Source organism: Stegostoma tigrinum, chromosome 3 (genome assembly GCF_030684315.1).
Source record: "Stegostoma tigrinum isolate sSteTig4 chromosome 3, sSteTig4.hap1, whole genome shotgun sequence".
Taxonomy (NCBI): Eukaryota; Metazoa; Chordata; class Chondrichthyes; order Orectolobiformes; family Stegostomatidae; genus Stegostoma; species Stegostoma tigrinum.
The window spans coordinates 47,114,208-47,167,870 of record NC_081356.1 but is presented as its reverse complement, the minus strand read 5'-3'; the positions used below and the strand labels follow the sequence as shown (position 1 = coordinate 47,167,870).

The window sequence follows — 53,663 nt, the reverse complement described above, 5'->3', positions numbered from 1 at the left end:
AGCGCGCGCGAGAGAGAGAGAGAGCGCGCGCGAGAGAGAGAGAGCGCGCGCGCGCGCGAGAGAGAGAGAGAGTGAAAATGTTCAACTTATTTACAAAGAATCTGGCACTGCACCCGAAGGCTACAGACCAGATATTGAAAAGTAGAATTAGAATGGGTGGTTCATTATTTTCTATGTTTGGTGGTCTACTCTTTTAAACATAAAGTAAATGACCCTTAACATTGTCTCTATCAAACATCCCAGGACAGGGACCACACAGGGTTAGAAACAGAGTAAAGCTACTTCCATTCCTTTAAAAGTAGTAATAAAGGTAGTAAGAATAGTATAACTGAAAGGAAATGGAAAATAAAGTTCCTGAAACACCGACCATTGATCACTGCCAGGACAGGGGCAGCACAGGATTAGATACAGAGTAAAGCTCTCTCTAACCTTTTAAACTGAAAGTAAAGCAAATTTGACACTGCCCCCACAAATACTCCTTAGAAAGGGACAGCCCGGGGTTAGATACAGAGTAAAACTTTCTCTACTCTTTCGAACGAAAAGTAACGTGAAAGTAAAGCTTTCGGCACGGTGGCTCAGTGGTTAGCACTGCAGCCTCACAGCACCAGGGAGCCGGGTTCAATTCCAGCCTCGGGTTAACTGTCTGTGTGGAGTTTGCACATTCTCCCCATGTCTGCGTGGGTTTCCTCCCGGTGCTCCGGTTTCCTCCCACAGTCTAAAGATGTGCAGGCTAGGTGGATTGGCCATGCTAAATTGCCCGTAGTGTTCAGGGGTATGTGGGTTATAGGGGGATGCTTCAAGGGGCAGTGTGGACTTGTTGGGCTGAAGGGCCTGTTTCCACACTGTAGGGAATCTAATCTTAAAGCTCTCTCAAAACTGTCGCCATCAGACACTTCCCAGAACAGGACAGATACAATCTATATCTTCCTCTACTTTTTTAAAAACCGAAATGAAACGGAAAATAAAGTTCCCTTGACACCATCCCCTCAAACACTCCAGAAATGTTTTATGGTTCTAAAATTGAGCAGGCAATTGAAAATAATGAAGAAAACTGTAGAATGAGCTAAGCCATAAATTGGCTTGTGTGATGGACAGAAAAAATACAATTCAGTCCAGTAAATTGAAGCAATGCACTTGTTGATGTCAAATAAGGCAAAGGAATACAAATTAAATGGTAGCATGCAGAGATGTGGAGAGGAACTGATATCTTCAGTTTCCAGGATGCTACACCAGAACTGTGTAAATTGCTAGTTAAATCACAGTTAGAGTGCCACTTATGAAGGATCTAAATACAAAAGACATGAAGGATCAATTTATCTTAGCAGAGAGATCGATAATTAGTGGGCATCAATTTAATATAATTGGAAGAAGGAAGATGAGGAGAAAAATTTTCGCACACAATGTGATGATATTCCAGAATCCAACACTTGAAAAGGGTGCAAGAGGCAGAAACTCTTATTTCATTTTAAAAAACACTTGGCTATGCTGAACTGCTGTAACTTATAGGGCTACAGAAAAATAATTGAAATGTGGGATCAGCTGACACAATTGAAGTAAAAAACCTCCTTTCCTCCTGTAAAGCATCTCTGTTTCTATATTATTCTTCAAAATAGGTCACAGGCCATTGTCAATGATGAAATAGCTCCAATTGAGGACTGGGGAACATTATGGGATCAGATGGGAATCCTTTAATTAAATATATGAGAAAGGGAATGGGTCATTGCTGGGTACTGTACAGAACTGCTGCTTTTATGAGTATGACAACATTCCAACTCATTCAGGTCATGGTATCTATTGGTAAAGCTGTTATCTTCAAGAGACATTTCTTTGTGGACCTGGATGAACATAGCAGGTCAGGCAGTATCAGAAGAGCAGGAAAGGTAGCATTTTGGGTTGGAGTGGTAGGAACTGCAGATGCTGGAGAATGTGAGATAACAAGGTGTTGAGCTGGATGAACACAGCAGGCCAAGTAGCATCAGAGGAGCAGGAAGGCTGGTGTTTTGGGTCTCGACCCTTCTTCAGAAATGGGGGAAGGGCAGGGAGTTCTGAAAAACATAGGGAGAGAGGCGGAGGTGGATAGAAGATGTATAGAAGAGAAGAAAGGTGGAGAGGAGACAGACAGGTCAAAGAGGTGGGTATGGAGCCAGTAAAAGTGAGTGTAGGTGAGGAGGTAGGGAGGAGATGGGTCAGTCCAGGGAGGACGGACAGGTCAAGCGGATGGGATGAGGTTAGTAGGTAAGAAACAGGGGTAGGGCTTGAGGTGGGAGGAGGGGATAGGTGGCAGGTAGGACAGGTTAGGGAGGCAGGGACATGCTCAATTGGTTTTGGGATGTGGTGGGGGGTGTGGATTTTGAAGCTTGTGAATTCCACATTTATACCATTGGGCTGCAGGGCTCTCACGCGGAATATGAGTTGCTGTTCCTGCAACCTTCGGATAGCATTGTTGTGGCACTGCAGGAGGCCCAGGATAGACGTGTCATCAAAGGAATGGGAGGTGGTGTTGAAAGGGTTCACAACTGGGAGATGCAGTTGTTTAGTGCAAGTTGTTTAGGTGTTCTGCAAGGCCTCCGCTTGGTTTCCCCAATGTAAAGAAGGCCACAATGGGAACAGCAGATGCAGTATGCCAATTTAGCAGATGTGCAGGTGAACATCTGCTTGATGTGGAAAGTCTTCTTGGGGCCTGGGATGGGGGTAAGGGGGGAGGTGTAGCATTTCCTGCGATTGCAGGGATAAGTGCCGGATGTGGTGAGACTGGAGGGGAGTGTGGAGTGGACAAAGGAGTCAAGGAGAGAGTCATCCCTCCAGAAAGCAGATAAGGGTGGGGATGGAAAAATATCTTCGCTGGTGGGGTCGGATTGCAGATGGCGGAAGTGTCGGAGGATGATGCGTTGGATCCGGAGGTTGATGAGGTGGTACGTGAGGATGAGGGGGATTCTGTTTTGGTTGTTATTGCGGGGACGAGGTGTGAGGGATGAGTTGTGGGAAATGTGGGAGATGTGTTTGAGGGAGTTCTTGACCACTGAGGGGGGGACGTTGCAGTCTTTGAAAAATGAGGACAACTGAGATGTATGGGAGTGGAATGCCTCTTCCTGGGAGCAGGTGCGGTAGAGGCAAAGGAATTGGGAATAGGGGATGGCATTTTTGCAGAAAGGTAGGTGGGAGGAGGCATATTCTACATAGCTGTGGGAGTCAGTGGGCTTGAAATGGATATTGGTTTCTGTGTGGTTGCCAGAGATGGAGACAGTGGGGTCCAAGAAGGAGCGAGAGGCATTAGAGATGGTCCAGGTGAACTTATGGTGGGGGTGGAAGGTATTGGTGAAGTGGATGAACGTCAACTTTCCTGCTTCTCTGATGCTGCCTGCCCTGCTGTGTTCCTCCAGCTCCACACCTTGTTGTCTCTGATATACAGCAGCTGCAGTTCTTGCTATGTCTTCAAATAATGGATTTGAATGTAGCATTATACTTCACTCTCAATTCCTACTTGCATTGTATATGTGCTATTGAGGGCTAATAGCTACTCTTTCAATTCACTATGTGACTTTTATTTGCTGGCATAAACTCAATGCCTGAAAACAGTTTTAATTTGCATCCTTAAATTCAATGTGAAATTATATTCAAAAAAGTTATTTTCAATATCTGTAGGATGAGAGAGAACAAAATATGGCACTGTAGTCAATGCTTCTATCATATCAGATACTCAAACATTTCTGCAAGAAACCTGAGATATCAGATTTTTCAAGTCATTACAGATGGTGACATATCAATCTGAGTCATGTTGGAAAGGTTTGGTGCAAGAAGTTCATGTTTTTATTTAACTTTCCCATTCTTAATAAATGCTAAACATTGTCTGGTCGAAGATATAAATTCAAACCAACCACAATAGAATTGGTACGGAGATAGTAGGAACTGCCGATGCTGGAGAATCTGAAATAACATGGTGTGAGGCTGGATGAACACAGCAGGCCAAGCAGCATCAGAGGAGCAGGAAAGCTTGACGTTTCAGGTTGGGACCCTTCTTCAGAAATGGGGCAAGGATAGGGGATTCTGAAATAAATAAGAAGACAGGAGGAGGTGGATAGAAGATGGATAAAGAAGATAGGGTGAGAGGAGACAGACAGGTCAAAGAGGCGGGGTTAGAGCCAGTGAAGGTGAATGTAGGTGGGGAGTTCGTGGGGTGGGGGGGGGGAATAGTTCAGTCCAGGGACTAATTAAATTATTTTAATCTTGCTTGATTTTTGGTCTTTTACTCACATGAAGAGAGAGAGGGAGAGAGAGAGAGATTGAAGGAAGTAACTACTTTCAGATTTCTAATTCTTAATACTTTTCCTTTTGTTGCCCTGGAATTTATAGCCTCCAATACTCTACAACTCAACCAATCAGAGTGTTGTCATCAGGCAGAATTCCTCAGCTAAAAAGATACTCAGGGACACTCAGTTCCCTTGCTGCAAAAAGCAACATTGCATTGCAAGCTCAAAAATATGAAGCACTTAACTTACAAGCTATAAAATTCTCCTGGTATTTCAATTATAGAGAAGTCCAACTTTCATTTCAGCCTAAAATATCCTAAAATATGTGGTCCCTTGCAGCCTGCTATCACAAAGTACTGAATGAGGCTACATTATCACCCAGTTGGCATTTTATAAACTTCAGGCCAACAAAAGTCAATGGAGCAAGGGACTTTCACTCAATATTTTATGTTCACCATTGACTAAAGTGGCCACAGTCTTTAGGGCTTCAAGCTATTACATTGTATCTGTTATATCTTCACATAAGATGAAGTATTTTAGTAGAGTTGGGGTAGAGGGCTTCCTAGCAATTACTGCATACCAATTGACAATTTGGTCCATCAACATGAGGACAGAATGATCAATGGTCATGCAATGGAGTATTGTGAGCCTAAAAATAATCCAGCTGTAGTAGATGCTCCAATTTCCTGTGAAGTTGTTGGCAATGAGCTGTCCTCTCAAGAACCACAGCAATGTAGATTCACATGGAGAGCAGGCCAGCTACGAGACAACCCTTTATGTGGTCCTGGCCTGGAGCTTCATGGGGAGGGATACTGGAGGAGAAGCATTTTGTTACCAATACTGCATACTTTCACTTATAGTCCTCACAGATCTGCTGATAATGTGGAAGCATGGAAAAGGCCAATTCAGCTGTTCTTTTTGAATTCATAGTACTAAAAATCAATTGTGGCAGAATATAAGAGAGACACTTACAGCAGTAGCTGCTGCTGCTGCCTCGGTCTGCAGGTTGAACACATGACTTAAGGCTGAGTACCTGGGAAGATATGCTGCATGGGGCTCATCAGGGACCTGAACTATTGCAGTCCTGTGCGCTTCAGAGACCTCCAGTAGCTTCAGACACATGCGATGATGTGCTGACCAGATTGTATCCCTGAGTCTATTCTAGCTAAAGCCTCCACCAAAGTGACATTTTCTGTATTGATGGAGGTTTCAGATGAATGCTCTGCTGGCTTCCTCTGACTTCTTCCTCAGATGTGGTACTGACACAAATGCTCAATCAGTGACCTCATACACTAGGCCTGGGGATAGATGACACCAGCTTCTATAAAACAGAAGAGAAAGAATTAGTCAGTGAAGTTTGAGAATAGCTTACATATATCAATGCTTTTACTTTCATGCTTATGTGAGGAGAGCAGAGGGCAATGTCTCTGAGTGGGTTGCAGGATCATTAGTATCTTCCCGTCAGCATTGGAACTGTCCCAGCTCAAACAGCTCAATGATCCTTTCCTCGAAAAGGGTACGCATCTTTATATCCAGCAATTCCCAAAGATCTTGTCCCTCTCTGTCTAATCATGGTCTAATTCTTCTAGCAATGAGATAAAGGGGAGGATTGAGAGTGATGGGAATGGGTGCAGGAACAGTTTGTGAACATGCACAAGTATGCATGGTTGTGTTAGGCCAGTGACACTGGCATTTGCGGTGATCTGCTCCTCAGCTGTAGATTCTGAGAGACCTCCTCCTGGTGCCATCATCCAGGAAAGGGGTGGATCTTCTCTCAGTGACTCCATTCAGCTCCAGCTGCAAGGCAACATCAGTAAACCTAAGAGCCAGCTTCAGGTTCTGCATATTTCTCGGCTTCTTTCTAGAAGTGACCAGACAGGCTCCTGGGGTGCTTGTAGCATCTGAAGTAGTGTTCAACTTGCCTTTAAATATTGCACCTGAGCATTTGAAATTAAGCCTGTAAAGACATATAGTTAGGTTAAGAGAGTGGGCAAAAATTTGGCAGATGGAACAAAATGTGGTTAAAAAAATGAACTCATCCATTTTGGTAGAAAGAATAGAAAAGCAACATATTGACTAAACGGAGAGAATGCACAGCACCCTGAGATACAGAGAGGTCTAAATATCTTGCTATATGAATCCCAAAAAATTGATTTCTACAAATAGCAAGTGATTTGGAAGGTGAATGGGATGTTGCTGTTCATTGCAAGGAGAATGAAATATACAAGCAGTGAAGTTTTGCTACAGTTTTGCAGGGTGCATTGGGGCCATCTGAATACTGTGTATAATTATGATCTCCTTATTTAAGAATGTAAACAAACCAGAAGCAGATCAGAGGAACATATCTCAAAAGATACCCAGGATGACAAAGAAAAAGGTTAGAATTCTCTTGTGGTGAAAGATTGGAAAGTTTGGGCCTTTATCTATTGGAATTTAGAGGAGTCGGAGCAGATTGTAACAAAATGTTTAAGCTCTTGAAGACTTGGCAAGGATGGATGCTGAGTGGATGTTCGCCTTTCCAGGAGAGACTAAGCCAAGGGGATGCATTTTAAAAATCAAGAATCTTCCATTCAGACAGAGATGAAGAGATTTTTTTTTCAGTGAGTTGTGACTCTGTCAAAATGTCTTCACCAGAGATCAGTAGAAGTAGGGTAAGTGAATATTTTTAAAGCAGAGACAGATAGATCCTTCATTAACAAGTGAGTCTAAAACTCAAAACAGTCAAGATCAAGCAGGAAAGTAAAGTTAAGGCAGCAAACAAGCTATGATTTATTGCAAGTTAGAGGGGCATACGGGGCTGAATGGCTAAGTCCTGGTACAATTGTCATATTTATCTGGCATATTCAAAAAGTTTTACCTGACCTAAATAATACTAGTTCATAAACGGTGAAGTGTTTAAAATTATGTAATGTGAAATAACTCTACAGAGGCTGGTATCCCATCACCCTGTATTTATATGCGGAAAGTCCTTGACACTGATCCAGTGAACTCAATAACAGCTCTCACAGTAAACAGAACCTCTGACATTCCAATTTATATCTGTCAGCCAGGGCTCACTGATTGGATGAGGTTAACATCCCCAATGAGGGAACTTATATTCTATGAGGCTCACCTGCCTGACCTCATTACAATTACTACATCCCTCCCTGTCTGAGTCTGAGAACATCAGCCAGTTATTTTTTGTAGCTACTCTTCGGTCAGTTTCCTCAAAATCTGTCTCTGATGCCTGTAGTTGCATGAGGGGTGGCCCTATAATCAAATACAAACCAGGGCTGTTTGGTATCTAGTGAAGCTGTAAGCTGTTCCTTTATGTCTGCCTTCAAAGTTTTACACTGCTCTTTCTGCCAGATCATTGGATGATGGAGAGTATGGAGCTGGCTTAATATGACAAATACCATTTGACTTTAGGAAATACACAAATTCCTTGATGGTAAACAATGACTGTTATCTGTGGCCAACACACCTGGGAGTCCAAGAATTGCAAAAAGGTGCACACAGTTTTTCTACTGTTGTCCCAGTGTTCGACAAATGAACTCTATGCACATGCAAGATAATAAAATGTGAGGCTGGATGAACACAGCAGGCCAAGCAGCATCTCAGGAGCACAAAAGCTGACGTTTCGGGCCTAGACCCTTCATCACAGAGGGGGATGGGGAGAGGGAACTGGAATAAATAGGGAGAGAGGGGGAGGCGGACCGAAGATGGAGAGAAAAGAAGATAGGTGGAGAGAGTATAGGTGGGGAGGTAGGGAGGGGATAGGTCAGTCCAGGGAAGACGGACAGGTCAAGGAGGTGGGGTGAGGTTAGTAGGTAGATGGGGGTGCGGCTTGGGATGGGTGGAAGGGATGGGTGAGAGGAAGAACCGGTTAGGGAGGCAGAGACAGGTTGGACTGGTTTTGGGATGCAGTGGGTGGGGGGGGAAGAGCTGGGCTGGTTGTGTGGTGCAGTGGGGGGAGGGGACGAAATGGGCTGGTTTAGGGATGCACTAGGGGAAGGGGAGATTTTGAAACTGGTGAAGTCCACATTGATACCATTAGGCTGCAGGGTTCCCAGGTGGAATATGAGTTGCTGTTCCTGCAACCTTCGGGTGGCATCATTGTGGCACTGCAGGAGGCCCATGACGGACATGTCCACTTTATGTGGTCATCAACAATGACTAAGCCCACGAAAGGATCTGTATAGTTGAAGTGTAACCAAGTCCAGGGTTTACACAGCCATTTCCACAAATGTTGGGAAGCTGCTGGCAGTAATTTTTGATTTTGAGTACTCTGGCGCTGCTGCATCAATACTGCTATGTCTGCATTCAGTCCTGGCCACCTGACATAACTTCTCACCAACATCTTTATTTTAGAAACTCCTGGATGACAGTTGTGGAGGTCAGCCAGGAGTTGGTGGCAACCTTTGCTCAAGACAATCTCTCTTGCTTCTTATAATAATATGCCATTCTTAATGTTGAGCTGGTGTCTCCGGATCTAAAGTGGTTTCAGTTCTTGGTTGTGATTGTCCTTTGGTTTCCCCCAGCTGTTTGTACCAGCTGTTTCAGTTTTGCCAGGACACAATCTTTCTGTGTTCAAAGTCTGATATTGTCAGCTATGACTGGAAGAGTGTCTAGAATATTTAAAATCATTACCAATTCTTCCAGTGACAGTATCTGTCAATGGCTCAATGTATGCACACTTGTTGCTTGGGCTTCCAAACACTGTTCCAACTTGCAATTAAATGTACTTAGTAATAGAGCTCACTGTTGAATCCAGCCTGAAACTATGGGTAGAACTGCCTTGTTCTCTTTATGTAGACCTAGCAGGGGTTTGTGGTCCATTACTATTAAAATTTTTTGTCCATAAAGGTCTTGGTGAAACTCCCTGGCTTCAAATAACCGCGCAACCTTCTTTCTCTATCTGGGCATGGTTACACTCTGCATTAGCCAAATTCCTTGATACATACTCTGTTGTGCACTCCTCTCCATTGGGCCACCCCATAAGCAAATACTACCATATACAGTGAGGCATTGCATGTAAATGCCAGATCTGGCTTGGGATCATAGTCTGCCAAAACTTTAGAGGATGATTGCTAGTTCTTCACTTCCTTGAAAGCTATGGCTTGGCTATGTGACCATTTCCACGACTGATCTTTTTTTAAGAGTTGATGCAAAGGTAACATGATGGAAGTCAGGTTATCTATCAACTTTCCATAACAAGCCCAAGGAAAGACCTAAGCTCCAGTATAGACGTTGGAGCTGCGACCCTGACATGATCTTCCAATGGTGTAACTCGATCTTGTCAACTCTGTAGCCCAAGTAGGTCTGTTGGAGTGCCTGGAACATATATTTTTCCCTTCTAATGTATATGCCCACCTGGGATATATGTCTAAGGAGTATATCCAAGTTCTCTAAGTGCTCCTCATTAGGCTTCCCTGTGGTTAATACATCATGTAAAGAAACAGCAAAGTGGGGTAGACCTTTTAAAATGTTCTCCATTATCCACAGAATAATTGCAAATGCTCACAATATGAAATGGCAGCCCCATACATTGGTACAACACTTTATAGACATTAATTGTGGCATACTTCTAGGAATCTTCATATAACCAAAAATGCAAGTACACATGACTTACAGCCAGCTTCATGAAGGACAGCCCCTACCAGTTTTATGTATAAATCCTCTATGAGATAGATTAGGTTTTTGTCCAGCTGTGAAAATCAGCTTACCATTTGTTTAAAATCCCCACAAAGGCGAACTGACCCATTGGCTTCACTATCAGTATGACTGCTGCTGCCCATTCGACAAACTGGACTGATTGCTGAAAATTCTTCATTTTCCAGCCTTCTGACTTCTCCTTCTACTTTTGGCTGCAATGCAAATGGCTGTTGGTGGGGGTGGGGGAGTCTTGGTGACAAGGGAATTGCTTCCTAGTCAACATCCAAGGTGGCCTTGGCTCCTTTGATAGCCTCTAGGCCTTCCCGAAAAGCTTCACTGGGACTAGATCTGAAACGACCATCAATTCTGAAAGTAGGTGCTGACAGATTTTTGGTCCTTAATCTGTTTGGCACCTTGCACTGTCCTTAAGAAGTTAGAATTTTGGATGTTCTCCTGATCCTGATGTTGAACTGTCTTTCACAAACAAAAACAACTGAAAATCTGGTACTCACACAAAATAAGTAACACCTGTAAAATACCCATGTTCCAAGTTTTTTTTATTTTCAATAATAAACTATATTCATAAAAGATCTTTTTGTATGTATGCATTATCACAAATGCAGTTCAGTTCTGCACAGTTGCATTTGAAATAAACAAACAGTCTTTGACTCTATTAAAAAGAAACAAAGACCTCTCTTACACACACAATACTAATATTTGCATATATTTGAGGCACTAGGACAGTCTGATAACTGAATGGATGCCTCTTTCAGCAGGAAGACCTCAGACAGTGGTCTTTCCCCACTGCTCCTTGACAGGAGCTGCCCCAGACTTTAGTGCATCCCTCAGCATGTAGTCCTAGATCTTGGAATGTGTGACTCTGCAATACTCAGTCAGGGTCAACATCTAGCTCAGGAAGACCAACAAGTTTCAGACAGACCAGAGAGCGTCTTTCTCTGAATTGATGGTCCTCCAGGCACAATTGATTTTTATCTTAGTGTCCTAGATTGTTACCATACTGGGAGATACTTCTGGAAAAGGATTGCAAAGGGAACGCAGAATGGGGGTGAAAATGCAAACACTAATAATTTCTTATTCAGGTTGTTTGACTCAGGCCTCATTATTTCTTGCAGTCTTATTTAATCCTAACTTGAGTTTCAAATCCCATGTACTATTTTACTACTTTAACTTGTGCACACATATCCATTGCTGTTTCTATTGCAGCCCTTTCACTGATTTTTTTTTTCTCACAATATATTTTATTCATAGAATTTGTAAACAAAAGCATTACAAAGAACATTTTGACTTGAATTCTACAGAACTTGAGAGAAAGTTTGACATATATAATTGTAATAGTCTTTACCCTATCAACGTTTTAATCACTTTCTATCTTTCAATTCTTCACGATCTTCAAACACCACTTATTCAAGACACGCACATCCAATGTTCTGTATGCATGTTAATCACCCTACACTAATTCTCTGATCACAGAAAATTTAATTCCTCACATCAGAATTAAGAAAAACTAGCCTAAGATGACAATGTCACCATTATCAATTATTGTAAAATCCCACCCCATTCATTCATGTCCTTTCAGGAAGGCAATCTTCCATTCTTACCTGGCCCGATCCTTACCATATGTGCTTCAAGACAATCGTCAAGGTCTTTGATTCTTCATTGTCCTCTGCAAGGCATTCATTCAAGGCAAATTATAGATGAGCAATAAATGCTGGCCAACCAGTGATGCCAATCCCTTGAATGAATTTTAAAAAAAATAAAATTATGGCATGAACTGCCTGTATAACTTACTCTAACACATCCCTCACCACACAGCCACCATAAAACATAACAGTGTCGAGTCATCTCTCTCTGGGTCTTATATTAATCCTCCTTCCCCTTTAGGGAAGGAAACTGCCACTCTTACCTGATCTGGCCAACGTGTGACTCCAGACCCACAGTAATTTGGTTGACTCTTAACTGCCCTCTGGGCAATTAGGAATGGTTAGTAAATGCTGCCTAGCCAGCAACGCCCTCATCCTGTGAATGAATTTTAAAATATCATCACTGGTGGAGATAGTAGGAACTGCAGATGCTGGAGAATCTGAGATAATAAGGTGTAGAGCTGGATGAATACAGTAGGCCAAGCAACATCAGAGGAGCAGGAAGGGTCAAGCCAGATCTAGGCTTGAAACGTCAGCTTTCCTGCTCCTCTGATCCTGCTGTGTTCATCCAGCTCTACACCTTGTTATCTCACCACTGGTGGTAAAGCTTTCAGTAGTTTAACCAAACCTTCTGGCACCTCCTGTCCAAATCCATCGATGTCTCTACTTACACAGCCTTACAAAACCTTGTCAAATTCCATTGGTTTGATGTGGGTTCACCACCCTTACCAATATCACCTGCTATGGATGTCCAACTGTCTCTTTGACTGTTTTGAGTGGTGAAGTGCCTCATAAATTTGTTGTTAAGTCTGAAATCACTATCCAAATGTAAGTTGAAACAATATCATTCTCCTTATCATTTATTCATTTGTGGGATATGGGCGTCGCCGGCTAGCCAGCATTCATTAGCCTTCCCTTGAGAAGGTGGTGGTGAGCTATCTACTTAAACCACTCCAGTTTACCTGCTGAGGGTTGACTCACAATGCCATTAGGGAGGGAATTCCAGGATTTTGACTCAGCAACAGAGAAGGAATGGCGACATATTTCCAAATCAGGATGGTGAGTTGTTTGAAGGGGAATTAAAAGGTAGGGGTGTTTCCATATAATTTGCTGCCATTGTCAGTCTAGATGGAAGTGATCATGGATTTGGAAGGTGCTGTCTAAGGATCTTCGGTTAATTTTTGCAGAGCATCTTGTAGACGGTATGCACCTGCTGCTACTGAGCGTCGGTGCTGGGGGGAGTGAATGCTTGTGAATGGAGTATCATCAAGTGGCTGCTTTACCCTGGATGGTGTAAAGCTTCTTGAGTCTTGTTGGGGCTGCACTCATCCATGCAAGTGGGGAGTATTCCATCACACTCAGGACTTGTGCTTTGTAGGCAATGGACATAATTTGGGGAGTTAGGAGGTGAGTTACTTGCCATAGCATTTCTAGCCCCTGACCTGCACTTGTAGCCTTTGTGTTTTTGTGATTAGTCCAGTTGTGTTTCTGGCCAATGATTACCCCCGAGATGTTGACAGTGTGAGACTCAATAATGGTAACACCATTGAATGTCAAGGGGTAGAGATTAGATTGTCTCTTATTGGTGATGGTCACAGCCTGGCATTGTGTGATGTGAATATTACTTACCACTTGTCAGCCCAAGGCTGCATATTGTCCAGATCTTGTTACTTTTGAACACAGACAGTATTAGTATCTGAAGAGTTGTGAATTATGCTGCACATTGTGCAATCATTGGTGAATAGCCCCACTTCTGACCTTTTGATGGAGGGAAGGTTATTGATGAAGATGGATGGGCCTAAGACTCTATCCTGAGGAACTCATGCAGAGATGTCCTGGAAGTGAGATGACCGATCTGCAACAATCATGACCATTTTCCAATGTAACAGGTAAAACTCCAACTACTGGAGAGTTTTCCCCCAATACTCTTTGATTCCAGTTTTGCTAGGGTTCCTTGATGCCACACTCAGTCAAATGCAACCTTGATGTCAAGGGCTGTCACTCTCACCTCACCTCTGGAATTCAGCTCTTTTGTCCATGTTTGAACCAAGGCTGTAATGAAGTCAGGAGCTCAGTGGCCATGGCAGACACTAAATCGTACATCTCTGAGAAGGTTATTGCTGAGCAGATGTTGCTTGATGATGCTGTTGATGACAACTTTCCATCATTTTAGTGATGATTGAGACTATCCTGATGTGGTGTATTTGTCCAGTTAGATTTTGGCCTACTTTTTTGATACAGGACATGCCTGGGCCATTTTGCACATGGTCAGGTGACTGTGTTGCTACAGTTCAGGAACAGCTTGGTTGACCAAGCAGCAGGTTCTGGAGCACAAGTCTTCAATATTTTTGTCAGAATGTTGTCAGGCCCATAGCCTTTGCAGTATCCAGTGTCTCTCACCATTTCTTGATGTCAATCAAGTTGGTCGAAGACTGGTATCTGTGATACTGAGGGCCTCTGGAGGAGGCCGAGATGGATCTTCCATTTGGCACTTCTGGCTAAAGATTGCTACAAAAGCTTCTGGCTTACATTTTGCACTGATGTGCTGGGCTCTTTCATCATTTAGGATGAGGATATTTGTGTAGCCTCCTCCTCCAGTGAATTGTTTCATTGTTCACCGCAATTCATGACTGGATATGATGGGACTGCAGAGCTTACGTCTGCTCCTTTGGTTATGGGATTGCTTAGCTCTGTCTGTCACTTGCTGCTTTTGCTGTTAGGCATGCAAGTAGTCCTGTTTGATGGCTTCACCAGTTGAAAACTCCTCTTCAGGTATGCCTGCAGCTGCTACTGGCATGGCCTCCTGCACTCTCTATTGAATCAAGGTTGATTTCCTGGCTTGATGGTAATGATTGAGTAGAGGATATGCTGGGCCATCATGTTAAAGATTGTGCTGAAGTACAATCCTGCTGCTGTTGATGGCCCACGGTGCCTTATGGATGCCAAGTCTTGAGTTGCAAGATCTGTTAGAAGTTTGTCCCATGTAGCACAGTGATGGTACCATACAACATGATGGGCGTTATTCTCAATGGGAAGGTGGGACTTCATCTCCACAAAGACTATGTTGTGTTCACTTTTACTGAAACTGTCATGGACAGATGCAGCTGCAGCTGGCAGATCAGTAAAGATAAGATAAAGCATGTTTTTCCCTCTTACTGGTTCCCACACTACCTGCCAGACCCAGTCTAGTAGCAATGTCCTTTAGGACTTGATGAGTTTGATCTGCAGTACTGCTGCCAAGCTACTCTTGGTGGTAGACATTGAAATCCTCCATCATTTTATGTTTGAACCATCTTCATTATCCCTTCTAAGTGTTGTCAGCGGACGTGACATGGCAGTCATGGTACATATTTAATGTTAAGCCACAAGACTTCACGGGGTCCAGAGTCAATGTTGATGACTCCCCAGCCAACTCCCTCCCAACTGTACACCACTGTACCATCACCTCTGCCTGATCTGTCCTTCCATTAGGACAGGACATACCATGAATGGCAATGGTGGTGTCTGTGATTTTGACTTTAAGGTTTGATTCCGGAAATGTGACAACATCAGGCTGTTGCTTGACTAGTCTGTGAGACAGCTGTCCCAATTTTGGCACTAGCCCCCAGATGTTAGTGATGAGGACTTTGCAGCATCGACAGGGCTGTTTCTACCATTGTTTTTTCCAGTGTCTAGGTGGATACCAGGTGATTCATCTGGTTTCTATTCTTTGAGACTCTCGAGTTTGGTACAACAAAAAGGCCTGCTAGGCCATTTCAGAGGACAGTTGAGATTCAACATTGCTGTGAGTCTGGAGTCACAAGTAGCCCAGGCAAAGTGAGGATGGCAAATTTCTTTTCCTGAAGGATATTACTGAACCAGATTTTTTTCCCAACAATTGACAATGATTTCATGGTCATCAGTCAATTCTTAATTCCAGCTTTATTTTTACTTAATTCAAATTCCACCATCTGCCATGATGGGATTCAAACACGAGTTCCCAGAACATTTGTTGAGTCTCTGGATTAATAGTGATAATACCACGAGGCCATTGATATGCTAATGAACAAGATTTACAACAGCTCTGGCTACACATTGCTGTTTCATTACAAATATGTTAAAATTCCTTACGGAGATAAAATCCTGTTCATGGATGATTCTTATTTCTTCTGAAAACAAGTGCGCAGTTCCAGCTACACAATGCTTTCACTTAGTTTCTTTCCAGTAAATTAATTCAATTGTTTGGCTCATAAATCACTTACACGCTACATGCTGTGTTGCATCAATTAGTTGAGTCAGCTTTTTTTAAATTGACTGGACTCAATATTGTGCTCTTAGTTTTATTAAAGTAAGTCTGTAAAGTTTCACCAAGACTACACATCATGTACTCCATTGGAATGTGTCTATCATTGTGAATGAAATACTTGTAATATCTTTTGAGCACTAGCTTGATATTTAAACACATCAGATAAAGGGTAGTTAAGAGAGGAATGATTTGTGATTGAAAAGGATATTCTCCAGAGCTCTCCAGCATCACAGGTGCCAGTCTTCAATCAAATTGATTCACTCCATATGATGTCAAGAAACAGTTAGAGGAACTGGATCCTGCAAATTTCCTGACAACAAGCCAAACTGTTCCAGTAAGCTACAACATTGGCTTCTACCCATTAATATGGAAATTTGTCCAGCAGGACAAATCCAACCTGGCCAATTATATTTCTTCAGCCTAGTCTCAATCATAAGTAAATTTATGAAAGGTTCATCAACAGTGCTATGAAGAAGCATTTGTTCAACAATAATCTGCTCTCTGATGCCCAGTTTAGATTCCGTCAGGGCCATTCAACTCCTGACTTTATTGCGGCCATGGTCCAAGCATGGATAAAATAGTTGAATTTCGAAGGTGAAGTGAGAACAACTGTTCATAACATCAAGGCCTTGTTTGATTGACAACTACATTGTGGATCCCTAGCAAAACTGGAATCAATGGGAATCAGGGGGAAAACTCTCTGCTAGTTAGAATCTGGTGTAAAGGAAAATGGTTAGAGCCCTTAAATGTCAATCATCTCAGCTCCAGGGCATTTCTGCATGAGTTCCTCAGGGTAGAGTCCTTGGTTCCATTATCTTCAGCTGCTTCATTGATGACTTTCCTCCACCAGAAGGTTAGAAGTGGACATGTTTACTGATGATTGCACAATGTTCAGTTTCATTCATGACTCCCCAGATACATGAAGCAGTCCAAGCTTAAATACAGCAAAGCCTGGACAACCAGGCATAGACTGAAAAGTGGAAAGAAGCTTCTGCATCTGGCAATGGCCATTCCAATAAGATAGAATTTGACTTTTGGCATTCATTAAGATCACCAAAACTGAATTAGCTATTTTCCACATTCTAAAAGATTGACTAGAAACTGAACTGGACTAGCCATAATAAATACGGTGGCTACAAGACCACAGGTTAAGAATCCTGCAGCAAGTAATTCATCTCGTGATTCCCCAACGTTCTATCCACCATCTAAAAAGCACAAGTTAGAAGTGTGATTAAGCCTCCCCACCTTCCTGGATGAATACAGCTCCAACCATACTCAAGAAGCTTGACACCATCCAGATCAATGGAGCTGTTTCATCAATATCTCATTCACAAACATCCACTCCATCCACCACCAATGCTCAATACCAACTTTCTGGACCAGCGACAAAAATATTATTAAAGATCCTGAGACAGAACCTTCCAAATTCAATTCCATTTGGAGAGGCAGGGGCAGCAGATACATGGGAGTACCACAAGCCACTCACAATCCTAACTTGGAAATGTATCTCAGGTCCTCTAGGGTCACTAGGTCAAAAACATGAAACATCCCCCTTAACAGCATTTTGAGTTTGCCTACCCCAATGTACTGTAGTAATACAAGAAGGCAGCTAACTGCCATCTTCAAAAAGGCATTCTACTCTATGCTATTTTAAAGTCTTGCCCCAACCCCCCACCCCCATCATTGTTGCAAAATTGTGTAAAGTACTTCTGAATTGGAAGGCATGAAATTAGAATTTGTTTGTAAAAATGATAGGGAGGACTGTACGTAGTCACTTCAAGAGGTTATGTGTTTTTCTAAGCTTGGAGATTTAAACAAAAATTTGTTAGTAAGCAGCTGAAGAGGTACAGATAGTTCTGAAATTAATACAGAGATCAATTGGCTGTGTGATTGTAACCTTAGGCTTATTTTGATATTTTGGCAACTAGTTTAAAGATAAGCCAATTCATTTAAACCAAGCACTTAGAGATTGAAAATCAACTGAAATTAAAGCTGATGGTTCTGACAATCTTGGACCAATGTTATTGTAAGAAAATTGATATGTCATCCAAGGTATATAAGAGGGCTTTCGAAAATCAGGGAAGAACAAACCACCATTTCACGAATAAACATTTAGCTTTCACAGAAATCTCTAAGCTCTTTAACAAAACACCATCTATCCATAAAAGGTACCACAAAACTTCTAATTAAAAGTCCTCACAGAAGAATTCATAGAGAAAACATCCCTGACAGAAAGATCAGTGGAAGAAAGTTATTTATGACTAGACAGATAGCAGACAAGGCAGAATATGCTGGAAGACTTAACCTGGCTTTACGTTTGAGAATCTAAGTTTTAATTTATTTTTAATATTATTTGGGATTTTATAAGTTGAAGTTGTATTTATTGGAACAAAATATTAGAATTTTGAGCTGTTTGTGAGTAGTTAGTACTTAAGGGGGAATTGTACAATTTGTTATGAGTTCTGTTAATTTGATCACAGTTTAGGTTAAATAAATAAATTGTTACTTGTTGCTTATAAAGTGAATATCAGGGATCTTCTTTCATTTAACCACTCCTTTTTAACAGATTAGGTGAGGTGAGATGAGCTTGTCTGGGTATTTCAGGTTAAGTTATTAGAAGGAGACATCGACTCCCACTGAAAACAGATTAGGGACTTGTGATTTGATTTTAATTACCAGAGGGGTTCAACGTCCTCTTCCTAACACTATTATTTTCACCATTCTTTCTTCGCATATATTTATCCAATTTTAATTCAGTTAATGCCTTGTTACCACATAGCCTGCCACTACACATTCACTGTTGTTAGTCACAAATAGCCCCCATTAACAACTATCCGGCCTCCCAGCCTGATCATTAGCAACTCCTTTTTCTGTCCAACTGTCTTTCTCTCTCTTTGGGCTCTATCCTATCGTTTACTCCCTACCCTACCCACCTCCCTATTTTCTGCATATAAACTGATGATTTCCCAGCCACCATCAGTTCTAAGGAAGGGTCACCAGACCCGAAACATTAGCTTTTCCAGCAACTTTGTTTTTGTTCCTGACTTACAGCATCTGCAGTTCTTTTGGTTTTTAATGCCTCAGACTAGCAATTTTCATTGATGATTGCTCAGGGCCAGCATGATCAAAAAAAAAGAAGGGTAAAGACAGCAACATCCAGAAACCTAGATGAAAGAGAAATTGATAGCCTAGTCACAAAGATAATAGGTGACATACGTAAGGTTTTGGTAACTGAAGACAAACATAACCCTCAAAGCATTTTATTCATATATAAAGAGCAAGAGGGTCACTAGAGAAAGGATTGGCCCACTTGAGGACAAAGAAGGAAAGTTATGCGTTCAGAGAAAATGGATGACACTTTTAACAAGTACCTTGCATTGGTATTCACCAAGAAGAGGGACATGATGGATGTTGAGGTTAGGGATAGATGTTTGATTACTCTACGTCAAGTCAGCATAAAGAGGGAGGAAGTGTTGGGTATCCTAAAAGACATTAAGGTGGACAAGACCCCCAGGTCCGGATGAGATCTATCCCAGGTTATTGAGGGAAGCAAAAGAGGAAATAGCCGGGCCCTTAACAGATATCTTTGCAGCATCCTTAAACAGGGGTGAGGTCTCGGAGGACTGGAGAATTGCTAATGTTGTCCCCTTGTTTAAGAAGGGGAGCAGGGATAATCCAAGTAATTATCGACTGGTGAGCCTGATGTCAGTGGTAGGAAAGCTGCTGGAGAAGATACTGAGGGGTAGGATCTATTCCCATTTGGAAGAAAATGGGCTTATCAGTGATAGACAACATGGTTTTGTGCAGGGAAGGTCATGTCTTGCTAACTTAATAGAATTCTTTGAGGATGTGACAAAATTGATTGATGAGGGAAAGGCTATAGATGTCATATACATGGACTTCAGTAAAGCATTTGATAAGGTTCCCCATGGCAGGCTGATGAAGAAAGTGAAGTCGCATGGGGTCCACGGTGTCCTAGCTAGATGGATAAAAAAACTGGCTAGGCAACAGGAGACAGAGTAGTAGTAGAAGGGGGTTTCTCAAATTGGAGACCTGTGACCAGTGATGTTCCACAGGGATCTGTGCTGGGACCCAGTGTTGTTTGTGATATACGTAAATGATTTGGACGAAGGTATAGGTGGTCTGATTAGCAAGTTTGCAGATTACATGAAGATTGGTGAAGTAGCAGATAGTGAAGGCGACTGTCAGAGATTACAGCTAAATATAGATAGATTGGAGAGTTGGGCAGGTAGATGGCAGTTGGAGTTCAATCCAGGCAAATGCGAGATGTTGCATTTTGGAAGATCTAATTCAAGAGCGAACTATACAGTAAATGAAAACGTCCTGGGGAAAATTGATATACAAAGAGATCTGGGTGTTCAGGTCCATTGTTCCCTGAAGGTGGCAAAGCAGTTCAATAGAGTGGCCAAGAAGGCATACAGCATGCTTTCCTTCATCGGACAGGGTATTGAGTACAAGATTTGGCAGTTTATGTTGCATTTGTATAAGAGTTTGGATCGGCCAAAGTTTAGAGTACTGTGTACAGTTCTGGTTGCCACATTGCCAAAAGGGTGCGGATGCTTCGGAGAGGGCGCAGAGGTGGTTCACCAAGATGTTGCCTGGTATGGAGGGCACTAGCTATGAAGGAAGGTTGAGTAGATTAGGATTATTTTCATCAGAAAGACGAAGATTGATGGGGGACCTGGTTGATTTCTATAAAATCATGAGGGGTATATATTGGGTGGATAGCAAGAAGCTTTTTCCCAGAGTGGGGGGCTCAATTACTTGGGGTTATGAGTTCAAAGTGAGAGGAGGAATGTTTATGGGAGATAGGTGTGAAAAGTTCTTTACGCAGAGGGTGGTGTGTGCCTGGAAAACGTTGCCAGCCGAGGTGGTAGGTGCAGACACGATAGTGTCTTTTCAGCTGTATATGGGCAGGTACATGAATGGGCAGGGAGCAAAGGGATATAGACCTTAGAAAGTAGATGACAGGTTTAGACAGAGGATCTCAATCGGCGCAGGCTTGGAGGGCCGAAGGCCCTGTTCCTCTGCTCTAATTTTCTTTGATCTTTGTTAATACAAAGATAGCAGGGAAGAACACAAACATGGAATTAGGAGGACTAAAAGTTGCCATGAACTATCTTTGACAAAAAAGATGAAGAAAAATCCCTGGATATTTTATACAAATATAATGAACAAGGGAAGCTAGGAAAAGGGTAGGTCTACTCAAGAACAAAGGAGGAACTTATGCATGGAGCCTCAGGATGTAGATAAAGTCCTGAATGAATATTTTGCAATGGTACTCACTAAGAAGAAGGACATGGTGGATGGTGAGTCTCAGGAGGGGTATGGTGACATTCTGGGTTGTGTCAATATAAAAAAGGAGGCAGCTTTGGGTGTTTTAGAAAACATTAAGGCAGACAAGTTCCCTGGACCAGATGGGATCATCCTAGAATGCTGATGGAGGCAGGTGAGAAAATTGCTATGCCTTGTACAAAATCTTTATATCACTCTTAGTCACAGCAGAGGTTCCAGAAAATGGAGAATAGGCCACATTGTTACTTTCTTACAAAAAGAGCAACAAGAATAATCTGTGAAATTACAGCCAGTTAGCCTTACATCAGTGGTAGGGAAATTATTAAAGAAGATTCTTAGGGATAGGATTTCCTCACATTGGAAAAATATGGACTTATTCGCACTATGCAACATTGACTACTGGTAAAGATTAGCAAGGACTGTGAAGAAATCAGAATGCTGCTAGCTTTGCACTGCCCCCAGATGAGAGGCCCTGGATGGTGAGGGTGGTTGGAGGTGGAGTGAGACAATGCAGAGTGAAGTCTATGAGTTGGGACAGTAGAGTGTGTGAAGGAGGTTATTGGGTTCAGAGCTGGAGTGGGAGAAGGTAAGAGATTAGGCGTTTAAATCTGGTTCTTTAGAGATCAGCAGTCAAGGATCTTGAGCTCTGCAATTGGGCTGAAGTGCTTAGGTCAATGGTGATTGGTCCTTTTATGTGGAGTTGGGTGATATAATCCCCTCCCTGTCACCACATTTGGCTAAGGTACTTACCAGGCTCGCTGCTGGCATATGAAGGAACTGGTTTAATTTAGTACGGACTACAAAAGTGTGGCGTGCCTCAGGGAAAACAAATTGAAGGAATCTTTGAGCACGTGTTATGCTGGTCTTTGTACATCGCATAGTACCTATAAAGTACACATCACACCCTTTCTAGTTCATACTTTCTACTTCAGAAGCCACCTGCATTAATATTTTTCAATGTAGATAATATTCGACTTCTGATCAATTTGTTTAGCAATATTTGGGGACCTATTAACAGTCAGCCTATCACTCTGACCCAATTTATAACAGAACACAAGTGGGAACACCAACCACCATGTGTACCCATGTGACTCAGCCAACGAAGTTTATCTCATTAACTGGCATGGACTATTGACGAAGCCATGTAGACAGCTACAACAGTGGATGAATGGGCACTGCGCAACAATTGCCAGGCGGGAGTGTTCCCTCCCAGTGGGGGAGCACTTCAGTGGTCAAGGGCATTCAGCCTCCAATCTTCAGGTAAGCGTCCTCCAAGGTGGACTTCAAGATACACAACAATGCAAAATTGCTGAGAAAAAGCTGATAGCCAAGTTCTGTACCCATGAGGACAGCCACAACCGTGATCCTAGGGTTATGGCACACTACAGGTGACCCCACTACACTGTATACTCTCTCTCACACACACACACACTCTTTCAGATTAGATTAGATTAGATTCCCTACAGTATGGAAACAGGGCCTTCGGCCCAACAAGTCCACACCGACCCTTGGAGCATCCCACCTAGACCCATCCACCTATAACCCTTTAGCGTGGGCGGTCCACCTAACCTGCACATCTTTGAACTTTCACATATACATTCTCGTCTCTCTCACTCACTCACACAAACACACACACACACACACACACACACACACACACACACACATTGCACCTGATTCCAGGTTAAAATACAGATTCTAACAAGGCCTCCCACCTAAAATATATTATCTGACCTCAGACATCACCTCTTGTATACAAAGATAAAAGCTTTAATTATCTTGGGATAATGACTTGAAAGAAATTCTGGGATTTACATTTTAATCAAAAGAAGTTTGTGTCTCCTTTCTAACTGATTAAAGATTCAGCAGGAGGCTATTTTTAGGGTTAACAAGGTGTAGAGCTGGATGAACACAGCAGGCCAAGCAGCATCGGAGGTACAGGAAAGCTGACGTTTTGGACCTAGACCTTTAGGGTTGTGATCTTTCTGTGTCAGTATACCTCCTCTTCCACACAACACCTGAGAAAGGAGCAAACCTGTTGGGCAATTAAACTGGTGTCATATGATCTTTGACTTTGTCCCCCAGTCCAACACTGGCACCTCCACAAATTCCCTCCCTAATGGCATTGTGGAGGTGGAGGTGGAGGTGGACTGCAGCAGTTTAAGAAGGCAGTTCACCACCACCTTCTCAAGGGAATCTAGGGGTAGGCAATAATTGCTGGCCAGCCAGCAACACCTACATCCTACAGATGAATAAAAAAAATTGAGAAATTGGCCAGAATTTGATAATCGTAAAATTTTCAAATAAATTTAAACTTTCTCCAAGAAAACATTTTGTTCAAAGTTGATGATCTTTTCTAAACTGCCATACCATGATGGCACAATTTAACTTCAGACAAGTGAATTGTAATAAGTTTATCAATATTACTGTCAAGTCTCTGTTTAGAAGAGAAATGTGGTTTTCATTTTCATCCTAGCATCATCTAGGTTCTTCTTACTACTGGACCATAGTGTCACTCTTCCAAGCTGTTTATTTGTTTTTGTCAGCAGTGAAGGATCACTGAATCACAGAAGGCCATTCAGCCCATTTTGTCTGTACCAGCAGTCCAAATGAATATCTCATTCAGTGGTATTGATCTACCTCTCCCTGAAACTTTATACAATATTCCTTTCCAAATCTAAAACCCTTCTAAAATCCTCAATCAAGCCTACATCCATCAGGTGGTGTATTCTAACCAACAGCTAAAGAGTTTTCATTGACCATAAAATGAACTGGAAAAGTTATTTGAATACAGCAGCTGCAAAAACAAGTCAGAGACCTGAACTCCTGCAGCGAATAACTCACTTTCTGACTTTGCAAGACATGTTTGCCATCTACAAGTCACATTTTATTGGCGCTACATCTGCAAATATCCATTCCCTCTACCATCAATGCTCAGTAGCAGTAGTGTACATTACCTTCAAAACATACTGCAGAAATTCACCAAAGATCCTCAGGCACACCTTTCAAATACGCAACTGCTACAAGTTAGAAGGACAAGGAAAGCTGGTACATGGGAACACCACCACCTGCAGATCCCCCTCCAAGCCATGCAACTATCCTGACTTTGAAGTATATCATAATTTCTTCGGAATTGCTGGTTCAAAATCCTAACGTTGTGGATCTACTGACACCAAATGGACTGTAGCAGTTTAAGAAGGCAGCTCACCATTACCTTCTCAAGGCCAACAAGGGTGATGCAATAAATGCTCACCTAGCCAGTGACACCAACAGACTGTGAATGAATAAAGCATACCTAACCACTCACTTTGTGAAAAATCTCTTCCTCAGTCAACTTCCTACACATAAATTGGTGTATAATGATTTCATTGTAGAAACTGTTTTTCTGTGATAGACTTCCTTTTATTTATGCAAATACTGCATGGTAATAAATGGAGATGAACGTCTGCTATCCTAGTCCCTGAAGGTTTAGCCCTATGTGATACCTACCAATCTTGCATCATCTGACCATATGCATCCATACACTTCAAATAAATTGATTTTTGGCAGGATGTTTGCTGGCAGTTTAGAATCCCTCTGGGTTTCTCTGTATTTTTTTTCTCCATCTGGCGCATTCCTGACTTTCTATCCTTTTCGTTTTAGAGGAACATGGATTTGGCAAATGGCAGGCTAGGAAAATTGAGATTTTTTTCAGATTTTTTTTATAAGTGACTTTAGATTGGATCGGCCAATATCAACACGTTTATTGCAGCCTTAAATAAACGTTTCCAGCTGTCTTGTTTTCTCTGTAATAACACAGTGGATGAAATTGTTTCACTGACACCTGTTTTGCAAAATGTAAGTGTAGGAGTGAAATGTTATACAAAGTCGTATCACTGGCCATAAGGCAGGGCGGTGTTGGTTTTCTTGTTTTCATCTTGAAGGTACAATTAAACTGACGGCAGGTTTTGGGTATCCTTCTCTGTCTCTAGTGGCCATGATTGGAGCTTTTGTTGCAGTTTGGGGAAGGTGACAGCTGGTCTAACAGAGAATTTTGATTCACCAGCTGGGGTTATTGTTAAGTAAGGTGCTGTGATTAGCTACAGCTTCTTTTATCCACACAAAGTAATGTGCTTCTTTTTCATTAAACATTTGAACTGAGTTATTTTCAGTTGTATTAAATTCCAATTGCGAACTCCATAATAAATCATAAAGATTGGTAAAGATTATATATATGGTATCATTGGCCCACAATAAGTCAAAGCTTTACAGTTCAGCTTTAAGTTTTGGTAGAAAAACCAACCTGGAAGATAGCATTGGAGTTGGATACCCAGCAGAAATTAGATGCTGAAACATATTTGAATACCATCCACTTTTGATAGAAAGTCATTGAAACATAGAAGATAGAAACAGGAGTAGACTATTTGATCCCACAAATCTTTTCTGCCATTCGTCATGCTGATGGTTGATCATTGAGCTCAATATCCTAATCCCGTACTCCACAACCCATACCCCACTCCACCCCCATTACTTGATCTGTATAGCCACAAAAGCTATATTTATCTCCTTCCTGAAAGAACATAATATTTTGGTCTCAACTACTTTCCGTAGTGGTGAATTTCACAGGCTCATCACTTCCTGGCTGAAGAAATTTCTTCTCATCACAGTCCTGAAAGCCTTGCCCCTTATCATTAAACTATGAGTCCAAGTTTTGAATTCTCCCACCTATGGGAACATCCTTTCTGCATTTAACCTGTCTAGTTCTGTTAGAATTTTATAGGCTCTAAGAAATTACCCATCATTCTTCTAAATTCTATGATACACAATCCTAACCAATGCAGTTTTTCTCATATGTCTGTCTTGCTATTCCAAGAATCAATTTAGTAAACCTTTGCTACACCCCCACTGTAGCAAAAGTATCCTTCCTCCAATGGAGGACTAAAACAGCACACAATATTCTATATGTGAGCTCATCAATGCCCTGTACAATTGCAGCAAGACATCTTTGTGCCTGTACTAAAATACTCTCGCTATAAAGGCCAATATGCAGTTTGCCTTCTTTACTACGTACTACATCCGCGCACTTACTTTCGGCAACTGGCTCATGAGTACATCCAGGTATCGTTGAACATTCACCTTTCTCAATTTCCAACTACTAAAATAATAATTTGCCTTCCTATTTTTGCTGCCAATGTGGATAATCTCACTTAGATCCACATCATACTGCATCTGCCATGCATTGGCCTCCTCAGTCAGCCTGTACAAATCACACTGCAACAACACAGCATCCTCCTCACAGCTCACACACCTCAGATGAGATTTAATTCCCTCAACTAAATCATTAACATTAATTTGAATAGCTGGGCTCCTCATACCTATCCCTGTGATACCCCATTAGTCACTGCCTGCTGTGCAGAAAAAGATTTATTTATTCACATGCTTTGTTTCCTATCTTTCCAAATACATGTAAATCCTGCCACTATCTGTCAACTAATTTTCCATTCATTTCAACTCACTACCCCCAATCCCAGCACTTTAATTTTACACATTAATCCCTTATATGGGTCATTGTGGAAAGCCTTCTGAAAGTCCATATTAGCCTCATGCACTGGCTCCCCATCAACTCTACTAGTTACATCCTCAAAGCAACCTTGATATGTCAAGCATATTTGTGAGTGTGTCTTATGCTATCACGGTTTTCTAAGTGCACTGCTATAAAATCCTTGATCATGGACTCTCACAATTTCACCACTATTGTCATCAGACTTGTCAGTCAGATAAGCATGACCTGGTGATTTATCAGCCTTCAATTTCATTACTTTTTCCAATGCTATTTCTCTACTTATACAGACAAGCTTCAGCTGCTCCCTCTCAATAAATCCTGTGTTCCCCATCATTCCTGATGAGTTATTTGTGTCCGCTTAGAATCATAGAGTCATAAAGCTGTACAGCATGGAAACAGAACCTTTGTCCCCACTCGTCCATGTCAACCAGATATCCTAAATTAACCAAGTCCCATTTGCTAGCATTTGGCCCTAGTACCCCTATACCCTTCCTATTCATTTACCTATCCACTTACCTTTTAAGTGTTGTAATTGCATTAGCCTCCACCACTTCCCCTTGAAACTCATTCCATACATGCACGACCATCAGTGTGAAAAAAATACCCCTTAAGTCCCTTTTAACTCCATCCCCTCTCACCTCAAAACTATGCCCTCTAGTTCCGGACTCTCCCACCCTGGGGAAAAGACTTTGGCTATTCGCTCAACCCATGTCCCTCATGATTTTATTAACCTCTGTAATGTCACCATCAGCCTCCAACATTCCAGGGAAAATAAGCCCAGCCTATCCAGCTTCTCAACTCTCCAACCATGGCAACATCCTTGTAAATCTTTTCTGAACCCTTCCTAGTTTCACATCATCCTTCCCATAGCAAGAAGACAAGAACTGAATGCAGTATTCCAAAAGTGGCCTAACCAATATCTTGTACAATTGCAACATGACCTCCCAACTCCTATACTCAATGCACTTACCAATAAAGGCAAGCATACCAAATGCCTTCTTCACTATCCTATCTCTGTAGCTCGACTTTCAAAGATATAAGAACCTGCACTCCAAGTTTCTTTCACAGAAGTTGTTGGCACAGCTCAGCAGATCTGGCAGCATCAGTGATGAAAAGATCAGAGTTAACATTTTGGGTCTTGTGACCCTTCCTCAGAACTTCCTCGGTTCTGAGGAAGGGTGCCGGTCCCAAAATATTAATTCTGATTTTTCTTCACCAATGCTGCCAGACCTGATGAGCTTGACCAGCAACTTCTGTTTTTGTTCCAGATTTACAGCATCTGTAGTTCTTTCGGTTTTAATTCTCCAAGTCTCTTTGTTCAGCAACACTCCCCATGATCTTACCATCACGTTTGTAAGTCTTGCTCTGATTTGCCTTACCAAAATGCAGCACCTCATGTTTATGTAAATTAAACTCCATCTGCCACTCCTCAGCCCATTGGCCCATCTGATTAAGGTCCCATTGAACTTTGAGGTAACCTTCTTGGCTGACCACTAAGCCATCAATTTTGGTGTCATCTGCAAACTTACTAACCATACCTCCTATGTTCACAACCAAATCATTTATATAAATAACAAAAAGCAGTGGACCCAGCACCAATCCTTTCTGAAAAACAATCCTTCACCACCATACTTCTGTCTTCTACCTTCAAGCCAATTCTGTATGTAAACATCTAGTTCTCCCCGTATTTCGTATGATCTAACCTTGTCAACCAATCTACCATGCAGAACCTTGTCAAACACCTTACTGAAGTCCACATGGATGACATCCACCATGCTGCTTCATCAATCCTCTTCACTACTTCTTGAAAAAACTAAGTAAGTTAGTGAAACATGATTTCCCTTGCGCAAGCCATGTTGACTATTTCTAATCAGTCCTTAGTTTGTGAAGATGAAATTGTAAGATGAATTTAATTTGTCAGGCATGATTATTCTCCATCATAAATTCCGTTCTGACTATAACAGACCTATATTAGTTTTCACTAATCTTTTCCTCTTTGCCTTCCAAAAACAGCTCTTGATAGAAAGTTCCCCTCCCCCCACCCTACTTATAGGCAACAAGTGGCTGTTGGCAATCAAATAAGCATCAAAGGTTTGGTGACTTGAAAGCCAACCACTGCCAACAAGACCGTGCTATTAGCAGTGAAATGTTGACGCTATTAAATGGGGTGGTGGAAGGAAGTTTTCTCTCGAAGACTTGCAGCCAAGTCCTTGTTGGATCCAGAGAACCTTTACATTTTTTGTACCTCCTAGCTTCAGTTAACAAAATATTTTTCAATGGGTTTGCTTTAGGTTTGTTGCCAAACAGCTCCAGCAGCACATTAAATTGCTGTTGAAACAATCAAAAACAGAAACAGCTAGAAAACCTCAGCTGTTCTAGCAGCATCTGTGGAGAGAGAAACAGAGAAGAGTCGCTGGACTCAGGGTCATACAGCAGGGAAACAGACCCTTCGGCCCAACTTGTCCATACTGATCAAGTTTCCCAAACTATACTAGTCCCTGTCTGCTTTTGGCTCATATCCCTCTAAACTTTTCATATACCTATCCAAATGCCTTTTAAATGTTGTGCCTGTGCCTGTGCCTGCATCTACCACTTCCTCTGACAGTTCATTCCACGTACGAACCACCCTCTATGTGAAAAAGTCACCCCTCAGATCCCTTTTAAATTTTTCTCCTCTCACCTTAAAAATATGTCCCCTACTTTTGAATTCCCCTACCCAAGGAAACAGACCTTTGCTATTTACCTTATCTATTCCCTTCTTGATTTTATAAACTTTTATAAGGTCACCCTTCATCGTCCTATGATCTAGTGAAAAAAGTCCCAGCCTATCCAACCTCTCCTGATTATTTGTCTCTGCACAGATGCTGCCAGATTTGCTAAGCTTCTTCACCAAAGTTTTTGTTTGTTTTAGACCTCCAGCATGTGAAGTTTTTTTTAAAATTTTATATTGAATGCTAGTGGCCCAGGTTCTGATCTCCCATCTATCTATAATGGGATTCCTGCCAGAATTTGTTGGGAGTGTTAGGAATAGACCAGGGATTGTAACTGTTCTAATTTAACGGTCTTTAATTAATGTCCACTTCAGGTCTCGTCCAACCATAGTTGGCATTAAACCAGGAGCAGGTAAGAGACTCACCATGTTGCCAGCATCACAACCAGACCCATTCAGCGTTCAAGCAGACGAAGGGTCTAGACCCGAAATGTCAGCTTTTGTGCTCCTGAGATGCTGCTTGGCCTTCTGTGTTCATCCAGCTTCACACTTTGTTATCTCCCTCATTTATAGGTGCTTAGTGCATGATTGAGAAATCTGGTGTGAGGGAAGGGCTAGAGCTGGGTTGCTGGGGCACAGTGAGTTACCCCTGCCCTTTCTGCTGACAATAATCCTTTGGTCCTTACAACGAGTCATCCTTTCTACTAACATGCACCTTGGTCCAGCCTTGATAAAGCGCCCTGGACGGGTGTTGTATCACTGTGGCCAGCATCTTTCTGCATTGCTGTTCACTATAGAGGGCAAGATTTTATGCCCTACAGGATCTTAATATCAGAGAAGGTTCACTGCTTTCCATTAACTGCCTATCAGGCACTTGATTTGCTGGCTCTTCCTTAGCAGAAGTGGCACAAGATTCCAGCCAGAGGATGAAACTCTGTTGCCTCCATTAAATCTATCCCAAAGATTCCGATGATATACACCCAAATAATCAAAACACATCAAACAAATGCCCAAAGTATTATTACTAATAGTCTTTTTTTTGTATTGAAACAGTTACATATATGCTTTGAGGACCTCTTTTAACGTTTAAATATATGCTCTGGTAAATGATCAAAATTCATTAACAATGATTAACAAAGTGATGAAAATAAAGGGTTGGAACACAGGTCATATTACATTTATCTAATGAAATTAAATAGAGATAACAATGTCGAATTTGAGAAACTAATGTTCTGTTCCCAAAGCATGCTCAATAATATCTAACACAAAAGTAGCTTGAACTATTTTCCAGCTCCCAGGGAGATTTTCTCTTTCCCAGGCAGTAGTATGTGAATTCAATTGCAGAACCTCTACTATTACCGAGTGGAGTTGAACTCCAGATTTCAGATCAAACCCAAAACTTTCTTCATCTTTGAGGTAAGTTTTGTTCTTTAATGAATATTTAGCAAATAAAAGAAAGCTCTGAGAGTTGCTCCACAATTGGTGCTTGACCTTCTGACTAATTCCAGCACATTCTGCTTTCAATTCTGAATTCCCCCATCTGCGGTATTTTATTTGTAACAGGCTTTCTTACTTACTTGAATTCACAGAGCTTTTCTAGATGATGCCCTGCGAAGTAGTTGCAACTAACTGCTATGAATGGAACAAATTTAACACACAGTCATTTGCTGCTTCTCAGTTTAAATTATTTTTGAAGCTGCAAGTCATATGAGTAATATCCAACACAAGAATAGTTTCTTCCATTTATAAGTCCTTGTCGCAATAGTTTTTTTGTGTTTTATAACAAGATGTTGTAGTGTTGAACAATTTGGCAAGTTAACAGTTCCCTTCTATCTGCTGTGTGCTCTGGCATTGCTGAAAGGGAGATCACATTTTCACAACAACCACACCATTAGTCAGTACACTGAAACTCTGTATTCATTAGACAGCTAGTCCAAGAATGAGAAGCTTGTATAATTGAGTTAATTAGATTTGTATTCTACCAAATACAGCTCAATAGTAACTTAGGAAGGAAGTTGCATCTGGATTTAAAATTTCACTTTGCAATGAATGTGTAATCTTTGCCATAGGGCTCTCTCTCATAATCGGGAGAAATACAAGAGAAAACTCCTGGAACCTGATGTGGAAATACAATATATATGAAAATACAATATATATGAAATATGCATGTGTTGACTCAAATCAGACTGAAACAGAGCACTGAGCTACTAAAACAGTGCTTCAGAGTAAAAGTGGGAGATCATTATATGTCTGCTCACCTCCATAAACAAACAGAAAAAAATTTCAATCTATGCTCCATTGTAAGAACAAGAGAAGTGTCAATGGAACTAAATAAAGATAAATTACATTCAATAAAAATTTAGAAGGTTTATGTAGCTGCAATAAATTTACCATGTAAGGCGGTGAAATAGCTTTGCTGTCATTTGTAGAACCGATCGTAATTCGCATTGAAATAAATTCATATTTCCATCACTTCAATTTCATATACTGACCATTAAGCTGAATAGAATGAAAATTGCCAGTGAGTGGGACTCTGAAACAATGCACCTCAGTCCTCAGTCATGCTGCAACACTGAGTGGTTGATATATAATTTCCAACGTCCCCAATTGCCGAATGTTCCCAATGTTACATCTAATCAAAGCGTTGGGTAGATCTGAAACACATTAGAGTGGGAAACATTAGAGCATATTAATTTCACTTGCCTTCAAGAACAAATGCCTAGCAAATATTTGAAGCCAGTTCATTTTGTTTTCTTGCAATACAATTTTTTTTTAAAATCTGCTTCGACCAATAGGAACCAGTGAGATAAGACAGAATCAATTATTTCGTGGACAATATTAGGGTTGGCTTTAACTTGCTCAAAACCACTTGCTCACTTACATTGAGATATATTTGGGCACAGTATCAGAGATAATAGGAACTGCAGATGCTGGAGAATCCAAGATGACAAGATGTAGAGCTGGATGAACACAGCAGGCCAAGCAGCATCTTAGGAGCAGGAAAGCTGACATTTTGGGCCTAGACCCTTCGTCAGTCTCACCCCTCACTACATGACTACTTCCTACACACGATCCATACAAACTAACATCCCCTATCTATCCCTAATAGTCTCTCATCACTCCATAGCAACCCATGTCTCTCTACCCAATGTCAAACGCCTTTCATTCCCTCCACACCAAGCTACCAGTCATGCTAACTTACCCAAAATCCACCAGGTGCATAAATCAAAGGCTATGCTTAAATCATAGGAAATAAAGCTCCAAATATCTATTATAAACTTCATGATGAAAAAAATAACTTTAAACTCCCTCAAGTGATTGATCCCTTATGACAACAAACATTTGTATTCTTAGCCTCACATCATTTAATAAACTCTTTGACAATCTAACTGTGCGCACTGTAATGATCGGTTGTGGAAATGGTTAAGCAGTAATAATGCTGTATGGATAGCCCTTAGGATTAAATCAAGAAACATTCAGTAAGTCTACTGGACCTGAGTATTTTCAATCTCAGAAACACACTCAGATGGGAGTCTCTACTATTTACAGGGCAAGGGATTTAAATAATTTGATAGTTCAACATACCATATTTCTCTCTTGTGAGCATTTACATCTTCAACAGGAAACAACGGAACTTACGCTATGGGTTGAAGTTATTCCTGGGTAAAGAATGCATCTGCTTGTCCTGTACAGAGTTTAATTGGCTCAGCCACTTTAGGGTTTCCTCATTGTATGCTTCATTCCCGAACCTTTTCACCTATTTGTAAACTTAGCACATCTCAGAAATGGTGTCATGAGCACAGGGTCTGGTCCCTCCCACATTTTTGAAGATCCCCAGAGTCTCCAAACATTATGAAAATCCAGCCAATGGTTAACAAGAATAAGGGTTAAATCCATTAACTAACATAGCATTGAATGTAAGTTCAGTGTTTTCGGTTCAAATGTTAGCCTTGACTTTTAGTCTCCTCACTCAGTGAAAATCACATGGCCAAATGATGACTGGGAGAAATTGAGCCATCTGAAAAAGCTGACAATATACAAGACCAAACCAGAAAAGTTCTAAGTTCGAAGAAACGTTAGAATTGTTGAAAAAATAGACTTCCTGTCAAGCTGTTAATCTTGTGCTCATGAGGAAAGATGCCAGGAAACAAAATCTCAAATAGAAAAACAATTTACTCAGCATGATAAAAAGGGTACTGATTAGTTGCATTGTAGCAATGGAGAATGCACCAGGAAATTAGTGTGCCCCATGTAGCATTGAATAATAAGGACTGTTTCAAATAGATTCTCTGAAGAAGGATCTCATCAGCTTTCCTGCTCCACTGATGCTGCTTGGCCTGCTGTGTTCATCCAGCTCTACACCTTGTTATCTCAGATTCTCCAGCATCAGCAGTTCCTACTATCTGTCTCAAATAGTACCTGGTAGCAACCTGAATCTATATGACTGCTTTGTGCACTTGATGGTGACTATTTTATCAAGACTGTTGGCTTTTAACTGGTAGGATTAAAGAAGGTTACCATGTCAACATTGGTAATAACTCATGCTTCAGACAGCGACATGGAGTATCTTCTATATAATTAATTACTGGTCCAGGTTAAAATTGTAGCTTATCTAACTACTTCTGACATCAGGCAAATATTCATTTCCCTAGGATGATTGGTATTTTCAAGTGACAGAAATGAACCTAGTGACTGAAATGACCACTTCTTAAGGAGCTATGTTTAAACTGAGTATCTCAAAATGTATGTGTATCCACAGAAACCCACTAGAGGGCTTAAAATTGTCTTTGTAATTGAAAGATGAAAGAGCTCCCTCTGTACAATAAACTGTGATAGTGATTTTGAAAACATTTCACATTATTCCTATAAATAATGATGTGTAACTAAACAAAACCTTCAGAAACTGGGACAATACGTCACCAAGATAAGGAAAGCCAACAAAGCTTTGTCATGGACAAATCTTGTTTATCTAGTTTGATTGAGTTTCTGAGATAATAGGAACTACAGATGCTGGAGAATCCGAGATAACAAGGTGTGGAGCTGGATGCACACAGCAGGCCAAGCAGCATCTTAGGAGTAGGAAAGCAGATAGGCCCCAAACATCAGCTTTCCTCTCCTAAAATTCTGCTTGGCCTGCAGTGTTCATCCAACTCCTCACCTTGTTATCTTTGATTGAGTTTCTGTTGAGGTATGAGAAAGGGATATATAGTCACAGAGTCACACAGGGCAGAAAAGGCTCCTTTCATCAAGTCTGCGCCAATGTATCTAATCCCACATTCCAGCACTTGGTCAATAGACTTAAATATTATGACATTTCAAGTCCTCATTCAAGTACTTTTTAAAGGTTGTAAGGCTTCCAGTCTCTACTACCCTTCCAGGCAGTGCATTCCAGATTCCTTCCAACCTTTGGATGAAGATCCTTTTCATCAAATCTATGCTAAACATTCTGCCTTTCATCTTAAAATGATGCTCCTCTTTATTGACCCATCAGCTAGGGGGAACAGTTGCTTCTTATCCACCTTGTTCGAGCCCCTCATAATCTTAATTAGGTCCCCTCTCAGCCTTTTCTTCTCCAAATAAAAAACAACCTGAGCCCACACAGCCTCTTTAAATCGTTAAATTTCAACATTCTGATGAATCCCCTCTACATCCCCTCCAGTCATGTCCTTCCTACAGTGTGACAACCAGAACCACAAACTGTACTCCAGTTGTCGCTTAACCAAAGTTTTGTACAGCTCCAGCATAATCTCCACATTCTAAATATCTATGCTACAATCAAGATCCTTCTGCTAATCTGAGCTTTCCAGCCTCCTGCTATTCATTGAGTACTCCCTTACCCTGTAATTTCTTTCAAAGTGCTTTTCAGGTTTAAATTCCATTTGCTACTGATCTGTCTCTCTGACAAACCTGTCTATATTTTCCTGTAACCTGAGTCTTTCTTTCTTACTGTCATGTATAAACTTTTTTTATCATCCTCCACATCATGAACAATAAAGGACAGTACTGATTCTTTTGTATGCCACTGGACATTGGCTTCAACAGCTTTCTACCATGACCCTCTGCTCCTGGCCACTAAGCCTATTTTAGATCCAACTTGCAATGTTACGCTGGATCCCATGTGCTTATGACTTCTTTATCAGTCTCTCACGAGACCTTGAGAAAAGCCTCGCTGAAACAATTATAGCAACAGCACTACCCTCATCCACACACCTGATCACATGACCTCCCTCTAATAAATCCATGCTAACTATCCCAAATGAAACTTTGCAATTTCAAGTGGAGATTAATTCTCTTCTTCAGAATTTTCTCCAATAACTTACCTATCACTGACATGAGACTCATTGGTCTGTAATTTCTTGGTTTATCCTAGCCACCCTTCTTGAGAAGTGGAGCTGTATGACCTGTCCTCCAAACCTCTACCACTTTCCTTGTGGCCAGAGATGAATTAAAAATTTGAGTCAGAATTGATGAGGATAATGTGGTTGATGACTGCAAGGATGTCCAAAAGTCATTTGATAAAGTGTCACATAATAGGCTCCCAGCACAGTTGAAGCTTTTGGATTAAGACTGAAAATGATGAATGGTTATAATTCAGGCTGAGTGCCAGGAAATGGGTATTTGCAGTTATTACTCAGACTGTGTGAAGATATACTGTGAGGTTCTCCTACTGTTGGTGCCAGAATCATTGCTTTTCTTGGTGTACAAAGCCACACTGATTTGAGAGTTAGGCACAATTTCAAACTTGTAGAGTGTCCAAACTTGGAGGTATTGATAACTGTAAAGAGGGTAATGATTGGCTTCAAGAGGACACAGGCAGGCTGATTGATGAAAGATGAAAGTTAATGCAGAGAGGTGTGAAAAGGTAGATTTGATAGGAATAGCAGAGATAATATCGAAAATAAAAAGTACAGCTCTAGAATAGAAATTGTTAATGATGGCAGGGCAGGTATTGAAAGTGGTTGAAATGGGATACTAGATAATGGATTGTTTTAAAAATACAGTTGCACAGTACAGTTAAGCAAGGAACTTATGGTAATTTTTTCTATAAAAAATGGTTGAACGCAAACTAATTTGGAGTACTGTGTTCAATTCCAATAAAGTTGTGTCTGGGAGAATGTATGTAAATCAGTGGATGGATGTTTCAAGTGCTAAGTTTACATAGATCAAAAGGCATTGTTTACTTTTGACTTCAGCACAGAAGACTCAAGGTCGCACTTCATATGACGCAGGTGTTCAGTTCAGAAGTATAGCCAACCCAGTTTCACTTATGGTCCCCATTATCAGCTTTTCTTTCTCCCTGGCATACTGTTATCTATCCGTTGGTGACTCCCTAACTGTTTTCTCTCTCTCTGTCTCTCTCCACCTCCCTCCTTGGACTCCACCTCCACCTATCAGCTCACTCCACATTCCGCCGCAAGCCACCATCTTCAGCATGCATACCACCTTTCCCTAGCTACAATCAGTGCTAAAGAAGGGTTACTGGACTCAGAGCATTTATCATGCTTTCTCTCTACAGATGCTACCAGACTTGTTGAATTTCTCCACCTGTTTTTGTTTCAAATCTTCAGCATCCACAATTCTTTGTTTTATGTTAGTAGCTATGTTGGTCCTTTTGAAGGTGAGACTGGGAAGTCAATAGTCAGGTACGTAGAAATAACAGAGCCGCTAAATCAATGTTTTACTTCAGCTTTGACAGAGGAGGACATTAGTACCATCCCGATCGTAAAAAGCAGTTCAGACGATATAGGAGGGGAGAAATTTGGAACAATCATCACTGGGGAAAAAGTACTGAGCAAACTGTTGGGATTAAAAGCAGACAAGTTCCCAAGGCCTGATGACCTGCATATTAGGATCTTAAAAGAAGTTGCAACAAAAAGAGGGATCTATTGGTTATAAGATTCCAAAATTTACTGGAAGCAGGAAGAATTCTAGTGGATTGGAAAAATATTAATAAAGCATGCTTATTCAAAAAGAGTGGGAGGCAGAAAGTAGGAAACTACAGACCAGTTTTTTCTGATGAAGGGTCTAGGCCCGAAACATCAGCAGATGTGTGGGGCGGATGTCGGGGTGCAGTTTGGTGGGTTGGGTGTGGGTGTGCGAGTGTGTTTAGGTGAGCAAGTGTGTGTGTATGTACAGCGTGGTGGGGTCACCTGTACTGTGACATAAACCCAAGATCCCAGTTGAAGGTAAGGACAAGGGACATCCTCATGGATACCGAACCACCCTTAGACACATGCAAATGAATCTATGGGGTGAATTTGTATTGCAGATACATTTTGTTTTGTTCAAAAAGTATAGACAGACAGTCAACATGGTGTTTTATAAATTCCTACTTTAGAAATAAAACTTGTCTATTTCCAAACTAAAACACAAACAGATTCTAAAGAAGGTCATGCATTGTCTGACCTAAAATGTCATCCCTTCGTTACATTGATAAACCTCTAGTTCTCTCAGGATCGTACCGAAATTGGCCATCAGTCTCTGCTCGGCGACTCTGCGTTTTCATGTGTTCCAAAGTCCACCTTGGAGGACGTTTACCCAAAGTTCTGAGGCCGATCTTCCTTGACTGCTAAAGTGCTCCCCCACTGGGAGGGATCCCTGTCTGGCAATTGTTGTGCGGTATGCATTCATCTGCGAAGGGGAGGTCATTTCTCAATGACTTGATTGAGATTTTGAGGAAGTGGTGAAGGTGATTGATGAGGGTAGAGCAGTGGACATTGTTTACATGGATTGCATGAAGGCCTTTGACAAGGTCCCTCATGGCAGACTGATACAGAAGGTAAAGTCGCATGGGCTAAGAGGTGAACTAGTAAGATGGATAAAAAAACTGGCTCAGTCATAGAAGACAGTGTGGAGCAGTGGGAGGGTCTATTTCTGAATGGAGGGCTGTGACTATTGGTGTTCCTCAGGGATCAGTGTTGAGACCTTTGCTATGCATAATGTATATGAATGATTTGGAGGAAAATTAACTGGTTTGATCAGTAAGTTTGCAGATGATACAAAGGTTGGTGGGATTGCTGTAGCAATGAGGACCGTCAGAGGATACTGCAGGATATAGATCAGTTGTTGACTTGGGCAGAGAGATGGCAGATAGAATTTTATCTGGAAAAATGTGAGATGATACATTTTGGAAGGTTTAATCCAGATGGAAAATATACAGTAAATGACAGAACCTTAAGAGTAGATTAGATTAGATTCCCTACAGTGTGGAAACAGGCCCTTCAGCCCAAAAAGTCCACACCGCCCCTTGAAGCATCCCACCCTGACCCATCCCCTTATAACCCATGCACCCCTGAGCACTACGGGCAATTTAGCATGGCCAATCCACCTACCCTGCACATCTTTGGACTGTGGGAGGAAACCGGAGCACCCAGAGGAAACCCATGCAGACACGGGGAGAATGTGCAAACTCCACACAGACAGTCGCCTGAGGTTGGAATCGAACCCGGCTCCCTGGTGCTGTGAGGCTGCAGTGCTAACCACTGAGCCACCGTGCCGCCCCAAAGAGTACTGATAGGCAGAGGGATCTGGGTGTACAGGTATACAGGTCACTGTAAGTGGCAACGCAGGTAGAGAAGGTAGTCAACGAGGCATATGGCATACTTGCCTTCATTGGCGAGGACATTGAGTTTAAAAATTGGCAAATAATGTTGCAGCTTTATAGAACCTTAGTTAGGCCACATTTGGAATATTGTTTTCAATTCTAGTCACCACACTACCAGAAGGATGTGGTAGCTTTGGAGAGGGCACAGAAAAGATTTACCAGGATGTTGCTTGGTATGGAGGGCATTAACTATGAGGAGAGGTTGGAGAAGCTTGAGTAGTTCTCACTGGAATGAGAGAGTTTGAGAGGCGACCTGATGGAGGTCTACAAGATTACGAAGAGCATGGACAGAGTAGACAGTCAAAAGCTTTTTCCCAAGATAGAAGAATCAGTTACTGGGGAGCACAGGTTTACTGTGTGAGGGATCAAGTTTTAAAGGTGATGTACGAGGCAAATATTTTACACAGATGGTGGTGGGTGCCTGGAACTCACTGCTGGGTGAGGTAGTGGAAACAGATATGATAGTGGCTTTTAAAGGGCGTCTTGACAAATACATGAATAGGAAACAAATAGAGGAATATAGTCCCTGGAAAGATAGGGGTTTTAGTTGTGATGGGCAGCATGTTGGTGCAGGCTTGGAGGGCCAAAGGGCCCGTTCCTGAGCTGTAATTTTCTTTGTTCTTTGTTCCTTGTTCTTTGTTCTTTGTTCTAAAATACACATGATAAGTTCACATCATCTGAGATGAGCTTGCTTAACCTAAAACTGTTCAAACAGGTGTTTTAATTCGAGCTTCCCCAGTTATCCCATTGACACAAGGCCAAAGGAAACATTTCCAAGACAATCTCATCGCCTCCATGAAGGCTTGCATTCTCCCATTTTGTCAGACCTCTTGATAATCTGAAATAATCAGGTATCTCCAAATATTTTCAAGAAATAAAATCTACATCTTTTAAAAAGTTTTACCTCTTTTACAGATTACTTCTTATATAATATTAACTATCAAATGTCTGACATCATGGCAATGCAAGTTCCTCAAGAACATTCCACTTTTTAACCACATAAGATGTGTCAACATTGTTTATTAAATCCTATTGCAAATGCAAGGGCTTTTATTCACTTTCTGACAAATCAAATGCATAAAAGTTTTTTAAAAAAACCTGAAGAACTGTCGGTGTTTAAAATCAGAAACAAAATCAAAAATTTCTGGAAAATCATTCAGGACGTGCTGAAAAAGGGTCACTGGAACCAGATGTTAACTCTATTTTCTCTCCACAGATGCTGCCAGACTTGCTGAGTTTTTACAGAAATTTCAGATTTTGCATAAGATAGTTTTCTATCAAAAGTTACATTTAAGCTACAGCTATTTTTAACAAGCAGTCTTGGAATTTCCACTTTGTTTCTTTCCTTTTTTTATTCACTCATGAGATGCAAGCACCACTGATTGGCCAGCATTTTTCGCTTGTTCATAGGTGTCCTTGAGAATGTGGTGCTGAGATGTCTTTTTGAACCATTGCTTTTCCTTCTCTATATTTCAAGTGGACAGACACACATGTAATTCGTAAATGCCTTGTCTGTATCATTGTGAAATGATTGACATTTAAATGATACTTTAAATATTAGCTACTGAATAGTTATACACGCTCCAGTTTTGGTCCCCTTATTTAAGAAAGGCATTGTTCGTCACAGATCCTCAAGGCTGATTCCCAGGATGAACAGGTGAACTTGTCAACAAAAGATATTCATTAGAGTTAAGAAGAATGAGGGATGATCTTATTGAAGCAGAGATAACAAAGTGTAGAGCTGGATGAACACAGCAGGCCAAGCAGTATCTTCGGAACACAAAAGCTGACGTTTCGGGCCTAGACCCTTCATCAGTAAAGGGGAAGAGGGAGAGGGTTCTGAAATAAATAAGGAGAGGGGGGAGGCGGATCGAAGATGGATAGAGGAGAAGATAGGTGGAGAGGAGGCAGACAAGTTAAAGAGGCGGGGATGGAGCCAATAGAGGTGAGTGTATGTGGGGAGGTAGGGAGGGGATAGGTCTGTCTGGGGAGGACGGGCAGGTCAAGGGGATGGGATGAGGTTAGTAGGAGGGAAATGGGGGTGCGGCTTGAGGTGGGAGGAGGGGATAGATGAGAGGAAGACAGGTTAGGAAGGCAGGGATGAGCTGGGCCGGTTTTGGGATGCAGTAGGGGGAGGTGAGATTTTGAAGCTTGTGAAGTCCACATTGATGCCATTGGGGTGCAGGGTTCCCAAGCGGAATATGAGTTGCTGCTCCTGCAACCTTTATCAGAGATAATAGGAACTGCAGATGCTGGAGAATCTGATATCAGAGACAATAGGAACTACTGGAGAATCCAATATCAATGTGGATTTCACAAGCTTCAAAATCTCCCCTCCCCCTCACTGCATCCCAAAACCAGCCCAGCTGTTTTGTACTTTGGATTCCATTGTTGCCTCGAATGGATTTAGCGAATGCTGAGTAAAGAGGCTATTTTTGACACTCCCTGATTTAGTTGGTTAATTCAACACAATCCTGCAGTAACTAGAACGCTTCTGCCTTGGCAACATCCTGGTGTAGTGATTATAACTAGTTCAGCCAGATGGACATCATCGAATATGAGTTCCCTGATTGGAGTTGTTAATCTGGTTCAATCAAAGAGCTCTGGCTGACAGATATAAACAAGTTCTGTTCACTCTGAGATTTGGTTTTGAGAAGTTGAATCAGTGTCAAAGACTTCCCACGTGTAATTAAACAGTGACTTGATGAAAAGATATCAGGCTCCGTGGAATTATTTCACTTGATAAATCTCTCCACTGCTATCACTTCCCTTCTATAATGTGGAGTCCTGAGCTACACACGATATTCTTGCTGTGGCCTAAGCATCATTTTATGCAGTTCCAGCATAACCTTTCAGCTCTTAAACTCTGTGCAGAGTGTAGTTAACATCTGGAATTTTCAACCCCTAACCATTGTGGAGATTAGATCACAAAGTATTTAAACAGGAAAATAGATTTTTGAAATATTATAGAGTTGATCACAATGCTGAGCTGGCATGAAGGCAAGTTGACACCTGGCACACATTAGTGCTGATCTTGTTGAACGGTAGGGTAGACCTGAGTGGCCAAATTGATGACTGGCTCATAATTGTTATTTTGCTATGTACTTCTACCAGCTGGCTAACTTGATCATTTTCAGCTGATATTAATCCTAATGGTTATTGAATGCCTTCTTTATAAATATGTCTTGCTTGTTTACAGTGTGAAGTCCAAATTTTATCATTTTTGTGGTTTTTTTTGGTTTTTAAATCTTACGATATTGGATTGGATTGGGTTAGGTCAAAGCCACACAAAGCATCTCCACAGTACGAGGAACTGTGAATTTGAATAGTGGTTTAACCAGTTTTACTTTTCCAAATGTTTGAATTTTAAAATAACCAGCAGCAAAGCTTGAGTTTTAAAATAAAGGTTAGTTCATTGTATCACTGCAAGCTATTAAGTAAAGTGATGATCACAACAATATTGCTGTAAAGTTAATCCAGATAAATGATGCTTATAACAATGAGAGTAACAGCTATTTGTTTTCAAAGTAGACCTTAAATGCTTGAAGATTTCTCTTTACATGGTAAAAAGGTTGGAAAACTGAAGACAGATTCAGCAGCTACAATGCTTGCAAATTGCCAAGACACTTGGCAAAACCGTGGTTGACTTCTAAATATCATTTTTCTTGAATTACCCTTACTAAGAATTTGCTCTCTAAGGCTATCTCTCAGAGCCCTTTGTGGGAATTTCATTTTAAAATTGTGTCTCATAGCTATCATATAACAGATCAATAGTTAAAAACCTGCCATGTTAACTTTTGATTAAGTGGTAATGGGAACTGCAGATGCTGGAGAATCCAAGATAACAAAGTGTGGAGCTGGATGAACACAGCAGGCCAAGCAGCATCTCAGGAGCACCTGTGCTCCTAAGATGCTGCTTGGCCTGCTGTGTTCATCCAGCTCCACACTTTGTTATCTTAACTTTTGATTAATCTAGTTTTGAGAAACTGATGGTGAGTTACTTTCTTGAATTGCTGTAATCCATGTGGCGTACGTACACCCAACAATGCTATTGAGGAGATTCAGGATTTTGACGAAATGACACTGAAGGAACAGTGAATCATTGTTTCACAAAACAAAGCCACTTTTGCTGGCAATCCCCCTTATTCTTCACAGAAATGTTGCCTTCTCACACTTTTAGAAGTACCATTTTGTTACCCAAGCACCTATTTTGTTGATTAAATTCTAAATGTTTCCCTTTGTGATGCTGAGATACCACACCAACCTCTTTAACTTTCTGGCCTGAAGTGAAATATGAATAGTCTTTAGACTTCTAGCAGCCAATTTAAGTCTTGTTTTGTCTATTGAATGAGAGGCTAGCTTTTTTTCCAAAATATGTAATAATTACAGTCATTAAATACGTGCTTCATTTCAAAAGCTTTCCTCATCTGCAAAACATTCTTGTTGCGCACCCATTTCTATCGTTAAGTGGGCCACCAAGAAATGCTACACATACTAAGCATTATCTGTACGACCCAACGATTAAAGATCGTTGCACAAGTTCATCAATATCAAGGTTCAGTTGCAATCACAGTTAGAAAGCCAGGCCGTAAATGAACTAGTTTTCAGGGCATGTGTTTGAATAAACTGAGGATGTGATGAACATCTTGATGCTTCAGCTAACTACAGCCATGTGTGGCTCCTGCTCCGCAGCAGGCAATAGATGCCACAGGCTTTATAGCAAGAAGGGTGTGTGATCACACATCACATCAGGCTAATGAGAACTTCGGGGGAAAGCACTGAATCCCTGAGTAGGGAAGATGTCTATTGCCCCAAGCAATCAGCACCACAATGCTACAGGAAGCAATGAGAAAGAAGGGAAGCACAACAAGGCAAAGAACAAAGAGAAGACTGATATTAAACAGATATAGCTGTGGAATTCAACCCATGTGTAACATCTGCTAACCATGATGTGGTGCATAATGTTGTCACAGTAGCAATGAAATAATTAGCTATCTTAAATCTGTCTTGTTACGTCAAAGGTTAACATGGTGTTTATTTCTAATTAATTTTTTAATAAAGTTTCATTTATTACACAGAGGAACTAGGTGTTATGGTGGATTAAAATGCTATTCTTTCACCTCCGAGTTTGTGGTTTGAAATCCAATTATGAGAGATGGGATGAAAGTTATTTTTCTCATATTGTATGCTATCTGTAAGTAGGCTCAACCCAGTTCCTAGCCAGTGGATGTGCAGAGCACAAATTGCTCCAATTGATCCTTGAAGAGTAAATGTAATTCATAGATATCACAAAGTTGATGTAGGCCAGGGAAATGTTATAGTGATGCAATAGCTCATGATTTTTATAGGTTAGAGTGAACGGAGTTTTTGGGGTAGAGCAGAAAACAGCAATGTCATGTACAGTTTCTTTAGTTTCACTTTCTTTACTCTGGAGCTGACGCAGAATGTGGTTATTTGTAAGCATAGAATTAAACTTCATTTAAAAAGCATAAGCAACGAAAATAAACTCTGTACACATATTAAAAAGAAGTGCATATGTAGCTGGAACAAAATGAACATTTCAATCCTAGCCCTGCCTATGAAATCCACAAAAACTGAAAGAACTATGGATGCTATAAATCAGAAACAGAAACGGAAATTGCTGGAAAAGCTCAGCAGATCTGGCATCATCTGTGAAGAGAAATCAGATAACATTTTGAGTCGAATGATCAGTTCTGAGGAAGGATCACCAGACCCGAAATGTTAACTCTGTTTTTTCCTTCACAGATACTGCCAGACCTGCTGAGCTTTTCTAGCAACTTTGTTCTTGTTCCTGATTTACAGCATCCACAATTCTTTTGATCTTTAATAAGAGGATGCAGTTGTCTTTCTGGTAATTGTTTTAAGAATGAAACATGTAATGCCTAATGACTGCTGCTTCTCAAACTTTTATGTGCATAATAGTAGATTCACCTTAACATTGTTGACAAATGAGTCAGAGATTGTAGAAAAACAGGAATGTTGTGCAAAGTAGCATATTTGGAGCATTTGTTTATCATCCGCTGTGGGAAGGGAGGAGGATCAGAATCAGTGAGTGTCAGTCTAGAATTTGAATTTACTACTATTTTATACAATAAAAGAAAGATTTGCATTTAAAAATATTTTTCACAACCAGCATACATCACAATGTATATCACAGTGACTGAAGTACACTATTGTAATGCAGGGAATGTTGCAATTAATTTATGCACAATAAACTTCAACAGTTAATAAAATGTGAGGCTGGATAAACACAGCAGGCCCAGCAGCATCTCAGGAGCACAAAAGCTGACGTTTCGGGCCTAGACCCTTCATCAGAGGTGATGTGCTCCTGAGATGCTGCTGGGTCTGCTGTGTTCATCCAGCCTCACATTTTATTAACTGTTGAAGTTTATTGTGCATAAATTAGTTTTATTATCTTGGATTCTCCAGCATCTGCAGTTCCCATTATCACTGATACAAACTTCAACAGTTGTTTTTATGATGTTGATTTTGATTTAAGTAGGATCAGGACACCAAGGATAACACCTCTGCTCTTCTTCCAAATAGTGTCATGTGGTGGATCTCTTGCATCCTCCTGAGAGGGCAGAATGGGGTCTCTGTTTGACATCTCATCTTGAAGACAGCACCTCCAATAGAGCAGCATTCCCTCATTATTGCACTGAGGTATCAGCCTTGTTCTTGTACTCAGGATGCGGTGTGATTTTTGAACCAGACAAGTTAATTTGACTCAGAGAAGAATGTTGCTTTTGAGAAAGTCAGAAGTCTCACAACACCAGGTTATAGTCTGTGAAAACAAGGTGTGGAGCTGGATGTACACAACAGGCCAAGCAGCATGTTAGGAGCAGGAAAGCTAACGTTTCAGATGAAGGGTCTACGCCCGAAACGTCAGCTTTCCTGCTCGTAAGATGCTGCTTGGCCTGCTGGGTTCATCCAGCTCCACACCTTGTTATCTCAATTCTCTAGCATTTGCAGTTCCTATTATCTCTGATAACAGGTTATAGCCCAACAGGTTTATTAAAATCACAAGTTTTCTGAACACTGCTCCTTTGTCAGGTGAAGTGGAGGAGAGTGCACTGGCACGAATATACAGGTGGAGAAATAATGACAAGATCGTTCCAGGTAATTAAGAGTGTCAACAGAATAAGTGCAAATAGTGTGAGTGGTGTATCAACACACTGAATAACAAGTCTTTGCAGGTGGTCAAAAGTGTCAAACAGTGTGAGTAAACTATCAATAGCAGAGTAGTTAGTGAAGAACTGTCTTATGAATTGATTAATTAAGGCAGAGATATAATTACAAGTAGTTAATAATAAGATGGTGCTAGTACCATCTTATTACTAACTACTTGTAATTATATCTCTGCCTTAATTAATAAACTAAAAGACTGGAATAACATGCATAGGTATCAAAGTTGTATGACGAGGGTCTAAACGAAGTAATAAGTAAATAAAACTGTACAAACTAATTGAGGTAGACACTGTGACAATCAATGAATGGACACAATACAACAATCGTCAGGCATAATTGTTCACTCCAAGTCAAGGAACACTTCAGCTATCCAGAACATTTAGCCTCCGGTCCTTTGGTAACCGTCCTCAGAGGTACCTTTTAAGATACATGACAATGCAGAATCGCCAAGCAGAAATTGATAGGCAAGTTCCATGTTCATGAAGACAGGCCTCAACCGTGATCTTGGGTTCATGTCACATTACATGTAACCCCAGCACACTTTTGTGTGCTTGTAAAATTTTCCTTACTGTTATGTTTTGACACCATTACCTTGATTATTTGTATTATCTTTCTACCTTAATTAGTTTGTACAGTTTCTGATTACTTGTTACCTTGGTTGGACCCTGGTCATGCTCATCTTATTCCAACCATTTGGTTTGTCTCTAGCGGCTTCTTATTTTTGATCATTTGTAATTGTCTCCCTGAGCTCATTCCTTCACTCATTATTCAGCTGTTGGCACTTTATTCACACTGTTTGACACTTCTGATCACCTGCGAAAACTTATTATTCAACCTGTTGACATTCCACTCATACTGTTTGTACTTATCTTAATTACCTGGAATTATTTTGCCATTATCTCTCTGCCTATTTGTACTTATTCTGTTGATACTCTTAATTACCTGGAACTATCTTGTCATTATTTCTCCAGCTGTATATTCTGTGCCAGTGCACTTTCCTTCACCTCACCCAATGAAGGAGCAGAGCTACAAAAGCTTGCGATTTTAAATAAACCCATTGAATTGGAATCTGATGTTATGAGACTTCTGACATTGTCCACCCCGGTCCAACACTGGAATCTCCACATCATGGCGATGATTAACACCACAAACTGTTGACTCAAAGTGGAAAGGATCTCCAAGAAGATTGTGCACATTGATACAGACATCAAGTTTCCACAGAGTTGCAAGAAAGCAGATAAGATCCCAAAATGACTACAGATCACAAACCCACTCAAGTCAACTTTCTACACAGACTATGTTGAGAGATTCTGCCGTCGCAACTCTCACACACTCCTCAACCATCTTTTATACCAGCTCTACAACAGATGCTGCAACCTTGAAATCAAGAGTTCATATTCTCAGCTTGCACTCAGGACACACCAGACCAGCTATGAGACACTGCCAAGCAGATGAGGCAACAGAATTATGCCACATACACGCATATCAAGAACAGGGAATTTGAGAAACTTAGCATCACCACCAGCAATAACCAAGCCTCCCCAGTATCCCAGTTGAAATTGATACTACCACAGGGAAGTCCATGGTCAACTTGTTTGACCATATCCTTCACCCAGATGAAATCGAAGTTCTCATCTGAGGGCTTAACTTTTCCCCACAGTAAAAATGGACCCCATCAGCCTCACGGAAGACACAGAAGAATTCATCAGGCCAATGAAGCTCCAGAAGTTCTTCCACAAACTCCAAGTTGTCAGCAGTGAGCCCAATGGAACAGCTAATGAACTGGAACAGTCAACAGAGAGATCTGCAGTGGAGCAACTGAAGAAGAAGAAGTTGAATTGGAACCCCCCAGAAGGCCGTTCCCCTGGGCCTGATATGTATGCTCAAGCTATCAGCAGATTCATCAATGCCGATATCATCAGTTGTGCTCACAATGTAGCCCACAATGTCATCTAAGCATAATGGAACGTCATCCATACTCTCAAGACCAATCACGTCATCAAACCAACAGACAAAGGAAGAGCCCTCCTCACTTTACTTGTAATTGTAATTGTCTCCCTGAGCTCATTCAGGAATGAGCTCAGGGAGACAATATGGAACATACTGCAAAGAACATAAGAACTAGAAACAGGAGTAGACCATCTGATCCCTTGAGCCTGCCCCGCTATTTAATTAGATCTTGGCTGATCTTTAACAGTCAGCTCCTCTTACCTGCCCACTCACTATAACCTTAATTCCTTTACCTTTCAAAAATTTATCTAGCCTTGCCTTAAAAACAGTGAAGTAGCTTCAACCACTTCATTCCACAGATTCACAACCCTTTGGGTGAAGAAGTTCCTCCTGACCGCAGTCCTACATCTGCTTCCCTTTATTTTGAGGCTACGCCCTCTAGTCCTGGTTTCACCTGCTAGCTGAAACAACTTCCCTGCCTCCACTTTATCTATTCCCTTCATAGCCTTATATGTTTCTATAAGATCGCCCCTAATTCTTCTGAATTTGGGGCAGCACGGTGGCTCAGTGGTTATCACTGCAGCCTCACAGCACCATGGGCCCCGGTTCGATTCCAGCGTCGGATAACTGTCTGTACGGAGTTTGCACACTCCCTCTGTGTCTGCGTGGGTTTCCTCCAGGTGCTCCAGATTGCTCCCACAGTCCAAAGATGTGCAGGCTAGGTGGATCGGCCATGGTAAATTGTCCCTACTGTTCAGGGTGTATGGGGTATAGGGGGATGAGTCTGGGTGGGATGCTTCAAGGGGCATTGTGGACTTGTTGGGCCAAAGGGCCTGTTTCCACACTGTAGGGAATCTAATCTAATGTAATCCCAATGTGTATAATCCCAGTATACTGAGTTCCTCCTCATAATTCAACACTCTCAACTGTGGAGTCAACCGAGTGAATCTCCTTGCTCCACCTCCAGTGCTAGTATATCTCTTCTCAAGTAAAGAAAACAAAACTGCATACAGTACTCCAGGTGTGGCCTCACCAGGGCCCTATACAGCTGCAGCATAGCCTCCCTGTTTTCAAACTCCATCCCTCCAGCAATGGCAGACAAAATTCCATTTGCCTTTTTAATCACCTGTTGCATCTGAAATCCCACCTTCAGTGATTCATGCACAAGGACAGCTAAGCCCCTTTGCACAGCAGCATGCTAAAATTTTTTACCATTTAAAACATAGTTCGTTTTCCTGATATTCCTACCAAAATGGATGACCTCACACTTATCAACATTGTACTCCATCTGCCAGACCTTTGCCCACTCACTTAGACTATTTATATCCCTCTGCAGACTTTCAGTGTCTTCTGCACACTTTGCTCTGCCACTCACCTTAGTGTCATAGAACATAGAACATAGAACATTACAGCACAGTACAGGCCCTTCGGCCTTCGACATTGTGCCGACCTGTCATACCAACCTGAAGCCCAACTAACCTACACTATTCCATGTACGTCCATATGCTTATCCAATGACGACTTAAACGTACTTAAAGTTGGTGAATCTACTACCGTTGCAGGCAAAGCATTCTATTCCCTTACTACTCTCTGAGTAAAGAAACTACCTCTGACATCTGTCCTATATCTTTCACCTCTCAATTTAAAGCTATGCCCCCTCGTGCTCGCCGTCACCATCCGAGGAAAAAGGTTCTCCCCATCCACCCTATCTAACCCTCTGATTATTTTATATGTCTCAATTAAGTCACCTCTCAACCTTCTTCTCTCTAATGAAAATAGCCTCAAGTCCCTCAGCCTTTCCTCGTAAGACCTTCCCTCCATACCAGGCAACATCCTAGTAAATCTCCTCTGCACCCTTTCCAAAGCTTCCACATCCTTCTTATAATGCGGTGACCAGAACTGTATGCAATACTCCAAGTGCGGCCGCACCAGAGTTTTGTACTGCTGTAGCATAACCTCATGGCTCTGGAACTCGATCCCTCTAATAATAAAAGCTAAAACACCGTATGACACACCACACTTAGTCCCCAACTCCAAATCATCTATGTAAATTGTAAACAATTGGAGGTCCCAACACTGATCCCTGAGGCACACCACTAGCCACTGACCTCCAACCAGAATAACACTCATTTACCCCTACTGTTTGCTTTCAACTGGTCAATCAATCCTCTATCCATGCCAATACATTACCTGTAATACCATGCAACTTTATCTTATGTAGCAGCCTTTGGTGTGGCACCTTGTCAAATGCCTTCTGGAAATCCAGATATACCACATCCACAGGTGCCCCATTGTCTACCTTGCAAGTAATGTCATCAAAGAATTCCACCAAATTAGTTAAACATGACCTACCCTTCATGAACCCATGCTGGGTGTTCCCAGTGGGCCAAGAAAGAAGCATACCAATAACTGAACAACTAGGAACACAACAGACAACTGACAAAAGGACACACCTGCCACATCAACCAACTGATCAAGACCTTCGGTCCAGGCCTTCAGGATAACTATGTGCTCTCATCCTGTGTACTTCTCACATAGGGGATCTTTACTGCCTTCTGAAGATCCACAAAGCCAACACACCTGGACATTCCATTGTATCAGGCAACAGGACCCTGTGCGAGAACCTCTCTGGATATGCTGTGGGTATCTTGAAATCCATCATACAAGGAACCCCAGATAACAAAGTGTGGAGCTGGATGAACACACCAGGCCAAGCAGCCTCTCAGGAGTGATACTACAGACTTATTACAGAAACCACAAACGGCCCTTGTCACTCTACAACAGCATCCCCACAATGGCAGCATAGCTGCAACAGCCTCAGTACTTAATGTCAACAACTGCCAATATGACTCATCCACTTCATCCTCAACCAGACTGTCTTCAACTTCAACAACCAGCTCTAAATTCAGACACACAGAACAGCCATGGTGGACCAAACTTGGACACCAATATGCCAACATTTTCATGCACAAGTTTGAGCAAGACTTCTTTGCCAGATGGGACATCCAACCAACATTATATACCAGATGCAGTGATAACATTTTTCTTCCCTTGAACACATGGAGAAGAGTCACTGAAACAACTACACAATGATATCAATAAGCTTCATCCCACCATCAGACTTAGCATGGGCTACTCTTCAGAACTGGTTTTATTCTTGGACACCTGCATCTATATCAAGGTCAGACACATCAGAACTTCAATCTACCACAAGCCCATGGATAACTGTAAGATGCTTCACTTCTCTAGCTTCTACCCTAAACACATTATAGAAGTCACTTCTTGTGGACATGCCCTGCATATATACAGGATCTGTTCAGACAAGGAAGAATGAGACGGACACCTACAGATGCTGAAAGACGCACTAATAAGAACAGGATACAACTCTCAACTTACCAATCGACAGTTCTGACATGCCACAGCGAAAAACCATAACAATGTCCTTAGAAGAACAACACAGGGCATAACCAGTAGAGTATCCTTCATCATCCAGTAACTTCTCTAGAGCAGTGAAACAGGCCAAGTCCTTTGCAGCCTTCAGCATGTGCATTGATGATGACAAACATCTCACTAACGTCATCCCTACACTCCACAGCTTGCCTTTAAACATCCGCCCAACCTCAAACAGACCATTGTTCATGGCAAACCACCCAACCATCATGAGAACAGCGATGAGGACACCACACAACCCTGCCACAGCAACCTCTCCAAGACATGTTAGATCATCAACACTGGATACTATGTTCACACGCAGAACACCACCTACAAGTTGCAAGGCGCATATTCATGCAATGCCGCAGGAGAAGATACCCCGACGCATAGCATATCAGTGAGACCGTGCAGACACTACAACAATGGATGAATAGACACCACACAACAATCACCAGGCAAAACTGTTCCTTCCCAGCGTGGGAAACCTTCAGTGGTCAAGGACTTTCACCCTTGGATTTTTAAGTAAGCGTCCTCCAAGGAAACCTTCAAAATACACAACAATACAAGACTGCTGAGCAGAAACTGATAGCTAAGTTCCATGCTCATGAGGATGGGCCTCAAAGTGACCTTGCGTTCATGTCGCACTACATGTAACCCCACCATACTTCATTACTGTTCTGTTTTGACATCATTTACCTTGATTACTTATTATTATCTATTTACCTTAATTAGTTTGTACAGTTTATGATTATTTATTACTTTGGTTAGACCCTCATCATGCAGCTGCTCATGTCATTCCAGCCATTTGATTTGTCTCTAGCACTATCTTATTTTTGATTATTTATAATTATCTTCTGCCATAATTAATCACTTCATAGGTCATTCCTTCACAAGTTATTCAGCTGTTCATAGTTTACTGATACTATTTGACAGTTTCAATCACCTGCAAAGACTTTCCATTCAGCCTGTCGACATTCCCCTGACACTATTTGTACTTACCTATTGACACTCTGAATTACCTACAATTATCTTGCCATTGTATCTCCACCTATATATCCTGTGCCTGTGCACTTCCCTCCAATTCATCTGACAAAGGAGCAGCAATCTGAAAGCTTATAATTTTGAATAAAGTTGATGGATCATAACCTGGTGTTGTGAGACTCATGACTTTGTCCACCTAATTCCAACACCAATATCTTCACCCTTTTGAGAAGAATTGTAGGGTCTGGGAACACTGCAGATCACCTTCTTCTCCCGGAATACTGTCAAGAAAAGTCCTGGGAATATTTGAGATAGCAATAACTGCAGATGCTAGAGTCAGAGTCAACACAATGTGGAGTTGGAGGAACACAACTGGTCAGACAGCATTTGAGGAGCAACAAAGTCAATGTTTTGGGTTTATACCCTTCATCAGGACTGGTGAAGGGTGTCATCCCAGACCGTCAATTTTACTGCTCCTCTGATACTGCCTGACCTACTGTGTTCCTCCAGCTCTCTTCTGGGCATATTTGGGCAGGTTCTGTAACTGGCATTATTGTAGAAAAGATCTAATGATCTTGGAGAATTGGGCTAATCATGGAGGAGGGAACATTGAAATAGGAATCTTGTGGTTTGATAGCAATGTGGGGTCAAGTGTATAATACAAGGGAGGTGCAAACAAATGTGTTTTGATACCTTTTGGACCACATACCCAATTCCCTCATCACATACCACTGTACCAGCAATGTCAAGATCCTTCCAAATCTATTTGCCTTATCATGGTAGAGCTCCCACCTTAAGTCACTTCATACTTGGCAGACTTATAAAGCATTCAAGAAAACAGATTTCCATAAACTAACAAAAATTTCTCAGTTATGAATTTTCCAAGTTTTGATACAAGATATGACAATACAAGGGGTGGCATGATGGCTCAGTGGTTAGCACTGCTGCCTCCCAGCACCAGGGCCCTAAGTTCAATTCAACCCTTGGGCCACTGTTTGTCTGCACGTTGTCCCTATGCATGGGTTTTCTCCGGGTGCTCTTGTATCCTCCCACAGCCCAAAGACATGCAAGCTACATGGACTGGCCATGCTA

The 53,663-nt window shown here is 41.4% G+C and overlaps 1 long non-coding RNA gene across 1 annotated transcript; it reads right to left on the bottom strand.

Moving 5' to 3' along the window:
* Positions 1-5,271: 5,271 nt before the first annotated feature.
* LOC125449316 (uncharacterized) lies at positions 5,272-31,994 on the bottom strand. The gene is made up of 3 exons (XR_007246880.1): positions 31,888-31,994; positions 11,517-11,634; positions 5,272-6,204 (listed from the first exon to the last, which is right to left on the bottom strand). It is a non-coding gene; the product is annotated as an uncharacterized LOC125449316 (long non-coding RNA).
* Positions 31,995-53,663: the final 21,669 nt, after the last annotated feature.